The sequence below is a fragment of the Zea mays genome, chromosome 5 (assembly GCF_902167145.1).
Source record: "Zea mays cultivar B73 chromosome 5, Zm-B73-REFERENCE-NAM-5.0, whole genome shotgun sequence".
NCBI lineage: Eukaryota > Viridiplantae > Streptophyta > Magnoliopsida > Poales > Poaceae > Zea > Zea mays.
This window is the reverse complement of record NC_050100.1, coordinates 3,587,599-3,652,792: the sequence shown is the minus strand read 5'-3', so window position 1 is coordinate 3,652,792 and position 65,194 is coordinate 3,587,599. Positions and strand designations below refer to the sequence as shown.

At 48.4% G+C, this 65,194-nt stretch overlaps 5 protein-coding genes and 1 non-coding gene across 14 annotated transcripts; 2 read left to right on the top strand and 4 right to left on the bottom strand.

Annotated features, from left to right (window-relative positions):
* Positions 1–19,133: 19,133 nt before the first annotated feature.
* On the bottom strand, positions 19,134–23,000 carry LOC100383644 (uncharacterized). Of its 4 annotated transcripts, none has more exons than XM_035958755.1 (6): positions 21,769–22,367; positions 21,649–21,680; positions 21,456–21,570; positions 21,015–21,139; positions 19,786–19,926; positions 19,134–19,667 (listed from the first exon to the last, which is right to left on the bottom strand). In XM_035958755.1, exons 1-6 carry the CDS (start codon positions 21,793–21,795, stop codon positions 19,487–19,489), a joined length of 621 nt encoding a protein of 206 aa, XP_035814648.1. In that variant the 5' UTR covers positions 21,796–22,367; the 3' UTR covers positions 19,134–19,486. The 4 variants fall into 4 exon arrangements, with proteins under 4 accessions (XP_035814648.1, XP_035814649.1, XP_008644093.1 ...); XM_035958756.1 differs by having other exon boundaries at positions 21,649–21,823; positions 21,932–21,947; NM_001366828.1 differs by having other exon boundaries at positions 19,173–19,667; positions 21,932–22,307.
* LOC111589360 (U1 spliceosomal RNA) lies at positions 22,846–23,006 on the bottom strand. The gene has a single exon (XR_004849908.1). It is a non-coding gene; the product is annotated as a U1 spliceosomal RNA (small nuclear RNA).
* A 472-nt stretch (positions 23,007–23,478) lies between these two features.
* On the bottom strand, positions 23,479–26,048 carry LOC100284939 (uncharacterized). The gene is made up of 6 exons (NM_001372152.1): positions 25,718–26,048; positions 25,364–25,458; positions 24,699–24,778; positions 24,215–24,264; positions 23,998–24,110; positions 23,479–23,869 (listed from the first exon to the last, which is right to left on the bottom strand). Exons 1-6 carry the CDS (start codon positions 25,878–25,880, stop codon positions 23,498–23,500), a joined length of 873 nt encoding a protein of 290 aa, NP_001359081.1. The 5' UTR covers positions 25,881–26,048; the 3' UTR covers positions 23,479–23,497.
* A 2,472-nt stretch (positions 26,049–28,520) lies between these two features.
* On the bottom strand, positions 28,521–38,353 carry LOC103625787 (protein GLE1). Of its 5 annotated transcripts, none has more exons than XM_008646184.3 (16): positions 38,114–38,353; positions 37,680–37,903; positions 37,411–37,557; positions 37,182–37,334; positions 36,799–36,913; positions 36,350–36,498; positions 34,074–34,245; positions 33,587–33,752; positions 33,122–33,222; positions 32,881–32,951; positions 32,220–32,301; positions 30,355–30,450; positions 29,929–30,012; positions 29,559–29,687; positions 29,281–29,403; positions 28,521–29,211 (listed from the first exon to the last, which is right to left on the bottom strand). In XM_008646184.3, coding segments are annotated over exons 2-16 (1,812 nt in total). In that variant the 5' UTR covers positions 37,682–37,903; positions 38,114–38,353; the 3' UTR covers positions 28,521–28,989. The 5 variants fall into 5 exon arrangements, 4 of the variants coding, with proteins under 4 accessions (XP_008644406.1, XP_008644407.1, XP_020393419.1 ...); XM_008646185.4 differs by having other exon boundaries at positions 33,122–33,219; XM_020537830.3 differs by having other exon boundaries at positions 28,578–29,129; positions 33,122–33,219.
* A 4,999-nt stretch (positions 38,354–43,352) lies between these two features.
* Positions 43,353–45,972, top strand: LOC100217017 ((+)-neomenthol dehydrogenase). 2 transcript variants are annotated; one of them, NM_001143393.1, is made up of 5 exons: positions 43,381–43,460; positions 43,608–43,866; positions 44,973–45,047; positions 45,121–45,318; positions 45,409–45,944. In NM_001143393.1, the coding sequence occupies exons 1-5, from the start codon at positions 43,417–43,419 to the stop codon at positions 45,793–45,795; spliced, it is 963 nt and encodes a 320-aa protein (NP_001136865.1). In that variant the 5' UTR covers positions 43,381–43,416; the 3' UTR covers positions 45,796–45,944. The 2 variants fall into 2 exon arrangements, with proteins under 2 accessions (XP_020408704.1, NP_001136865.1); XM_020553115.1 differs by having other exon boundaries at positions 43,353–43,460; positions 45,121–45,972.
* Positions 45,973–47,457: 1,485 nt separating this feature from the next.
* Positions 47,458–48,471, top strand: LOC100158226 (isopentenyl transferase IPT5). The gene has a single exon (NM_001127722.1). The coding sequence runs from the start codon at positions 47,458–47,460 to the stop codon at positions 48,469–48,471; it is 1,014 nt and encodes a 337-aa protein (NP_001121194.1).
* Positions 48,472–65,194: the final 16,723 nt, after the last annotated feature.

The window sequence follows — 65,194 nt, the reverse complement described above, 5'->3', positions numbered from 1 at the left end:
TCGGAAGCCGGCGCGCTATAATTCACCGGACTGTCCGGTGTGCACCGGACATGTCCGGTGCTCCAAGGAAGCTCGGCCTCCTGAACTCGCCAGCCTCGGGTTCGCGCGGCAGCCGCTCAGCTATAATTCACCGGACTGTCCGGTGTGCACCGGACTGTCCGGTGTGCCAGCGGAGCAACGGCTCCCTGCGGCGCCAACGGCTCCCTGCGGTGCATTAAATGCGCGCGCAGCGCGCGCAGAAGTCAGAATCGCCCATACCGGTGCACCGGACATCAAACAGTACATGTCCGGTGTGCACCGGACACCCTGGCGGGCCCACAAGTCAGAAGCTCCAACGGTTAGAATCCAACGGCAGTGATGACGTGGCAGGGGCACCGGACTGTCCGGTGTGCACCGGACTGTCCGGTGCGCCATCGAGCAGAAGCCTCCAGCCAACGGTCAAGTTTGGTGGTTGGGGCTATAAATACCCCAACCACCCCACCATTCATTGCATCCAAGTTTTCCACCTCTCAACTACTACAAGAGCTCTAGCATTCAATTCTAGACACACTAAAGAGATCAAATCCTCTCCAATTCCACACAAAGCCCTAGTGACTAGTGAGAGTGATTTGCCATGTTCATTTGAGCTCTTGCGCTTGGATTGCTTCTTTTCTTTCTCACTTGTTCTTGAGATCACAACTCCATTGTAATCAAGGCAAGAGGCACCAATTGTGTGGTGGCCCTTGCGGGGAAGTTTTGTTCCCGGCTTTGATTTGAGAAGAGAAGCTCACTCGGTCCGAGGGACCGTTTGAGAGAGGGAAGGGTTGAAAGAGACCCGGCCTTTGTGGCCTCCTCAACGGGGAGTAGGTTTGCAAGAACCGAACCTCGGTAAAACAAATCTCCGTGTCTCACTTGCTTATTCGCTTGGGATTTGTTTTGTGCCCTTTGATAGTCGCCTAGAGGGGGGGTGAATAGGGCGAAACTGAAATTTACGAATATAAACACAACTACAAGCCGGGGTTAGCGTTAGTAATAATAAATGAGTCCGCAAGAGAGGGCGCAAAACAAATCCCAAGCGAATAAGCAAATGAGACACTGGAGATTTGTTTTACCGAGGTTCGGTTCTTGCAAACCTACTCCCCGTTGAGGAGGCCACAAAGGCCGGGTCTCTTTCAACCCTTCCCTCTCTCAAACGGTCCCTCGGACCGAGTGAGCTTCTCTTCTCTAATCAAAGCCGGGAACAAAACTTCCCCGCAAGGGCCACCACACAATTGGTGCCTCTTGCCTTGATTACAATGGAGTTGTGATCTCAAGAACAAGTGAGAAAGAAAAGAAGCAATCCAAGCGCAAGAGCTCAAATGAACACGGCAAATCACTCTCTCTAATCACTAGGGTTTTGTGTGGAATTGGAGAGGATTTGATCTCTTTGAGTGTGTCTAGAATTGAATGCCTAGAGCTCTTGTAGTAGTTGAGAAGTGGAAAACTTGGATGGCAATGAATGTGGGGTGGTTGGGGTATTTATAGCCCCAACCACCAAACTTGACCGTTGGCTGGAGCCTTCTGTTCGATGGCGCACCGGACAGTCCGGTGCACACCGGACAGTCCGGTGCCCCTGCCACGTCATCACTGCCGTTGGATTCTAGCCGTTGGAGCTTCTGACTTGTGGGCCCGCCTGGGTGTCCGGTGCACACCGGACATGCACTGTTTGATGTCCGGTGCACCGGTATGGGCAGCCCTGACGTCTGCGCGCGCTGCGCGCGCATTTAATGCACGGCAGGGAGCCGTTGGCGCCGCAGGGAGCCGTTGCTCCGCTGGCACACCGGACAGTCCGGTGTACACCGGACAGTCCGGTGAATTATAGCGGAGCGGCTGCCGCGCGAACCCGAGGCTGGCGAGTTCAGGGGGCCGAGCTTCCTTGGAGCACCGGACATGTCCGGTGCACACCGGACAGTCCGGTGAATTATAGCGCGCCGTCTTCCGAGAAATCCCGAGGGTGAAGAGTTTGAGTCTGAGTTCCCTGGTGCACCGGACAGGTACTGTTCACTGTCCGGTGGCACACCGGACAGTCCGGTGCGCCAGACCAGGGGTGCCCTCGGTTGCCCCTTTGCTCCTTTATTGAATCCAACACTTGATCTTTTTATTGGCTAGATGTGAACCTTTTGCACCTGTATAACTTATACACTAGAGCAAACTAGTCAGTCCAATATTTGTGTTGGGCAATTCAACCACCAAAATTATTTAGGAACTAGGTGTAAGCCTAATTCCCTTTCAATCTCCCCCTTTTTGGTGATTGATGCCAACACAAACCAAAGCAAATATAGAAGTGCATAATTGAACTAGTTTGCATAATGTAAGTGAAAAGGTTACTTGGAATTGAGCCAATATAACTACTTACAAGATATGCAAGGAATGTTTCTTTCTTATATAACATTTTGGACCACGTTTGCACCACATGTTTTGTTTTTGCAAATTCTTTTTGTAAATCCATTTCAAAGATCTTTTGCAAATAGTCAAAGGTACATGAATAAGAGTTTGCAAAGCATTTTCAAGATTTGAAATTGTCTCCCCCTATTTCAAATGCTTTTCCTTTGACTAAACAAAAACTCCCCCTAAAAGAGATCCACCTCTTAGTGTTCAAGAGGGTTTTGATATACCATTTTTGAAATACTACTTTCTCCCCCTTTTGAACACAATAGGATACCAAATGATAAAGACTTTTGGAAAGCACTAAGTTTTTGAATTTGGTGGTGGTGGTGCGGTCCTTTTGCTTTGGGCTCATTTCTCCCCCTTTTTGGCATGAATCGCCAAAAACGGAATCATTAGAGCCCTCTAAGTGCTATCTTCCCCTTTGGTCATAAAATAAATGAGTTAAGATTATACCAAAAAGCGAAGCTTTTGAGCTTTTACTCTCTTCCCCAGGGATGAAGTTCTTTTCTTTGATGCTCATTTCTCCCCCAAAGAAGAGAGAGTTGCTCGGAGTGTTGGCGAAGCATGAGTTACGGAGTGGAAGCCTTTGTCTTCGCCGAAGACTCCAATTTCCTTTCAATATACCTATGACTTGGTTTGAAATAAACTTGAAAACACATTAGTCATAGCATATAAAAGAGATATGATCAAAGGTATTCAAAAGAGCTATGTGTGCAAGCTTAGCAAAAGAAATTTCTAGAATCAAGAATATTGAGCTCATGCCTAAGTCTGGTAAAAGATTGTTCATCAAGTGGCTTGGTAAAGATACCGGCTAATTGATCTTTAGTATTAATGTAAGAAATCTCGATATCCCCCTTTTGTTGGTGATCCCTAAGAAAATGATACCGAATGGCTATGTGCTTAGTGCGGCTATGCTCGACGGGATTGTCGGCCATCTTAATTGCACTCTCATTATCACATAGCAAAGGGACTTTGGTTAATTTGTAACCGTAGTCCCGCAGGGTTTGCCTCATCCAAAGCAATTGCGCGCAACAATGTCCTGCGGCAATGTACTCGGCTTCGGCGGTGGAAAGAGCGACCGAATTTTGCTTCTTTGAAGCCCAAGACACCAAGGATCTTCCCAAGAACTGGCAAGTCCCCGATGTGCTCTTCCTATTGATTTTGCACCCCGCCCAATCGGCATCCGAATAACCAAGTAAATCAAATGTGGATCCCCGAGGGTACCAAAGCCCAAACTTAGGGGTATAAGCCAAATATCTCAAGATTCGTTTTACGGCCGTAAGGTGGGATTCCTTAGGGTCGGATTGGAATCTTGCACACATGCAAACGGAAAGCATAATGTCCGGTCGAGATGCACATAAATAAAGCAATGAACCAATCATCGACCGGTATACCTTTTGATCCACGGACTTACCTCCCGTGTCGAGGTCGAGATGCCCATTAGTTCCCATGGGTGTCTTGATGGGTTTGGCATCCTTCATCCCAAACTTAGCAAGAATGTCTTGAGTGTACTTCGTTTGGCTAATGAAGGTGCCCTCTTGAAGTTGCTTGACTTGGAATCCTAGAAAATACTTCAACTCCCCCATCATCGACATCTCGAATTTCTGTGTCATGATCCTACTAAACTCTTCACATGTAGACTCGTTAGTAGACCCAAATATAATATCATCAACATAAATTTGGCATACAAACAAGTCATTTTCAAGAGTTTTAGTAAAGAGTGTAGGATCGGCCTTGCCGACTTTGAAGCCATTTGCAATAAGGAAATCTCTAAGGCATTCATACCATGCTCTTGGGGCTTGCTTGAGCCCATAAAGCGCCTTAGAGAGCCTATAGACATGATTAGGATACTCACTGTCTTCAAAGCCGGGAGGTTGCTCAACATAGACCTCTTCCTTGATTGGTCCGTTGAGGAAGGCACTTTTCACGTCCATTTGATAGAGCTTAAAGCCATGGTAAGTAGCATAGGCCAATAATATGCGAATTGACTCAAGCCTAGCTACGGGTGCATAGGTTTCGCCGAAATCCAAACCTTCGACTTGTGAATACCCTTTGGCTACGAGTTGAGCTTTGTTCCTTGTCACCACACCATGCTCATCTTGCTTGTTGCGGAAGACCCATTTGGTTCCTACAACATTTTGGTTAGGACGTGGAACTAAATGCCAGACCTCATTCCTTGTGAAATTGTTGAGCTCCTCTTGCATCGCCATCACCCAATCCGAATCTTGAAGTGCTTCCTCTACCCTGTGTGGCTCAATAGAGGAAACAAAAGAGTAATGTTCACAAAAATGAGCAACCCGAGATCGAGTAGTTACCCCCTTATGAATGTCGCCGAGGATGGTGTCGACGGGGTGATCTCGTTGGATTGCTTGGTGGACTCTTGGGTGTGGCGGTTTTGGTTCTTCCTCATCCTCCTTTTCTTGATCATTTGTATCTCCCCCTTGATTATTGCTATCATCTTGAGGTGGCTCGTCTTCTTGATTTTGCTCTTCATCATTTTGAGCCTCATCCTCATTTTGAGTTGGTGGAGATGCTTGCATGGAGGAGGATGGTTGATCTTGTGTACTTGGAGGCTCTTCGGATTCCTTAGGACACACATCCCCGATGGACATGTTCCTTAGCGCGATGCATGGAGCCTGTTCTTCACCTATCTCATCAAGATCAACTTGCTCTACTTGAGAGCCGTTAGTTTCATCAAACACAACGTCACAAGAAACTTCAACTAGTCCAGTGGACTTGTTAAAGACCCTATATGCCCTTGTGTTTGAGTCATAACCAAGTAAAAAGCCTTCTACAGTTTTAGGAGCAAATTTAGATTTTCTACCTCTTTTAATAAGAATGAAGCATTTGCTACCAAAAACTCTAAAATATGAAATGTTGGGCTTTTTACCGGTTAGGAGTTCATATGATGTCTTCTTGAGGATTCGGTGAAGATATAACCGGTTGATGGCGTAGCAGGCGGTGTTGACCGCTTCGGCCCAAAACCGGTCCGGTGTCTTGTACTCATCAAGCATGGTTCTTGCCATGTCCAATAGAGTTCGATTCTTCCTCTCCACTACACCATTTTGTTGTGGCGTGTAGGGAGAGGAGAACTCATGCTTGATGCCCTCCTCCTCAAGGAAGCCTTCAATTTGAGAGTTCTTGAACTCCGTCCCGTTGTCGCTTCTTATTTTCTTGATCCTTAAGCCGAACTCATTTTGAGCTCGTCTCAAGAATCCCTTTAAGGTCTCTTGGGTTTGAGATTTTTCCTGTAAAAAGAATACCCAAGTGAAGCGAGAATAATCATCCACTATTACAAGACAATACTTACTCCCGCCGATGCTTATGTAAGCAATCGGGCCGAATAGATCCATGTGGAGTAGCTCAAGCGGCCTGTCGGTCGTCATGATGTTCTTGTGTGGATGATGGACTCCAACTTGCTTCCCCGCCTGGCATGCGCTGCAAATCCTGTCTTTCTCAAAATGAACATTTGTTAATCCTAGAATGTGCTCTCCCTTTAGAAGCTTGTGAAGATTCTTCATCCCAACATGGGCTAGTCGGCGGTGCCAGAGCCAACCCATGTTAGTCTTAGCAATTAAGCAAGTGTCGAGTTCAGCTCTATTAAAATCCACTAAGTATAGCTGACCCTCTAACACACCCTTAAATGCTATTGAATCATCACTTCTTCTAAAGACAGTGACACCTATATCAGTAAAAAGACAGTTGTAGCCCATTTGACATAATTGTGAAACAGAAAGCAAGTTGTAATCTAAGGAATCAACAAGAAAAACATTTGAAATAGAATGGTCAGGAGATATAGCAATTTTACCAAGTCCTTTGACCAAACCTTGATTTCCATCCCCGAATGTGATAGCTCGTTGGGGATCTTGGTTTTTCTCATATGAGGAGAACATCCTTTTCTCCCCGGTCATGTGGTTTGTGCACCCGCTGTCGAGTATCCAACTTGAGCCCCCGGATGCATAAACCTACAAAACAGATTTAGTTCTTGACTTTAGGTACCCAAACGGTTTTGGGTCCTTTGGCATTAGAAACAAGAACTTTGGGTACCCAAACACAAGTCTTGGAGCCCTTGTGTTTGCCCCCAACAAATTTGGCAACTACCTTGCCGGATTTGCTAGTAAGCACATAAGATGCATCAAAAGTTTTAAATGAAATGCTATGTTCATTTGATGCATTAGGAATTTTCTTCTTAGGCAACTTAGCATGGGTTGGTTGCCTAGAGCTAGATGTCTCACCCTTATACATATAAGCATGGTTAGGGCCAGAGTGAGACTTCCTAGAATGAATCTTTCTAATTTTGCTCTCAGGATAGCCGGCAGGGTACAAAATGTAACCCTCGTTATCCTGAGGCATGGGAGCCTTGCCCTTAACAAAGTTAGATAAGTTCTTTGGAGGGGCATTAAGTTTGACATTGTCTCCCCTTTGGAAGCCAATGCCATCCTTAATGCCAGGGCGTCTCCCATTATAAAGCATGCTATGAGCAAATTTAAATTTCTCATTCTCTAGGTTGTGCTCGGCAATTTTAGCATCTAATTTTGCTATATGATCATTTTGTTGTTTAATTAAAGCCATATGATCAAGAATAGCATTAACATCAATATCTCTACATCTAGTGCAAATAGAAACATACTCAACATTAGATGTAGAGGGTTTGCAAGATTTAAGTTCTACAACCTTAGCATGCAACATTTCATTCTTAGTTCTAAGGTCGGAAATAGTAACATTGCAAACATCAAAATTTTTAGCCTTAGCAATTAAATTTTCATTTTCTAATCTAAGGCTAGCAAGAGATGCATTCAATTCATCAATCTTAGCAAGCAAGTCAACGTTATCATCTCTAAGATTGGGAATTGAAACATTACAAACATGTGAATCAACCTTAGCATTTAAGATAGCATTTTCATTTCTAAGGTTGTCAATCGTGTCATGGCACATGCTTAGCTCACTAGATAATTTGTTACATTTTTCTACTTCTAGAGCATAAGCATTTTTAACCTTAACATGTTTCTTATTCTCCTTGATTAGGAAGTCCTCTTGGGAGTCCAAGAGATCATCCTTTTCATGGATGGCACTAATTAGTTCATTTAATTTTTCCTTTTGTTCCATGTTAAGGTTAGCAAAAAGAATGCGCAAGTTATCCTCCTCATTTTTATCATCATCTTCATCACTAGATGTTTCATATTTAGTGGAGGACCTTGATTTTACCTTCTTTTTGCCGTCCTTGGCCATGAGACACTTGTGTCCGACGTTGGGGAAGAGAAGGCCTTTGGTGACGGCGATGTTGGCGGCGTCCTCGTCGTCGGAGGAGTCGCTTGAGCTTTCGTCGGAGTCCCACTCCCGACAAACATGGGCATCGCCGCCCTTCTTCTTGTAATACTTCTTCTTCTCCTTTCTTCTTCCCTTCTTGTCGTCGCCCCTGTCACTGTCACTAGACATAGGACATTTTGCAATAAAGTGACCGGGCTTACCACACTTGTAGCAAACCTTCTTGGAACGGGGTTTGTAGTCCTTCCCCTTCCGTTGCTTGAGAATTTGCCGAAAGCTTTTGATGATTAGGGCCATCTCCTCGTTGTCGAGCTTGGAGGCGTCAATTGGTTGTCTACTTGGTGTAGACTCCTCCTTCTTCTCCTCCGTTGCCTTGAAGGCCACCGGTTGCGCCTCGGAGGTGGAAGGCTCGTCAAGCTCGTTGATCTTCTTGGAGCCCTTAATCATGCATTCAAAACTCACAAAATTCCCGATAACTTCCTCGGGGGTCATTAGTGGATATCTAGGATTCCCACGAATTAATTGTACTTGAGTGGGGTTAAGGAAAATAAGAGCTCTTAAAATAACCTTAACCACTTCGTGGTCATCCCATTTTGTGCTCCCGAGGTTGCGTACTTGGTTCACCAAGGTCTTGAGCCGGTTGTACATGTCTTGTGGCTCCTCCCCTTGGCGAAGACGGAAGCGACCGAGCTCCCCCTCGATCGTTTCCCGCTTGGTGATCTTGGTGAGTTCATCACCCTCGTGCGCCGTCTTGAGTAGGTCCCAAATCTCCTTGGCGTTCTTCAATCCTTGTACTTTGTTGTATTCCTCCTTGCTTAGGGAGGCAAGGAGGATGGTTGCGGCTTGGGAGTTGAAGTGCTCGATTTGGGCCACTTCGTCCGTGTCATAGTCTTCATCCCCTATTGATGGTACCTGTACACCATACTCAACAACATCCCATATTCTTTTGTGGAGAGAGGTTAGATGAAATCGCATCAAATTACTCCACATAGCATAATCTTCACCATTAAAAGTTGGTGGTTTGCCTAATGGGACGGAAAGTAAAGGTGTATGTTTAGGAATGCGAGGGTAGCGTAGGGGGATCTTACTATACTTCTTGCGCTCTTGGCGCTTAGAAGTGACGGAGGGCGCATCGGAGTCGGAGGTCGATGTTGATGAAGTGTCGGTCTCGTAGTAGACCACCTTCCTCATCCTCTTGTGCTTATCGCCTTTCCGATGCGGCTTGTGGGAAGAAGATTTTTCCTTCTTCTCTTTGTGGTGAGAAGAAGATTTCTTCTCCTTCCCTTTGTTGGAGGAGCTCTTCTTCTTCTCCCTCCTTTTGGTGCGGGACTTTTCCGATGAAGTGCTCCCGTAGCTTGTAGTGGGCTTTTCGCCGGTCTCCATCTCCTTCTTGGCGTGATCTCCCGACATCACTTCGAGCGGTTAGGCTCTAATGAAGCACCGGGCTCTGATACCAATTGATAGTCGCCTAGAGGGGGGGTGAATAGGGCGAAACTGAAATTTACGAATATAAACACAACTACAAGCCGGGGTTAGCGTTAGTAATAATAAATGAGTCCGCAAGAGAGGGCGCAAAACAAATCCCAAGCGAATAAGCAAATGAGACACGGAGATTTGTTTTACCGAGGTTCGGTTCTTGCAAACCTACTCCCCGTTGAGGAGGCCACAAAGGCCGGGTCTCTTTCAACCCTTCCCTCTCTCAAACGGTCCCTCGGACCGAGTGAGCTTCTCTTCTCTAATCAAAGCCGGGAACAAAACTTCCCCGCAAGGGCCACCACACAATTGGTGCCTCTTGCCTTGATTACAATGGAGTTGTGATCTCAAGAACAAGTGAGAAAGAAAAGAAGCAATCCAAGCGCAAGAGCTCAAATGAACACGGCAAATCACTCTCTCTAATCACTAGGGTTTTGTGTGGAATTGGAGAGGATTTGATCTCTTTGAGTGTGTCTAGAATTGAATGCCTAGAGCTCTTGTAGTAGTTGAGAAGTGGAAAACTTGGATGGCAATGAATGTGGGGTGGTTGGGGTATTTATAGCCCCAACCACCAAACTTGACCGTTGGCTGGAGCCTTCTGTTCGATGGCGCACCGGACAGTCCGGTGCACACCGGACAGTCCGGTGCCCCTGCCACGTCATCACTGCCGTTGGATTCTAGCCGTTGGAGCTTCTGACTTGTGGGCCCGCCTGGGTGTCCGGTGCACACCGGACATGCACTGTTTGATGTCCGGTGCACCGGTATGGGCAGCCCTGACGTCTGCGCGCGCTGCGCGCGCATTTAATGCACGGCAGGGAGCCGTTGGCGCCGCAGGGAGCCGTTGCTCCGCTGGCACACCGGACAGTCCGGTGTACACCGGACAGTCCGGTGAATTATAGCGGAGCGGCTGCCGCGCGAACCCGAGGCTGGCGAGTTCAGGGGGCCGAGCTTCCTTGGAGCACCGGACATGTCCGGTGCACACCGGACAGTCCGGTGAATTATAGCGCGCCGTCTTCCGAGAAATCCCGAGGGTGAAGAGTTTGAGTCTGAGTTCCCTGGTGCACCGGACAGGTACTGTTCACTGTCCGGTGGCACACCGGACAGTCCGGTGCGCCAGACCAGGGGTGCCCTCGGTTGCCCCTTTGCTCCTTTATTGAATCCAACACTTGATCTTTTTATTGGCTAGATGTGAACCTTTTGCACCTGTATAACTTATACACTAGAGCAAACTAGTCAGTCCAATATTTGTGTTGGGCAATTCAACCACCAAAATTATTTAGGAACTAGGTGTAAGCCTAATTCCCTTTCACCCTTTCTCTCGGACTCGTTTATATTTCTAACGCTAACCCCGGCTTGTAGTTGTGTTTATATTTGTAAATTTCAGTTTCGCCCTATTCACCCCCCCTCTAGGCGACTATCAATTGGTATCAGAGCCCGGTGCTTCATTAGAGCCTAACCGCTCGAAGTGATGTCGGGAGATCACGCCAAGAAGGAGATGGAGACCGGCGAAAAGCCCACTACAAGCCAAGGGAGCACTTCATCGGAAGAGTCCTGCACCAAAAGGAGGGAGAAGAAGAAGAGCTCCTCCAACAAAGGGAAGGAGAAGAAATCTTCTTCTCATCACAAAGAGAAGAAGGAAAAATCTTCTTCCCACAAGCCGCATCGGAAAGGCGACAAGCACAAGAGGATGAGGAAGGTGGTCTACTACGAGACCGACACTTCATCAACATCGACCTCCGACTCCGATGCGCCCTCCGTCACTTCTAAGCGCCAAGAGCGCAAGAAGTATAGTAAGATCCCCCTACGCTACCCTCGCATTTCCAAACATACACCTTTACTTTCCGTCCCACTAGGCAAACCACCAACTTTTGATGGTGAAGATTACGCTAGGTGGAGCGATTTAATGCGATTTCATCTAATCTCGCTCCACAAAAGCATATGGGATGTTGTTGAGTTTGGTGCGCAGGTACCATCAATAGGGGATGAGAACTATGATGAGGATGAGGTAGCCCAAATCGAGCACTTCAACTCACAAGCCACAACAATCCTCCTCGCCTCACTAAGTAAAGAGGAATATAACAAAGTACAAGGGTTGAAGAACGCCAAGGAGGTTTGGGATGTACTCAAAACCGCGCACGAGGGAGATGAGCTCACCAAGATCACCAAGCGGGAAACGATCGAGGGGGAGCTCGGTCGGTTCCGGCTTAACAAAGGGGAGGAGCCACAACACATGTACAACCGGCTCAAGACTTTGGTAAACCAAGTGCGCAACCTCGGGAGCAAGAAGTGGGACGACCACGAAGTGGTAAATGTTATTTTAAGATCTCTCATTTTTCTAAATCCCACTCAAGTTCAATTGATTCGTGGTAATCCTAGATATACTAAAATGACCCCCGAGGAAGTTATCGGGCATTTTGTAAGTTTTGAGTGCATGATAGAAGGCTCGAGGAAAATCAACGAGCTTGGCGAGCCATCCGAAGCTCAACCCGTTGCATTCAAGGCGACGGAAGAAAAGAAGGAGGAGTCTACACCAAGCCGACAACCAATAGACGCCTCCAAGCTTGACAATGAGGAGATGGCGCTCGTCATCAAGAGCTTCCGCCAAATCCTCAAACAAAGGAGGGGGAAAGACTACAAGTCCCGCTCCAAGAAGGTTTGCTACAAATGTGGTAAGCCCGGTCATTTTATTGCTAAATGTCCTATGTCTAGTGACAGTGACCGAGGCGACGACAAGAAGGGGAGAAGAAAGGAGAAGAAAAGGTACTACAAGAAGAAGGGCGGCGATGCCCATGTTTGTCGGGAATGGGATTCCGACGAAAGCTCTAGCGACTCCTCCGACGACGAGGACGCCGCCAACATCGCCGTCACCAAGGGACTCCTCTTCCCAAACGTCGGCCACAAGTGCCTCATGGCAAAGGACGGCAAAAAGAAGAAGGTTAAATCTAACTCCTCCACTAAATATGAATCTTCTAGTGATGATAATGCTAGTGATGAGGAGGATAATTTACGTTCCCTTTTTGCCAACCTTAACATAGCTCAAAAAGAAAAGTTAAATGAATTAGTTAGTGCTATTCATGAAAAGGATGACCTTTTGGACTCCCAAGAGGATTGTCTAATTAAAGAAAACAAGAAACATGTTAAGGTTAAAAAGGCTTATGCTCTAGAAGTAGAAAAATGTGAAAAATTGTCTAGTGAGCTAAGCACTTGCCGTGAGATGATTGACAACCTTAGAAATGAAAATGCTATTTTAAATGCTAAGGTTGATTCACATGTTTGTAATGTTTCAATTCCCAATCTTAGAGATGATAACATTGACTTGCTTGCTAAGATTGATGAATTGAATGCATCTCTTGCTAGCCTTAGATTAGAGAATGAAAATTTAATTGCTAAGGCTAAAGATTTTGATGTTTGCAATGCTACTATTTCCGACCTTAGAACTAAGAATGAAATGTTGCATGCTAAGGTTGTAAAACTTAAATCTTGCAAACCCTCTACATCTAATCTTGAGCATGTTTCTATTTGCACTAGATGTAGAGATATTGATGTTAATGCTATTCTTGATCATATGGCTTTAATTAAACAACAAAATGATCATATAGCAAAATTAGATGCTAAAATTGCCGAGCACAACCTAGAAAATGAGAAATTTAAATTTGCTCGTAGCATGCTTTATAATGGGAGACGCCCTGGCATTAAGGATGGTGCTTCCAAAGGGGAGACAATGTCAAACTTAATGCTCCTCCAAAGAACTTATCTAACTTTGTTAAGGGCAAGGCTCCCATGCCTCAGGATAACGAGGGTTACATTTTGTACCCTGCCGGCTATCCTGAGAGCAAAATTAGAAAGATTCATTCTAGGAAGTCTCACTCTGGCCCTAATCATGCTTATATGTATAAGGGTGAGACATCTAGCTCTAGGCAACCAACCCATGCTAAGTTGCCTAAGAAGAAAATTCCTAATGCATCAAATGATCATGCCATTTCATTTAAAACTTTTGATGCATCTTATGTGCTTACTAGCAAATCCGGCAAGGTAGTTGCCAAATTTGTTGGGGGCAAACACAAGGGTTCCAAGACTTGTGTTTGGGTACCCAAAGTTCTTGTTTCTAATGCCAAAGGACCCAAAACCGTTTGGGTACCTAAAGTCAAGAACTAAATTTGTTTTGTAGGTTTATGCATCCGGGGGCTCAAGTTGGATACTCGACAGCGGGTGCACAAACCACATGACCGGGGAGAAAAGGATGTTCTCCTCATATGAGAAAAACAAAGATCCCCAACGAGCTATCACATTCGGGGATGGAAATCAAGGTTTGGTCAAAGGATTGGGTAAAATTGCTATATCTCCTGACCATTCTATTTCCAATGTTTTTCTTGTTGATTCATTAGATTACAATTTGCTTTCTGTTTCACAATTATGTCAAATGGGCTACAACTGTCTTTTTACTGATATAGGTGTCACTGTCTTTAGAAGAAGTGATGATTCAATAGCTTTTAAGGGAGTGTTAGAGGGTCAGCTATACTTGGTAGATTTTGATAGAGCTGAACTCGACACTTGCTTAATTGCTAAGACTAACATGGGTTGGCTCTGGCACCGCCGACTAGCCCATGTTGGGATGAAGAATCTTCATAAGCTTCTAAAGGGAGAGCACATTTTAGGATTAACAAATGTTCATTTTGAGAAAGACAGGATTTGTAGCGCTTGCCAGGCAGGGAAGCAAGTTGGAGTCCATCATCCACACAAGAACATCATGACGACCGACAGGCCACTGGAGCTCCTACACATGGATCTATTCGGCCCGATTGCTTACATAAGCATCGGCGGGAGTAAGTACTGTCTAGTTATTGTGGATGATTATTCTCGCTTCACTTGGGTATTCTTTTTACAGGAAAAATCTCAAACCCAAGAGACCTTAAAAGGATTCTTGAGACGGGCTCAAAATGAGTTCGCCTTAAGGATCAAGAAAATAAGAAGCGACAACGGGACGGAGTTCAAGAACTCTCAAATTGAAAGCTTCCTTGAGGAGGAGGGCATCAAGCATGAGTTCTCCTCTCCCTACACGCCACAACAAAATGGTGTAGTGGAGAGGAAGAATCGAACTCTTTTGGACATGGCAAGAACCATGCTTGATGAGTACAAGACACCGGACCGGTTTTGGGCCGAAGCGGTCAACACCGCCTGCTACGCCATCAACCGGTTATATCTTCACCGAATCCTCAAGAAGACTTCATATGAACTCCTAACCGGTAAAAAGCCCAACATTTCATACTTTAGAGTTTTTGGTAGCAAATGCTTTATTCTTGTTAAAAGAGGAAGAAAATCTAAATTTGCTCCTAAAACTGTAGAAGGCTTTTTACTTGGTTATGACTCAAACACAAGGGCATATAGGGTCTTTAACAAGTCCACTGGACTAGTTGAAGTCTCATGTGACGTTGTGTTTGATGAAACTAACGGCTCTCAAGTAGAGCAAGTTGATCTTGATGAGATAGGTAATGAAGAGGCTCCATGCATCGCGCTAAGGAACATGTCCATTGGGGATGTGTGTCCTAAGGAATCCGAAGAGCCTCCAAATGCACAAGATCAACCATCCTCCTCCATGCAAGCATCTCCACCAACTCAAAATGAGGATGAGGCTCAAAATGATGAAGAGCAAAATCAAGAAGACGAGCCACCTCAAGATGATAGCAATAATCAAGGGGGAGATGCAAATGATCAAGAAAAGGAGGATGAGGAAGAACCAAGACCGCCACACCCAAGAGTCCACCAAGCAATCCAACGAGATCACCCCGTCGACACCATCCTCGGCGACATTCATAAGGCGGTAACTACTCGATCTCGGGTTGCTCATTTTTGTGAACATTACTCTTTTGTTTCCTCTATTGAGCCACACAGGGTAGAGGAAGCTCTCCAAGATTCGGATTGGGTGGTGGCGATGCAAGAGGAGCTCAACAATTTCACAAGGAACGAGGTATGGCACTTGGTTCCACGTCCTAACCAAAATGTTGTAGGAACCAAATGGGTTTTCCGCAACAAGCAAGATGAGCATGGTGTGGTGACAAGGAACAAAGCTCGACTCGTGGCCAAAGGGTATTCACAAGTCGAAGGTTTGGATTTCGGTGAAACCTATGCACCCGTAGCTAGGCTTGAGTCAATTCGCATATTATTAGCCTATGCTACTTACCATTGCTTTAAGCTTTATCAAATGGACGTGAAAAGTGCCTTCCTCAACGGACCGGTCAAGGAAGAGGTCTATGTTGAGCAACCTCCCGGCTTTGAAGACAGTGAGTACCCTAACCATGTTTATAGGCTCTCTAAGGCGCTTTATGGGCTCAAGCAAGCCCCAAGAGCATGGTATGAATGCCTTAGAGATTTCCTTATTGATAATGGCTTCAAAGTCGGCAAGGCCGATCCTACACTCTTTACTAAAACTCTTGAAAATGACTTGTTTGTATGCCAAATTTATGTTGATGATATTATATTTGGGTCTACTGACGAGTCTACATGTGAAGAGTTTAGTAGGATCATGACACAGAAATTCGAGATGTCGATGATGGGGGAGTTGAAGTATTTTCTAGGATTCCAAGTCAAGCAACTCCAAGAGGGCACCTTCATTAGCCAAACGAAGTACACTCAAGACATTCTTGCTAAGTTTGGGATGAAGGATGCCAAACCCATCAAGACACCCATGGGAACTAATGGGCATCTCGACCTCGACACGGGAGGTAAGTCCGTGGATCAAAAGGTATACCGGTCGATGATTGGTTCATTGCTTTATTTATGTGCATCTCGACCGGACATTATGCTTTCCGTTTGCATGTGTGCAAGATTCCAATCCGACCCTAAGGAATCCCACCTTACGGCCGTAAAACGAATCTTGAGATATTTGGCTTACACACCTAAGTTTGGGCTTTGGTACCCTCGGGGATCCACATTTGATTTGATTGGTTATTCGGATGCCGATTGGGCGGGGTGTAAAATCAATAGGAAGAGCACATCGGGGACTTGCCAGTTCTTGGGAAGATCCTTGGTGTCTTGGGCTTCAAAGAAGCAAAATTCGGTCGCTCTTTCCACCGCCGAAGCCGAGTATATTGCCGCAGGTCATTGTTGCGCGCAATTGCTTTGGATGAGGCAAACCCTGCGGGACTACGGTTACAAATTAACCAAAGTTCCTTTGCTATGTGATAATGAGAGTGCAATCAAAATGGCCGACAATCCCGTCGAGCATAGCCGCACTAAGCACATAGCCATTCGGTATCATTTTCTTAGGGATCACCAACAAAAGGGGGATATCGAGATTTCTTACATTAATACTAAAGATCAATTAGCCGATATCTTTACCAAGCCACTTGATGAACAATCTTTTACCAGACTTAGGCATGAGCTCAATATTCTTGATTCTAGAAATTTCTTTTGCTAGCTTGCACACATAGCTCTTTTGAATACCTTTGATCATATCTCTTTTATATGCTATGACTCATGTGTTTTCAAGTCTATTTCAAACCAAGTCATAGGTCTATTGAAAGGGAATTGGAGTCTTCGGCGAAGAAAAAGGCTTCCACTCCGTAACTCATACTTCGCCATCACTCCAAGCAACTCTCTATCCTTTGGGGGAGAAATGAGCATCAAAGAAAAGGACTTCATCCCTGGGGGAGAGAGTAAAAGCTCAAAAGCAAAAGGACCGGACTTCATCTTTGGTATAATCTTAACTCATTCATTTATGACCAAAGAGGAGGAACTTACTTCGAGGGCTCTAATGATTCCGTTTTTGGCGATTCATGCCAAAAAGGGGGAGAAATGAGCCCAAAGCAAAAGGACCGCACCACCACCACCAAATTCAAAAACTTAGTGCTTTCCAAAAGTATTTATCATTTGGTATCCTATTTTGTTCAAAAGGGGGAGAAAGTAGTATTTCAAAAATGGTATATCAAAACCCTCTTGAACACTAAGAGGTGGATCTCTTTTAGGAGGAGTTTTGTTTAGTCAAAGGAAAAGCATTTGAAACAGGGGGAGACAATTTCAAATCTTGAAAATGCTTTGCAAACTCTTATTCATTTACCTTTGACTATTTGCAAAAGATCTTTGAAATGGATTTACAAAAAGAATTTGCAAAAACAAAACATGTGGTGCAAACGTGGTCCAAAATGTTATATAAGAAAGAAACATTCCTTGCATATCTTGTAAGTAGTTATATTGGCTTAATTCCAAGTAACCTTTTCACTTACATTATGCAAACTAGTTCAATTATGCACTTCTCTATTTGCTTTGGTTTGTGTTGGCATCAATCACCAAAAAGGGGGAGATTGAAAGGGAATTAGGCTTTCACCTAGTTCCTAAATAATTTTGGTGGTTGAATTGCCCAACACAAATCTTTGGACTAACTAGTTTGCCCAAGTGTATAGATAATACAGGTGAAAAAGGTTCACACTCAGCCAATAAAAAGACCAAGTTTTGGATTCAATAAAGGAGCAAAGGGGCAACCGAGGGCACCCCTGGTCTGGCGCACCGGACTGTCCGGTGTGCCACCGGACAGTAAACAGTACCTGTCCGGTGCACCAGGGGACTCAGACTCCAACTCTTCACTCTCGGGAATTCTCGGAAGCCGGCGCGCTATAATTCACCGGACTGTCCGGTGTGCACCGGACATGTCCGGTGCTCCAAGGAAGCTCGGCCTCCTGAACTCGCCAGCCTCGGGTTCGCGCGGCAGCCGCTCAGCTATAATTCACCGGACTGTCCGGTGTGCACCGGACTGTCCGGTGTGCCAGCGGAGCAATGGCTCCCTGCGGCGCCAACGGCTCCCTGCGGTGCATTAAATGCGCGCGCAGCGCGCGCAGAAGTCAGAATCGCCCATACCGGTGCACCGGACATCAAACAGTACATGTCCGGTGTGCACCGGACACCCTGGCGGGCCCACAAGTCAGAAGCTCCAACGGTCAGAATCCAACGGCAGTGATGACGTGGCAGGGGCACCGGACTGTCCGGTGTGCACCGGACTGTCCGGTGCGCCATCGAGCAGAAGCCTCCAGCCAACGGTCAAGTTTGGTGGTTGGGGCTATAAATACCCCAACCACCCCACCATTCATTGCATCCAAGTTTTCCACCTCTCAACTACTACAAGAGCTCTAGCATTCAATTCTAGACACACTAAAGAGATCAAATCCTCTCCAATTCCACACAAAGCCCTAGTGACTAGTGAGAGTGATTTGCCGTGTTCATTTGAGCTCTTGCGCTTGGATTGCTTCTTTTCTTTCTCACTTGTTCTTGAGATCACAACTCCATTGTAATCAAGGCAAGAGGCACCAATTGTGTGGTGGCCCTTGCGGGGAAGTTTTGTTCCCGGCTTTGATTTGAGAAGAGAAGCTCACTCGGTCCGAGGGACCGTTTGAGAGAGGGAAGGGTTGAAAGAGACCCGGCCTTTGTGGCCTCCTCAACGGGGAGTAGGTTTGCAAGAACCGAACCTCGGTAAAACAAATCTCCGTGTCTCACTTGCTTATTCGCTTGGGATTTGTTTTGTGCCCTCTCTCTCGGACTCGTTTATATTTCTAACGCTAACCCCGGCTTGTAGTTGTGTTTATATTTGTAAATTTCAGTTTCGCCCTATTCACCCCCCCTCCAGGCGACTATCAGAGCACACATAGAACAAGACTTGGAGTTCAAAATCTACAGCAGGGCCAGGCTTCAACATTCAGTTCAGGAACATCCACCGTTAGGGATGAAAGTGGTAATCCGAACTGTTAAAACAAACTTAATATTTTAAAATAAATATGTATAAAATTTGATGTTGATTTTTTCTTATGTTATCAAGTACATTAGTACAAATATGAATAAAATATTATATAAGTTGTTTTATGTATTATTTGCTCCCTACAACCCAAAAAGTTGAAAAAATTACCGAATTTGTTTCCGAATCCATACCGAAGTTTATATCTATTATTTGAAAAAATGTAGGATGAATTTGAGGTTTACCTTTTATGAATCTTAACAAGCTGGATGTTAAAAACAAGAATACAAATTTGTATTATATATTCTATATTCTATTTATTCATAATCAAAGAAAAAACTGATTACCGAATAAATACCGTTTCCGACCGTTTTCATCCCTATCCACCGTCCCCAGCCGTGAAGAAAAAAAAAAGCTCCAACAGCACACCCTCACGGCACTAACAGCACGAAGATGAATGGCAACCAGGAGCCATCCTCGCCTCTCCTTTTTCACGAGCCTCGCCTGAAGCCTTTTTCTAGACAGCTTTCGTCGTGAACTTCCAGGCCAGTGGTCAGAATTCAGAATCTCCAACCATACAGGCACCATCTGTGAGACTGTGATCTGTCTTGAACCTCCTGGGAGTTGTCAATTTTTCGAGCTCACCCTAGAAAACCTCTTTAATAATTTGAATGCCGAGAACCGATGCACCGCTGACTGTGCTACAGCTTTCCTGATTGCTCTGCTCTGATGTCCTGCGCAGGATGTCGAAGAGTGAAACGCCTGAACTGAACTTGGCCTTCGTGGGTTGGGAGGAGTTGGCTTGGTCCTGCAGGATGGAAATAAAAAAATAGCCAAGCACATTCTGGGAGACAAGAAATGAATGCCATGATAGAGCAGATTCAAACTCATGGATAAAGCAGAGTAGAGCTTCAAAACAAGCTTACCGTATCTGAATTACTCTCTGCAGTAGAGTTGCAGCTCCTACTGCTGCTGTTGCTGTCATCACTACCAAATACGTAGGATCTATAGACTTATCTGTGAGAAGATGCCAGTGAACCACTGGCAGTTTGTCCAAGAAACGATGACTGCAAGGAATACACATGATGCCATTGTGGATAGAACCATCCAAAATCTCTGATGACAATAGATGCAATGAATGAAGGTCATAAAATTATCAGGAGTGAATGGAATGGAAGCATTGTGGGCAGAAGTACAGTATATAGTCAATAGAGAACCAAAAGTTGCAGTCACAAAGAACCAAAAGGTGTGCTTATCATAAGGTGTTACAGCAGTCTCATCCGTTCTCCAGTTTGTGGTTGTAAGATTTCAAAGTCGCTATACGAATTAGCTCCGATTAACTGTAAATGTTTCACCATAGTGATCCAAACCCAACACCAGATGGTTGGTAGGTGGTTGTTTATAACCCATACAACAATGCAAAAGTGAACGCACAAGTATGAATGGTATGGTACAACCTGGAGAACATGAGGGCTTGTATTAATTCATGCTTCTGTAGGTTTGGTGTCCTCTGATCGTTTTAACGGTGAACAATAGATGCACGTCAGTAATGAATGAAGGTCAGAAAAATTCAACTACTAAACAATTCGTACTATTAAAGCCGGGAGCAAATCTGCCCTCCCATACGTCCATGTCAGTAAAAAAATACTCCCTCTGTTCCACAATACTGTTTATTTTACTTGTTTATTTTTGTGTCCATATTCAAATGGATGACAATGAATCTAGACACATATATAAAACACATACATCAAATATTGTATGAATCCATTAACAACCTAAAACGAATACTATTTTGGTACGGAGGGAGTAATACATAACTATCCTCTGGATAAGTGTGCAAGTTTGCCAAAAAATCAAAACAAAGTAAGAAGTCACTGCATGTTTTATGTACAGAGCTAACAGGGCTCTAGAACTGGTTTGTGTAGGCAAAGTTGATAATATTAACATAATGTTTTCATTTAGCCACTCAAATTCAATGCCCCTAACAGGGATACCGACCATGTTTCAGATCAATGAAGGGCAGGGCAGGGGACTTTTCATCCTAAAAAGGTCAAATGACTAGGGGGGAATTATGGTGCTGGAACCAAGGCATATAGGCAACAACTACAATGGTTGTTGTGGAAAATTGAGATGGGTGATAGAAGAGTATACACACCTCCGTTTCATCTGTACTCTCAGTAGGGCTTGAAGAAAGGGCAGTTGAGTTTGATCTACCGAATAGTTATGGTTATCACTTGGCTGGGTGTTGTCATGATTCTCTTGCAACCGATCAGAAATTTCCTGATAGAATCAAACAATAAATTGCTATTTGTTAAACAAGTTGTTGAATGTAGATAAGTAACAAGCTTGAAATTGTAGTTGAAGATGTTGTGTGTTTAAAAATTGTTATTCTATTTGATAAGACTTCTCAGTCACATAATTTATAACATCTCAAATCTCTGCTTAGAAAATACTAGATAGTGGTTTTTGGCCATGCATGGGATAGCTTGGAGTAGTGAAATAGTAGAAGACTAATGCTGTAGATAAATCATCCTCCTATTATGCTATGACAATTTTTTTCCTGCAGATGGCAGCATATTGGACAGGGGGACAATACCTCATCTGAAGCTTTGGTGCCGCAACTATGGAGATCCTTCTTGCAACTCAAACCATCCTGCAAGCCAGAGGACTCTAGAAATATGTGATCACTGTCTTCAACAGAGGTATGTGATCTGAAATCCAGAGTACACAAAAAGCAAATGTCGTTGGATCGAATCGTGGAAACCTCAACGAAACAACTCAGCACTTACTTCTTCAGAACCTCCATCTTACAAAGGCGGATCTACAATTAACAAAAATGAGAACAAAGATAAAAAATCTCAGCATCTAAATTCTACTCCCATGTGCAGTTGACGTGTGTATATGTACACCTCGCAGCAGCCTCTGTGACTCAGCATGGATCGAATGAAGCTGCGCCCTCCTCTCCTAACACACGAACCCAGACTCCCAGAGCACCAGACATCATCAAAAACCGGCTAGCAATTCAACTAACCAACGGCCAGACCCAGAACGCAAGAGACAGCGGCTGGTTACCTTCTCAGAGAGCTTCTTCTCCCGGACCAACTCCATGGGCGGCGCCTCCTCCTCCATCTTCGTGTTCCTCCTCTTCCCCCCTTGGCCTGCGCTCCCGCCCCCGCCCCCGAAGCCACCTCCACGTCAACTTCGTCCAGATCGAGCTGCTTCCTCACCGTCCCCTTCGGCCGGCGCGCCTAGCGGGTCCTGCCCCACAGCGGGTCGATCTTGTCCTCCACGTCGCTGCCGTCGCCCGTCGTCGGGGGTGTCGATCGGCGGCAACGGTGACGACGCATCTGGTGGCGTGATCGGGCGCGTGGAAGGGCCGCGGAGATGGAACGGACTCGGCGCTAGGCTTTCTCACCCGGCGTCGCCTAATACTAGCGGTGGCGGAGGCAAGGCGGGGAGCAAGAGGGCAAGTGGTAGCTGTGACTTAGGAAGAGGATCTCCTGAAAATGGAAGCGCTGAATCACACAGGAAGGAGATAATTGGATTTTTGCCACTCACAATGTTGTCTTCTTTTTATAATTACCACTGTGTCTATGAATTGTGGGTCCAGCTGGGTCTATGAAATGTGGGTCTGATGGCAATTTTACAAACATGTTTCATGCTGATAGCAAATATCAGAATCTCTCGGAAGGAAGAGGATCTCCTGAAAATGGAAGCGCTGAATCACACAGCCGAAATGAATATCGGTGTCAAAATAAATATTAATCACTAGTCAAGATTGTTAAGTTATTATGAGTAGATATTCTCTATTCAAACTCTTTAAACAGTACAGTGAACAATAATGCAAGTCGCGACCAAACTTTCAACTGACAAAGGACCTAATTTAAATTTAACAGATTTCAAACTCTTACAGTACAGTAAACAACAATTCGAGAAACAATCAACTTTTAACTGACAAAGGACCTAAATTAAATTTATCAGATTTGGCAGGGGCCGCGCGAACGCGTACCCCCTCTACCACAAATTATGACGTCCACTCTCCTACTTGGGGAGATGGTAAGCCAGCGCACCCGCCATGTGCAATGCGGGCCACTGACCTAGGCCACAGGGCTTCTTGATCCCCAGTCGACCCCGTCCAGGTAAGTATGGAGCAACGAAGCACGGAGCGCTCATCTTATAGCGCGAGCTCGTGGCGCGTCTGCCTTCGCCAGCCGAGGTGGTGCTAAATCCTGAGACGGAACGAACGCGTTCTGCACTTCTGCGCGCGCTGCTGCTTGAGTTCTCGTGGGCCACTCCTTGTAGTCCATGGGCCTTTAACCTCGAACCCAACATATTTTTCTTTTCCGTGTTTGGAAACAACCGGACTGCGGGCTGCAATGGACTGGACCCGGTTAGGCGTGAAATTAGAGCATTTTGAGAGTGCATTATCCGTGCACTGTAACAACGTTTTACTGTTCTTCAACAGCTTCAAATCCGAAGTTCATCCCTTAGTTTTTCTTTTCTATTTTATTAAAAAAATCAAACAAGTTCGCCACTGCTATGTATGTTCCATGTATCAGCATTAGGTTGTACCGTGAACTCTCTAGTAATCGGGGCCAGGCTAAAAAAAGGCATCATAGTACCAGGGATCACAGATCACTACATCTCATCACAGTCCGTGTCGTTACACAGGAAATACATGTAGTGCTCCTCAAGCGACCGATCACGAGGCAGTGCATCTTGCTCTCTCGTTAGATGAGAGCTGGACTCCCTAAACCTCTGGACGCGCAGTTTGTTGTAGGCTTCCATGTTGAGATCCGATGCCAGGAAGAGCTCCACCTCGGCGACGAATCGCTCCGTTCGGCCGAGGAGGAACGGCCTAGCAGCATCGGAAACCAATCTCCTGAACTCTTCCCTCCTTTTCTCCGGTGAAGTCGTCCACCTTGACGACGTGTGCTCCTTTTCGAGCCTCTTCATGAAGGATCCCATGACACCGTGAATGTGGTGGACTATGACCTCAACGTTCTCGTCCTGCAAAAAACTCAACGTTGCTATATATCCTTAACAAAAGCTAGGTCGCCTACCCCAGTAGCTAAAGGCACTCATGATTCTTGTAACCTATGGAATAGCTGTAGTGCTAATAGATAACAACGGCTTACCCGAGTAAGGGCCTGAATTTCCCGTCTTAGCCAGGTTTGAAGCCAAATTTTCTTACGGAGATATCTTTGTTGCTCCCAGTATTGCTGCACCCCAGAAATGTTGCTTGTGGTCTCTGCTTAATTCAGCAAGCATAAGTCCTACATAACAAGTGAGGCACATAGAATTCTGATGTAGCATACAGAAGGGTGAAAGGAAAAAAAAAGATTGACATAATACCTTTCATGTTATAGAATTGTGACACCAACTCGTGTGCATCTGAAAGACGCCTGCACCAGGAGGAAAGGGGGATTAGTATACTTCTTCACATATGCAATAATAAGTTATAAGTTTGTGCATGTAGATAGCCTCCATCCAGCAACCAAATAAATGGTTGCTTCATTGCTTGTGGATATGGGCTACATGGTGCACATGTAATCACTGAAAGCGGCCGTTTCTCTCTACTCTGCTTTTTGGCTGGTATATCAAAGTTACTTCTGCTATTGCCCAGTGAATATTTTCTATTTATTTAAAAAGCACAAGAGACATACAGAATATAACCTTTTTAGTTATAGTTCATGTAAATTCTTTCTTTTTCTAGAAGAATAGAGTCAGTCTCTTTGCAGGCTACTGGTTATGAAGGATAGCCTTTGCCTTGTTCATTTACTGAATACTCACAATCATGCATAACTAGAGGGAGAGAGAAACAAGAGAGGACAGGTACCTCTTCCTAGGTTCCTGATTTATGTACCACCGCTCAAATGATTCGCCATCAAAAGCATGTATGACGGATAGATTCTCAGTCTGCAAAACGCAAGAAGGTTACATCAGGTCAGGACTTCAGCCCTAAGTCTGAGGCGAAAACAGATGGTCAAATTTGTACATACTGGTTCACTTCACTCGACCAACTACTGGTAAAGAATTAAGGGTACCTAGACTTAAGCAACAAATGGCAAAGGTGTTCACTTCATTCGACCGACTACTGATAAAGAATTAAGGGTGCCTAGACTGAAGCAACAAATGGCAAAGGTGTTCACTTCACTCGACCAACTACTGATAAAAATTAAGGTTACCTAGACTTAAGCAACAAATGGCAAAGGTGAAACTAACACATCCCAAATTTGAAGTTATTGTTCACAACTCAAAATGTTAATTGGCAGTTTCTCCATTCTAATAAAACGACACCAGATTTTTCAGAGGGTACTGGAACAATTTGCATTTCCACATTCTCTTAATAATTGAACCATAGTTCATTCAAAAGAAATATCGATAATTGAACCACTTACATAGAGACCCACACTGTTTGACAAAGTATGCGTTTCAAGATGACAATAAAGCTGCTCAGAGTGAATATAAATGTATCGTTACAGCAGATGGTGTCGGGCTAACCTTACAAAGTGGACATCTAACTGAAGACAAAGGTTCTGCGTGCTTGCTCGCTACTATCCTTACCCACTGGCATATACACCTGTAGCAAAAGGAATCTGCAGAAGCAGCTAGGAGTTTCAGAAAGGAACCTAAACAGCGTAACGGCAAAGCATTATTGCGAATCTGAAACTACAGCAAATTATAGTTTCTACGCTTCACTTTGAGCAGGAGACCAATAATCACAGAATATTTGCATACCATAGCAAAATTCTAGAGTCCATGCCCAGTCCATAGGCGCGTATCAAGCAGAAGCAAGCTTAATATCGGAAATCGATGAAAAAAATAGAGAGAGAGACGAGGGGGGGGGGGACTTACGGAAGCAAGTGTCGAGGTAGGCCTCGTCTTTGAAGGCTTCGAGGCATATGGGGCAGGGGCACCCAGCCGTCCTCGCCGTCGCCGCCGCGGCTGCCGCGGGAGGGTCGCCGGCACCCCTACCGGGGGAGGCGGCGGATGCAGCGGGGGATGAGGCGGCCGCCATGGAGAGATAATCGAGGAACGCGGCGACGACGAGGAGACAGCGGCGCGCGCGGAGTGAATCGATGCTATGGACCGACGGCGGCGGGGCATCTGGCTGGACGGCTGCGATGTGCAGGACGACGTTGTGTGGATCTCCACGTGCTATGCCAGCCTTTTGGTATAGCTTTTTTCTGATGGCTGTAAGGTGAAGTTGATTACAGAGAAAATCTATCGAGGTGTTTGGCAATAGTAGTTGTGGAGTGGTTAGAATTTAGGTGTTTGTAACATCCAAAATTATGGAGTGTAACACCCAAAAATATATTTTGGATCTCGTAGTGACCCGTAAGATATTCTTACGTTGTTTGTTCATATGCATTAGTGTAATGTTACCATATGAAAATAAAGAGGAGCAATTTAAACAACTAACCATGATAAAAATAAATTAAATATACATTCCATGTTGGGCTTTTAAGCTGTTACACTTACATTTAAGTTAATGATACAAATTGGGATGCAAAATTTTGAAATATGAAGGAAATAGAAATAAGAAAAGAAAAAAGGAATAGAAATGATAAAAGAAAAAGAAAAGAAGACTCCCAAACTTGTCCTCGGCCCAAAGCTAACCCGGCCCAATCTCTTCTCTTCACTTGCGTGCGGCCCAACCGGGGCGAGGTGAGGCGGCGTCGATTAGTGGGCCTGCTTCGCTAGCCTCGCCACCTTGCGCGTAAGCCAGCCGCTGACGCTGTCACTCGGGCCTGCCATGGCCGTTTGCGGCACCGCACTCCAGGACGCTGCCTGGTGGGGCCAATTGGTCAAGACTCAGTCCGTCGTCGAGCTCATGGAGGACGTAGCGATCCGCGGCGAGAAATGCGCAACAAACCCTCCCACTTGCTCGCTGGGGTTGTTGGGATCAGTGATCTATAGATAAAACCCGAGTGTCGGGCTCCTCTCGCCCACCTTATTACATCTCGAGGAACCAACGCCATGCAAATCAATCGACCGGAGAGAAAGAGAGAGGGGAGCCACCACGAGTAATCACCACTACCACCCTCGCTCGGGGTGAGTGCGCGGTCGGGGGGGGGGGGGGGGGTCACCCGAGCAACTAGATCACGTTGGGGGCGGTGGCAGGGAAGAAAGACGGTCTTGGTGACCACAATTCCTCGTTGTCGCCGTGACTTTGTCGTGCATCGTGGGCAACCCCATCTCCGCCTCTGTCGTCAGTGAGTGCCTACCTAGCTTGTTTGAAATGTCCTCCACATCGCGTATCGAGTCCCAGATCGATATATATCGCACCGAGGCGTCGATTGGTGTGGCTCCGGCGACGGGCCACCGCGGCACCCAAGCAGTGTTGACGTTGTTTGACGAGGATAGGGGGAAACGTTCGGGACGTTGATCTAAGATGAGTGGCTAAGATTAGATCTCAGATGTCGATTAAGTCAAATGATAGGAGCCCTAGGATCGTGACAGCACGCGTGTGAATGGATCACGACGTTTTAAAACTGGGTCGATGATCTAGGTGCCGACAGTCGTGATTAGATGTAGGATAACGTTTCAACCAATGTGATCTCGACCGCTAGTAAGAGATATGAGCGCTCGGGATAGTACGTATCTGGGTTATAACGTAGGTCGTAGGATTTAAAGCTAAGGGCACGTGTTGCGGCCGGATCGCTTAAGCCAGTGATATAATCCTTGCCCTTGTCAGTTGATCCAACGACGAAAATCAAACCATACCCTTCCGCTGCAGACTTCTTACATAAGAGACCCTCAGATTTGCATAAATGGACCCGCCATCCACACAGAGACCGAGATTAGAGCACATGGGTCCTAGAATTTACACAGAGCCCCTGAAAAACTTCAAAATAGTACCCACAACCGAGAGAGTAAATAAATAGGATAAATTAATATAGGAAATGATTCTAGTATAGAAATAATTACAGAAAGTTGTTTAATTCACAAGTAATTCATTTTAACTCCTTTTTATCCAATCCAGTTGCATTAATCTCATATTAATATTGTTTATCATCTAGTAACTTTGTATTATTATGAAACCTACGGTTAAAATCATACACTTAATTTGTTCTATATTTTACATCTAAATTTTAGAAAATCATAACTTTATAACCATAACTCCGAATTTAGTAGTTCTCAAACCTAGGATCTCGTTACGATGTAGATTATTATCTTGCATTCTGTTATTATGTTTGGTGTGATATTAATTTCTCCTATGCAATGTCTATTTGTATTGTTGAGAGTAGACGAGCAAGTAGACGGGGAACCAGGAAACCAACAGGTTGAAAAGATTGAGCAGGAGCTCATTGAATGCAAGTTCTATCATTGGCCACTTTTCTTTACATAATAATATTCTCTATAATCACAAGTACAATTTTGAGAACAATGAAGTGGATAAGAAAGAGAACTCGTTGTATTAAAGTTTCTATGATCTTACTCATATTCTTGTGTTTCCTCGTGTTCACTAGTTTTTTTATTTTAGAAAGCAAACTTAACCATGTTTGCAGTTTGCCTCTTTTTCAAAAGAAAAATTAATCGGCGAGGATTAATTCATCGATATCAGTTTTGTGCATCATTTTGGTGTAATGCATTTAATTGCAACTTATTTTATACATTGTACTTCAATTTCAACACTCTATAAGTGAGGCAACCATTTATATTAAAACTATTTTGTTTGAAGCACAAACATTAGATTTCATTGCAAACAGAGTAGACAAAGTGTCGCGTGTCAAGTTGACCTTGACTTTGGCCACCGCTGGGCCCACGCCGAAGTGGTCGAGTATTATTTTGTTCTGGTCACGATTCTAGTAGTACATGTACAACTACAACAAACATAAAACCTCAACCTATCATACCTGTCCTTGGCCGGATACAAGTCACATAAACAAATACATCGTCAGGATCCCGTGCAGAGGGGGGAAATGATCTGGGGGACTGTCCCATAAATAATGTTCGTGAGATTTGAAAGGCTCGATCGTGTTTCTGAAACACGAACAGCTCCATATCGATCTGGTGCTTTCATCTCTACATGAGGCCCCTCTTGCGATAGTGGTAGCTTGGACGAGGTACCGCCCTTCAGACGATCACACACGATGTCTCATACCGATCTGGTGTTTTGATCTTTACATGAACAACTCCTTGGATAGTAGTTGCTGGACGAGGTACTGCCCTTCTGGTTCCTCCAGGTAGATCTTGTCGTTCAGGTAATTCTGTAGATTGTTGACAGCCTCAGCCTGCATCTTGTTGCCTTGTTCCTTCAAAGCTGGTAAAAAGCACCGTGATATTACATCCAGGATTTTCATGAACTGTGACCCATATTTCTTGTGAAGTGCAAAACCAGCCATCTGAAAGAGCACAGGAACCCCAATTAACTACATGGCACACAATCAGGAGGTCTTGAAGCAGATGCCTACCTTGAGGAAAGCGTGAAGGGCACATGCAGTGGCTGTAGTAGCTGGGAGAGAATTGAGGAACATGGCAAGCCACTTCCATCCCTCAGCTAAACCATGAGGATGACGAACACCTTTGATTTCCGTCTGTAGATAAAGTTAGGGAGTCACCTTTATGTTCCACTGCAAAAGGCCAGTCTACTGGACATAGCCTTATATCTTATGAAAATTTCATCAATTCAGATAGATGATGAAAGTATCAAAAAAGCACACAACATTACTTTGACAAAAGAAGTGCACACCTGAATCATTGCTGCGTAGAGTTTAACATATGCAACGACGTATGTTAGATAACTTTCAGTGCTCTCGAGCTGTCCATTTTCTTCCTGGTAACCTATCAGTCTGTAATAATCTCTATTTCGTGCTTGTGCCTACAAAATCACATACATCATGAGGAAAAAAAATCCAAAATAGATTTATATAAAACAGCGGGTGACAATATGTCATAGCTGGGTACACTAATCAGCTACATATAATTGTTAAAAAGGCATTAAAAATAATTCTGAGCATTGCTTACAATTTATTGAGGTTTTTCTTATGGCATTCATTAAGATTAAAAAATAAATAAATAAATTCCAAATATATTATAGAGTTCATACTATAAAGACTTACATTCAAAGCATGCATATGCTTTGGAACCGTGTATATGCAAACTCTGTTGAACTCAGCTAAAAGATAATCCATTGCGTCTGGTACCTGACCAATAAGGCACATCAGATGTGGTCATGAAAGGAAATGTGTAAGTCCCTTGCGATTTATTCCTCGCAAATAAGTAATAAAGAAGACTTGCCTACCAAAAGCAGCCAGTTTTAAGCTGCAGTGTAAAACTAGTGACCAGATTGCAATATGTGCTCTTGTGCTTTACGAAATATGCAGGATTCTCAATGCAGAATATTCAGAAAATTCAGTTCAAAAGAATCTCAGTCAAGTACATTACAGTGATCGGCACTAAGTTAACACCACAGTATCACTAATAAGTTAATAAGAATTCAATAATGCATAATGACAAATGGTATTTTGAGGATAACAAGAATAAACCTGATTTGTAACTAATAGCATGACATATCCACACGCAAAGGCCAAATTTCCAAAGGTCTTGTCCTTTGTATTTCTACTCTTGACAATGGAAATAATCTGCAAAGAATACTAGGTTATTTATGTGAGCCAATATACATTAACCAAAAATTGACCAGGCAAGAAAAAAACAAACAGTAGGATTATTAAGCCTAGTTGGTAAGGCCAAGAAATCCTAATAAGTAGCTAAAGATGTCTAAGCATTTGGGCCTCAATGGCAACTGAACAGGGAGGTACAGTCAATAGTAAAATACCCTTTGAAATAACAGAGGTTGTGTTGCTAGCTACCACTCCCTCCAAGCCATTTAGGCTTGTGTAAAAGAAATAAGAATCTCCGTGAAATGACCATGTGAACATTGATCCTTCAATAGGTAACTAAGTGGGAGCCATGGAAAATGGAGACACTCCTGAAAGAAAACATTTACGGTACCAAACCAATGGTGGAAAAGTGCCTCAAAGTGTAGTACAACTTATAATTTTGTGAAGAGTAGGGATTGGGGAAGGCAACTTATATTTTGGAACATAGCAGTACAAATGCTTACACCCACATCATTTAAAATGTTCGCTCATGATAATATATATGGCATAGGCTGTAAGCCTGCAACCACACCATGAACACGAGACACTAAAAATTTGAGTTGCAAAATAGAATCACACATTCTTTAAAATTCCACATCACAGAACACCGGTTATTGAGAGATAATGAATTGGCAGAAAATATGAAGATTGATTAAAGGGAGCAAAGGCTTAAGTACATATAGGCAAGGATGTCTACAGAAAAGGAAACAATCCTACACAATCACAGGAATAGGAAACAATCCTACACAATCCTATCAGAGAGATCCTTGCCTATTGAGACCAATTAACCAAAGAAGGGGCAGGCGCACAAGGCAACAAGCCTATGCAGCCTTGCCACCTAAACTGCCTAAAATATAGCACACACTAACACCCCCTGTAGTCAGATCGTCAGCCACTGCACGCGTTCAGACTGGTCCTGAATTCGTTGAAGACAGAGGATGGGAGGCCCTCGGTGAAGATGTCGGCATACTGTGATGTCGCCGACACATGTAGGACACGAAGAGCATCGGCGGCAACCCGTTCTCTGACTAAGTGTAGATCAATTTCAATGTGCTTGGCGCGTTGATGTTGGATGGGGTTGGAGGTCATGTAGACGGCACTGATACTGTCACAATACACTAGTGTTGCACGGCGAAAATGAGGGTGGAGTTCCAGGAGGAGCTGGCACAGCCATGTGGCTTCGGCAACTCCATTAGCCACAGGGCGATATTCGACTTCAACACTAGACCTGAAGACAGTGTTCTGAGGCTTGGAAGACCAAGAGATGAGGTTGTCACCAAGGAGTGTAGCATAGCCCGAGGTGGACCTGCTCGTATCCAGGCATCCAGCCCAATCAACATCAGTGTACACCAGCTGGTAGACATGTCGCAGCACGGCAGGGAGGCCGGCGCATGGGCGCTGCAAGACAGGGAGGCCGGCGTGCTAATTGAGCGGAAGCGAGGAAATCCGTGGTAGAACCCGGACTCTTGATACCATGAAAGACAATGAATTGGCAGAAAATATGATGATTGATTAATGGGAGCAAAGGCTCAAGTACATATAAGCAAGGATGTCTACAGAAAAGGAAACAATCCTACACAATCCTATCAGGAAGATCCTTGCCTATTGAGACCAATTAACCAAATAAGGGGCAGGCGCACAAGGCAGCAAACCTGTGCAACCGTGCCACCTAAACTGCCTAAAATATAGCACACACTAACAGTTATGCTACTAATTTAATGAAAATGTTATAATAAATATAAAGTATCTACCTTGTTAGCAAATAGACAACAAGAGATTGGACGGGGACAATCCTGTCCATTTAAAGCTTTAACAAGCTCACTAGCCCTTGTTCTGCACCAAAATTATATACAATTAGAAAAGCAAACCTCAGATAAATTATCCACCTCAATATTTCCAAACAACAGGTGGTCACTATTTATTCACATCGTGTGTAACAAATGATGATAAAAAGGAGAATGAGTGGAAAATAAAGCAGAAAAAGAAACCGTGGAAGTATGCTCATGTGCTGGTGGCACTAGGTCCAGTCAGTAGCCAAAAATGATCTAGCTTATTGTTTCAAGAAAATACCTGTTTCATTGTTATTGGGCTGCAAGGCAAAAATTCCATATAGCAAAAAAAACATCTAGCTAGTTTACTTTAATGACTTAAATCATCATGGAACGACACATGGTGGTTAGAAGGAACAAAATGCGGCACCTGGCAAGTTTGAAATTGGATTCAAAGTTAAGTATTACAAAGGCATATTGTTAAACTGACTGTCTATCATACTACAAACAAGCACTTAACCTTATGGTTCATGAATATACAATTTATTTTACATAATCAATTTGGTTTACAATTTGTCACTGTAGCGTAGCTTTCAGTAGTTTATGTAACCATATCCAAGTTAAGCTGCAGTATTGAACTCACCTGACACTGTCAGTAGTTGGCATAAGTTTACTTATGGATTTGGCAATTTGTCGGTCATATTTGCTGAATTCCTGCAAGATATGATGTCAGCCAGAGTACAAGTTAGCAACATACTCATCTATACATCAAATGGTAAGCCATGGATCAGTCATTGTTCATCACAGTTATCAAATCAACATAACAACAACAAGTTATTCGAAACAGGCAATTAAATATTATAAGTTTCAGCAGAAAATAAGACCTTGCTGTGATGAATGTTTTCTGGCACTTGATTCTGTACTAATGCATGCCTCCGTGACTCTGCTTCTAGTGCGTATTTATCGCCAAAAACTTTAATGCCTTCTACGAAAGAACCAAGTTATTAAAATATACAACAGACAAGTTAAAAATGAGTTCTAACATACGAAGTTAAATGTTCTAGAGGAAAAAACTGTAAGTTAGGAACTGACAAATAGACTATCAGATGATCATTGGTATTGCACAATTACAAGTCCAGTTTCTGTAATTAAGTGCCAACCCAAAAGATACTAAGCATTTTCATGAAAAGCACAAAGTGATACCGATTCTTTTCAAATGATTTCAGCATGAATGAGATTGGATATGGTACAAAGGAAATCATCTATTATGAAAATCAGTACAAGAACTTCAGAACAGCAGTACACAGAACTACAAATATTAAGTTTGCAAATAAGTAAACTAGGAGTACCTGCAGTATTATTCTGGGAATTCGGACTAGGTTGAGAAGCTGCTGCATCTCTCAATTTAGCAGCCTCCTTTTCTGCTGCTTCCTTTTCTGCTGCTTCCTTTTTAGCAGCCTCAAATGCTGTTTTTCGTGCTTCAGCTGCTAATTTTGCAGCTTCCTTCTGTCTAGCCTGCATCATAGTTGATGACCTTTGTTATTAGTTACAATAGCCTTTAAGGGACTAGTAGACTACAGTGATGTAAAGCAAGACTGGTGGTAAGAAAATCTGCAAAATGAAAGGAACAGGAATAGCTGAAGGGGGAAGCAAACAATAGATGCAACCAAAACTGATGGAACTCAAAACGTTACTGATTACTCTGATCATATCAAATCAACTCAATAATACAACAATGAACTAGTAGTCTCAAAGATCCTAAGCCCCCAAATCTAAATCGTGTGTAGTAGTCATGTGCAGAAAAATCACTTGAAATAACGATCTGAGCAAACAGACCTCTGCTTCTTGCTGGGCTCTTTCCTGCCTTAACTTTTCTTCCTTGACAGCTTGCTCTTTTCTTTTAGCTTCTTCAAGAGCTGCATCATCTCTTATTCGGCGTTCAACAATCTGGGATTTTTGTTCATGATCCCTTTGGACCATAGATAAGTGTTTATCGAGTACTTCTGCACTACAACAAAACAATATGGTAACATAATACTGAAGAGAATAAAAAATTTGTCAATAAAGTACTACAAAGTTGTGGTATAAGTGGTATACAACATAATTCATCTGATTGCTTTTATAACCCATCTTTTAGTTAATAAATGGTACCAATCTCATGAATGAACAAACCACATTTTGTAATGCATAATTAGAAGGAACTATTTACATGCACAAGGCCAGTATCAATGTATCACAAATATTTGGGGAAGAGATAAATCAAGGAAGACTTCCTCGCAAATGCGGAGAGGCTGCTTCCTCGCAAATGCGAAGACTTCCTCACAATGTATCACAAATATCTGTGAGGAAGTCTTCCTCGATTTATCACTGAGTCACTAGGTCAGGGTTCGAAGCAGCCTCTCCGCATTTGCGAGGAAGTCTTCCTCGATTTATCTCTTCCCCAAACCCCACTCGTGTGGGGGCCTGCATCACTAGGTCCGCCCTATGGAGAATATCCTAATTCCTACGATATATCAACTAATAAGTTTGAAAAATAGTAAGCATAGTCTAAAAGGTTACTTTAATAATGTGAGAATCAATTGTTAACTTTAAACAATGCAATAGAGGCCAATTACACATCAGTGCACAAAGCCAGGGAATCAATAAGACCGTTTCATACATCAAAGATAATTCATAAAAAAGTCTCCTAAAATAAAAAAACACAAGTACCCAACTACTGTACAGTGCAGTTGAAAAAAACAAGTGGCACTTATCCCTTATAAGTAAAAGACACGCATGCTGTATGAAGGATAGAAGTATTCAACATTTCATTGAACTCGAAACCCTAGAGATGGTATCACCTATCAGAGTGAAGCCTTCAACCAATCTAATATATGTAACGTAAGAGAATTTTACATGTAACTACGACTTATCTTCAGGTCATGTAAAGAAGTCAACTGAAAGCAAGTTCCATCGACTATTGTAATATGTGTCCCTTTGGAACAGAAATAAATTGTATTTGCAGAAGGCCATGAATGTCATTTACCATGAAACAGAATTTGCATGCAAGAAATGGAGGTAGAATAACTTATAAAGAGTGGTCACTGGTCAGCACTCTAAAACAATTCAGTAAGCAACTAGCTCAATACGGACAACAGGTACCAAAAAAAAGAGACACTGCCTGTCAGGGCCTAAGGAGGCCCACGGAGGGGCTGCGGCAGCAGCAGCCATGGGCCCTCCAAGGGGGATTAGATAAAGATAGTTAGAGATAAGATTATAAGATTAGTTGAGATTATTTAGGAGATTAGTTAAGATTATCTAGGAAGGTTATCAGTTAGTAGTTTGTTGAGAGTTTTAAGGAGATAAGGATCTCTAGCTAGATAGGGGCGGCCAGCCGGCCTATTTATGTAATCAATGGATGAGAAATAAAACAGGCAAGAATTAGAAGGGAGATCCTTATCTCCTTAATTCTTGTCCACGGCCGAGCAAGAGGAGGGTTTCTCCCTTCTAATTCTTGTCTGCTTTATTTCTCATCCATTGATTACATAAATAGGAAGAGCGGGCCTGGTACAGCGGTAGAGCCTACCGTCTGTAACCGAAAGGTCCCGGGTTCGAGCCCCAGCCTCTGCATATTATGCGGGTAAGGCTTGGCGCTTAAAGATACCCTTCCCCAGACCCCGCACGGTGCGGGAAGCCTACGGCACTGGGTACGCCCATTGATTACATAAATAGGCCGCCTGGCCGCCCCTATCTAGCTAGAGATCCTTATCTCCTTAAAACTCTCCTAAAAACTCTCAACAAACTACTAACAGATAACCTTCCTAGATAATCTCAACTAATCTCCTAAATAATCTCAACTAATCTTCTAATCTTATCTCTAATTATCCTTATCTAATCCCCCTTGGAGGGCCCATGGCTGCTGCTGCCACAGCCCCTCCGTGGGCCTCCTTAGGCCCTGACACTGCCACTATGAAGCTTACTTTGGATACAAATATTGGAATAGTATAAGAAATGCTTGATGCCTTAAATGCTGCTCACTAAAACAAATGTGATAATTATATGTTATTTGAAAAACATATGGAAAAGGCAATGTAGACTTCAAGAAATGCAAGAAAAATCTAGAAAGTCCATACATTCTTCTCTGGAAGTGTACATCAAGTCTTCTGTCTATCTCCTTTCTTGATTCTGCATATTTCTGAAGTCGGGCAAATGCAGAGATCGTTCTCCGAATTTCATTTTGGTGGCATACCTCCAATGAAGCTAGCTTACTTCTAACTTCTTCCTGAAGAACAAATATCATATGTGATGAAGACAAATATTTACAAGTAGATAAGCAATGAGGTCCAAGAATGGTCCATCGTTGTTAAATTACGAGCGCAAGAGAACTGTGATTGATGGGATGTTTATATTCAATGTGCAAAGTATCAGCATTCCATTGCTTGGATCAATAAAAGAATATTTTCAAATGCTAAGCATAAAGAGAACCTTGTTATGAACCTAAATTGCAATGAGGACGCAACAAAGTCCAATGGTTCATCACAAAAACATGCAGGCAAAACATTATAAAATGCTCGGTACACACTTGAACTTTTAGATGATGCTCGTGTTCCAGCTCAAGAAGAATGCTCTTCGCTAGGTCCCTTTTCTCCATTAAGTGGTATGGGGCAACCTGACCATCTAATTCATCCTCTGAATCACTGCAAAGAAACAAAAGTAACATAACAAACAAATTATAGCATGCATAAAGTCACCAGGGAAGCTTCTACAGTTTCGAAAAGGGAAAATCACATGCTACAGAGCATACTTAATGGTCAAACAGATTCCTTATGCTTCATAGTTTGTCTTAAGACAGAAGTTGCCTTCCATACAATTATCCCTCTTCTATAGATAGTTAATCCAGAAGCCATGATACAAAATTCCATGGAAACTGCAATTACATGTACCCAGTTGCAGATTGAAATTCACCTTGATGCAAGATCATTACACGAGAACCTTGCTCCTTTGGCCACCAGAGCCCGGGACTTCCCACCACTTGTACCATCGTCTTCATCTTCTGTGTCGTCTTCGTCGTCGTCATCAACCCGCATCACAAAGGCCTTCTCACCACCACCGTTAGCCCTAGATTGACCAAAGAAAACTAATAGAACCTCATGGGATGGCAAATTACTAGAGCCAGACGCAAGGTAGAGATTACCAATCCGGCGGCTGCTTCAGGGGCGTGGGTGGCGCAGCGCGGCGGGTGGCATCCAGCGCGTCAAGCTCAGCGAGCACATCGCCGAGCGTCCAGCTCGGCCGTGGGTCCAGCTCCCTGGGACACCGCAGCTCCACACGCTCGAAGCCCCTGTGGGGAAAGCAAAACAAAGAGGGGGAAGCAGGAAGCAGGTCAGCCACGACGAACAACCGACGGACGGGAGGAGAGGCATGCAGCATGCGCATGCTTATGAGACGGAGAAGCGGGTTTACATCGCGGTCGTTCGTCCCCGTCGTCGCCGCCCGGTCTCCAGGAAGGTGGCCTAGGTGGCTAGGGCACCGACCTCCTGGAGCTGTATAGGGTTCGTCCTTGTGCGACTCGCGTGAGATGCAAGCTTTGACACAGACCGGAAGCCAAGCAGCGCAGGAACGGAGCAGGTGCCGGGTGCGCTTTCAAATCGAATACAAATTAATGTTTTCCGATCGGTTGATCGTTTCTGGTCACCATAGAAGCAGTAAGTCGATCAGAACGATTAATCGAATGAACAGGCCGATTAATCGGAGCGACATGACTGAGCACAGATTCCATGAGAGCACACCCAGCACATGAACACAGGACATGAGCTTAACAGTAACAGGGCAGCAGGCCACTCGCCGGTGAACAGCAACAAGCAACAGGAAGTCGGGGATTGGGGAGAAGTGGTCACCTGCTGCGGCAGGGCGTCGCCATGCTGGGGAGTGAGGACCGAGGAGGGGACGCCAGTCACCGGTGGCGCGCCGTCGCCCGTGCAATGTGCTCTAGTCTAGGGTTCCTCGATGTCGTCCGTGCGTAGTGTGTGATGGTCTGGCGCTCTGTTGCTCCCGTCCGTCCGTACGTGTATAGGACGAGTGGGCTGCAGTGGCCCAAAACGAATGGTAAAAAAATGAAGTAGGCCAAAATTGAAAATTCCCAAGCAAATTGGTCAATCAGGTTTCTGATCGCTCTAATCGTATGGCTACTGCTCCACCGAATAATTCTGACTAATCAAACAATATGAAAACATAACGATAACCAAAACGAATCACCAACGGATTGAAGCAGCTAAGCAGACCGAGAAGTAGCGCGCGCCGTGATCAGATCAGCAGCGAGCCAGCGACACCGGCAAAGGAAATGTCAGCATATTGTGCCTGTTTGTTTCGGCTTCTAGCAACTTCTGGCCATTAAAAGCTGCTGCGGACTGCCAAACGCTTAGCTTTTCAGCTAGCTTTTATAAAATTCGATAGAGCAAAAACCATCCAAAATTAACATAAACACATAATCGGTTGAGTCATTGTAATAGTAGGAATCCGTCACTTTCTAGATCCTGAGCCCTATGAACAACTTTATCTTCCTCCACACGTAATCGTAATGATACTCAGATTCTTCCCACAACCAGATTCTTCACACAGCCAGATTTTCAGAAAAGTTTGTCAGAAAAAAGCTGAACCAAACAGGCCCATTGTCACATAGGATCCAAAATAGGATCGGTGACAGGTGACAAATAAGCATCTTCAGCTATAAAAGGAGACTGGTTCAAGCTATGAGGGTATCGAATATTCAGAAGAAACACATATACATCTCTATTCTTATTTCTCTGTGTTCTAGTGTTTATCTTCTCGGTCCAGAAATCTCTACTTCTCTTTTCCCTTCCTCTCATATGTACTCAGATTCTCTTATATTCTAGTACTTTGTTGCTGCTGGTTGAATTGAGACATTAGTGTTGCTAACATTTGGTATCAGATTAGGTAGTCCTGAATCCATTCTCTGTTGTGCCGCGACGCCCACGATCGCTGCATGGATCATCCACATGCTAACGTCCGCAAATTGCTCGATGCAATGGCACTGATGGAGGAGCGTTTGACAGCTGCGCTAGCTGGATCCACATCGTCCTACCTAGCGTCCACCAGCGAGGCCGTCAACAAGCTCCGATTGGACCTCGACCCTTGCTGCGCTAGCCAAGACAGCAGCCAGCACCACCGAGTCGAAGATCCCTCTAGAGAGGAGAACCTGCAGCCGCAAGTGGAGACGGTGGAGTCATTCGAGTCGGATCACGTTCCTCCTCCCGTCGTCTACGACCGCTACGACGAGCCAAACCACAGCGAGATCGTCGAGGTGCTCGTGCTACTATAGTACAACGAGGAGGCTCACATCAGCAATGCGATTGAAGGACTCACTCGTGAGGCTACCAGCAGGACCGCTGCGCTGGAGCCCGTCGAACACCACCGATGCCAGGTGCTAACCGCGGCAGGCAAGGCCGAGCAGGAACCAACAAAAGGCATTACCAACGAGGTGGAGGCCGAGGAGGCATGCGAACTCCCTGGAGATGCGACCGACTTCTCCGACCATAAAGACACTCCGACCTCGCCCACCATCCAGGCCCTCGCCGACACGTTCGTCGACAGCAACAAGCTCGACCACCCATCGAAGTACAGGGAGGAAGTCCAACTTCCACGCGCGGTGTACTTCGCACCCGACAACGACAGCCCGCCTCCTCCACTCCTTGCCGTCACCAAACTAGGCGGAGGTGGTGGAGTCATCCGAGCCGGAGTCCGCACGTCCTCCCGTCGTCTACAACAGCCACGTCGAGCTCGACCTCTATAGTTTCACACCGCTGATCTTCAGTGTCGAGCAAGTTATAGAGGAGGAGGTACCCGTCGATATGCCCACCAGGTGTTCGAGAATGGACCCCAACTGCGACGCCTACTCCGTCCTCAACCTCCACGTGGTCTGCATCGTGGGCGGGCGCAACTCCAACGAATACGGCACCAACCGCGTCCTGCACCACACCATCGGCCTCCCGGACTTCTCCCAGGAGCTACGGGGCTTCCAGGCTATCACCTACTACCAAGCCATCATCAACAATCTGGACGACGCACAGGAGCAGATGGACATGGCCATCGCAACGGCGCTAAGGAAGAGCAAGCAAGTGTTCGTCAGCGTGAGCTGCAACATGGTTGACCTCTTCCACTCGACCTTCAACTGGGAGCGCAGCATGAGCTACAACATGGTCGGTCTCTCCCATTCGACCTTCGGCCTGGTGCCCCTGTTCATCTCGACGAGGCTGATCAACAAGGCCAACCTAGAGTACGCCGGGGAGGCACAACTGCGCCTCTACGACCTCTACACAATCTCCATCGCCACCGAGGGACCCTACACCACACCACAGTCGTATGTGCTCAAGCGCGACAGGCCCGACCTCGCGTCCGACACATACACCGTGCAGAACGCGGCAACCGGCGCGCTCTCACTTCGGCTCTACGCGCGGGCGTTGCTGCTCTGGGAGCTCGGTGGCGCCGACCACGCCTTGGCAGTGTCGCGCGACGTGCTCATCAACAACTCTCTCGTTGACCTCTACGACAAGTGCGACACGGTGGAGCTCACACGCCATGTGTTTGACCGGATGCCAGAGCGGCACCTCGCGTCCTGGAACACCATGGCCCTCACGCTCGCCAACCATGACCGTGTCCAAGGCTCGCTCGATCTGTTCAATCGGATGACGAGGGTGGAGAATGTGGCGACAAATGCCATCACGTTCGTCGCGGGGATCAACGCCTGCAACCACGGTGGACTGGTCGACGAATGGATGAGGTACTCTGCTGCCATGGTTAGTGCGCACGCGATCAAGCCGAGGATCGATCACTTTGGGCGCATGGTCGACATCCTTGCACAGGCAGGGTTCATCGAGCAGGTCCTCTATGTCGTGGTTGGGTTGAACTGTCGTCCTGATTCCAGCATCTGGAGGAGTCGACTTGACGCGTCCTGCAAGAGAAATGCTGGGTTGACGCTGAGTGAGGCCGTGGCCAAGCTAGCGCTTGTTGTACCTGATGACGCCAAGAGTGGCATCTATCATCTATGTTTCTCTCTCAAGGATTGACGCGTCCGCTCAACGGTGTGTCAGCATAGGCCACGACATTTTTGCAATATTTCTTTAGGATCCGGGTGGTCGGATAAGCATAGCTTGGGGATAAGTTGTATTTCAAGCGATGGGGAATGTCAGCATATTGCCACATAGAATCCCACATAGGATCTGTGACATGTGACAAATAGGCATCTTCAGCTATAAAAGGAGGCTGGTTCAAGCTACGAGGGTATCGAATATTCAGAAGAAATACATATCCATCTATATTATCATTTTTCTGTGTTCTAGTGTTCATCTTCTCTGTCTAGAAATCTCAACTTCTCTTTTCCCTTCCTCTCACATATACTTAGATTCTCTTATATTCTAGTACTTTGTTGCTGCTTGTTGAATTGAGACATTAGTGTTGCTAACAGGAAAATGTGCAGCAAAATTGTAGCGACGGCGATACAGACAGGGATGTGAGCTGACGTCCCCAAAAAGCCCAGGCCAATGCGAGGGCCGGCGGCGCGACAGAGAGCGGGGCGAGGAGGCGGCCGCGGCGGTGGTCGAATCGGAGGGATGGATTCTGGTCGCCCTCTTTCCGGAGGAGCGCGCAAGAATGGGCTGCCGGCTAGCCGGGCTAGCCATGGGAAGGCCGGCTGGGCCTAGGCCCTTTCGTGAATTTAAGTTTTAATTAATGGTTACAATTTTGCTAAAAAACGTGATGGATTTTTTTCTCTCAAAAAATAACGATGACATTTCCTGTAGATTTTTCAATTTTAAATCTAAAGATATTTTCTGTGTGTTTAAATATTATTAAATAATCACCAGACTTTTTAACTAAAAAGAGACAAAGCCACAATCAAAATAACTTTAATCCATGGTAAGAAGGTAATTTAAATGGTTTTTAGCGTTTAGGGGGTAAGATATCTTGTTTTAGTGTTTTAATATAAAAAATATGACTACAAAAGTAGCTCTGAGGGTAGAATATACTCTTTTTTCTTGGACTGCTCCTCCTAAAATATAGCTAATCAATTTATGTCATTTTTTAATACGGATTTGGGTCTGTTCTAGTGCATGAGAGTTAATAGTTAGCTAAACAATTGCTAGTGAAATTAGTTGGCTAATTATTAGCTGATTTTAGCTAGGTTGTTAGTTGATAGTGTAACTAATATTAGTTGGACTATTGGGTGATGTCTCTGTCTAGTTTTAGGTGTCACACATACAAAATTGGGAGCTCAAATGTCGGAATTCAAAGTTAGGTATCAGGATAGCATCGTCGTCGTACAAGTTTAGGTGTCACTCATGAATTTACTCTACCCTACACATTAGTTTTAAGCTAAGTATTTTGGTGTTTCACTCACTATTGTGATTTTCTTCACATGTAATAAATAGTTATCTTTGGATCACAAAAGGCAAAAAAAAAAACTGTTCTCTTTGGAAGAGAAGGGAATGGTATTACTATCGGAAAGCCACAAGTTAAAAGGGGGAGGGCAATTCCGAAGCTTTAAAAGTGATAGCGACTCCTTAGGGCAGCGCCCATTTCAGTTGTCTACTGAATCTCTGCTGGCCCAAATTAAGATGATCGAAGACCACGCAAATTAAGGACCCGCTGGCAATCTAGCATCCACCGATTAAGATCCAGATATGTGCACATCAAGCTTACCCGGTCCGTACCAAACCGAGTGGTGATCAGCAAATAAATTCCATGAACAAGTAGTCTAGCTAGTCGCCAACTGATAATGATCGGTAGCCCCGAGTGTCTATATTATTTTTTTGGACAACAACTAATATACAAGATCTTATATATAAACGTGCAATTGAGGTTTCTGATTCGTTAGATTATGATCCAACCATGTATTACATTTAACACTTAAATCCTTCAACCACCAGAGCTCGTGTAGATTTATAGAAACCCTCCTCCTAACAAACCACGATCATGTCTACAATTAGATCATGAACTAACAGATCAAGAGCCTTATTTATACCTTTACAAAGAAGGTCTAATTGTATATTAGTTGTTGCCTTATTTTTATGGATGACACCGACAGATCATCTACTGACCAGCTACTTGAATGGGAAGTACTAAGACATCATCTCCCTAGTCCCTCCCAACCCGCGCGCCAGCCCAACTGCCCAACGAAGCTATCCTCATGCAATGCATAGAGGGCTCCATACCTGTCTCCTCGAGCACAAGGTGAGTGCACTGCACGCGCATGCACCATTGACCACAATAGCACACAGTACATCTCTCGACGCATGCGATCGATCGAGCAGCGTTCTTCATCATTCCCTGTCGCACTCACCTCCCGTATGCGCGTGCATGCGGTCGACGGCCGGGCAGGATCGCCGTGGTGACCGGCGGGAATAAAGGGATCGGGCTGGAGGTCTGCCGGCAGCTAGCCGCCGCCTCCACCAGCGGCCTCGCCGTCGTCGTCGTCTTGACGGCCAGGGACGAGGCGAGGGGCGCAGCTGCCGTCGGGAAGCTCAGAGGCCTGGGGCTCTCCAACGTCTTCTTCCACCAGCTGGACATCACGGACGCCCCGAGCATCGCTCGGCTGGCCGATTTCTTGAAGTCCCGGTTTGGGAAGCTGGATATCCTGGTAACGAGTTGTGCTATGGCTAGTAGTAGCCCTCCTTTAGTCCGTTGAGACGGGATTTTAGTTTTGGTTTGGCGCGAGCGCCACCGTCGCCGGCGGCCGACGTGGCGGGCAGCGGCCTGTCTCCTTCCTCCCTGTTTTTCTCTCTCAACTCGTCTTAAAAATACGTCATTGCTTCGAGTCGTCATTGGAAACCGTCGGCAACTGTCAACGAATTCACTCGTTGTTGAGGTCTTTTATATCTTGTTTGGATGTAGATATTAAAACATGTAATTGAAAATTATAATAAACTATTCTAAATTTCGTTTTTTGGCTGAAATTGAGATTTAGAATCAGAGAACTAATTCTGATCTTGAATTAGACTATAACTAGAATTGCGTGGAATTAGACCGCACAATTATAAACTTTGATCTAGTGATATCGAAACAATATAATTGTAATTACACCTCATTTCAATATTATTACTGATTTGGTATAGAACCTAATTTAATTTTATGCCCTCTAGTATTGACATCGAAACGGAGCATTTGAGCACCTTTCAACACTACTCTTTGTCACCCGACTTTAAAGATCAAGTTAAAATAAATCACTCGGCTGGTGTCACAAGTGTTCAAGAGATAGATCTTACTATATGAGTCGAACTCCAACGAAGAGATTACTCCAATCTCACTCACATATGGGAGGGTGTGGAAGAGTGGAAGTGAGCAATCACTTTTTGTCTCGAATGGTCCCCCTGCACATCTTAGAACTGGACCACCTGCATTAGTTAGGGACAATCTTATCTTTATACATGAAGTTATTGTACTTTAGGGCTTGTTCGGATATTTTCAATTCACATGGATCGGAGGGGATTGATACGGATTGGAAGAGATTTTGATTTACTAGGGATTGAAACCCCCTCAATCCATATAGATTGGGGTAGAGCCGAATAAACCTGTAGTCAGTTTTAGTGTCTAAAGTTTAGAAGTGTGAGTATGTGACTAAAGTAAGAAAATAGGGCCTAATTCGGTGTTTCAAGATCCTCTTAGAGTTTTGTCGGCATAACTCTTTTCTCCTAGTGAAATGTAGCATGCCTGCATGAGTGGCACTGTATATCTTTTTTTTGCCAGGTGAATAATGCCGGGTTTGTTGGCCTTGAGTACATCCAAGATCGTATAGATGGCACTTCAACGACGAGCGAGGAGGTGAGGAAGTTTCTCATATATCTTGGGGGCTAAAAAAATGCATGCATGGAGGTCTTAGACTTGGTTCCGACAGTTTTGTGGCATGGACATGGACAAGAGGCTGGAGCTGCTGCTGAAATGGTGCCTCCGGGAGACTTGCGATGCTGGGAAGGAATGCATGAGGATAAACTACCACGGCACGAAGCAAGTCACCCGAGCACTCCTGCCACTGCTGCTGGCCTCCGACAGCGGAAGGATCGTCAATGTCTCCTCGGTGCTTGGGCAGCTCAGGGTTCGTACACGAATCTATCAATCCAGTCGTTCCCTTGTGCTACCTCTTTCAGTAGGCTTGCTGACGGGTCGAGTGAGTCCATGCACGCAGTTTTTCGGCAGCGAGGCGCTGAAGCGGGAGCTGGACGACGTGGCGAGCCTGACCGAGGAGAGGCTGGACGAGGTGGCGGGCGCGTTCGTGGCGGACCTGGAGGCCGGCGCCGTGGAGGCGCGAGGGTGGTGGCCCGCCGGGTTCTCGCCGGCTTACATGGTGTCCAAGGCGGCGCTGAACGCCTACTCGCGCGTCCTGGCGCGGAGGCACCCCGCGCTGCGCGTCAACTGCGTGCACCCGGGCTTCGTCAGGACCGACATGACCGTCAACTTCGGCATGCTCACGCCCGAGGAAGGCGGCAGCAGGGTGGTGGCCGTCGCTCTGCTCCCCGACGGCGGGCCCACCGGCGCCTACTTCCAGGAGCGCCAGCAGGCGCCGTTCGTGTGACGCGCTCTGCCTCTGCTCTGCTTCCTTCACCACCCGATGCTTGATAGCTATGTATCTCTTGAAGTTTTCGCTTGATAATAGTTGATACACATTCAATCCCCGCGCGTAATCTCTCCGTTGCAAAAATAATGGAATCCTAAGTTTTGGACAAGTAAAAATTTCTCAACTTTTGATCAACCTATCGACGAGATGAATCATGGGATAAATACATATGTTTTGCGAAGATGGAGACACAAAATTTCTCCATGGGAATCCATCCTCGACGGAGAATTCGACGGGTGGATGCTGCCGAGCCGTGCATTTTCGCACTCGTAGATGACGCGTCTACGCAGTACGCAGGTGCTTCGAACTGCTGCACGCGCTTTGCACAGGAACTTGCATTTGCTGAACCCATTTCCCGTGCTCCTGTTTGTCCGCTGTTTCCATCGTCCGACTCCGACCGGCGGCACTCCTCTGGTCTGCCTCTCGTAGCAGGCTAGCGGCGGCTAGTAGGCCCCGTGGTACCGGGCCGGACCGATTGGATTGGACGGAGGCGGGCGCGCACGCACCACACGCCCCCGGTGTCCGGGCGTCCGTACGCCGTACTCCCTCCCCGCTGCCCGCGTCACGCGTCCCTCCAACCAGGCGACGAAACGACTCCACCCTCCACTCACTCGGCCGCCGCACGCAGCCCTAGGCCGTAGCCCAATATGAGTGCGCGCCGCGGCGGCTAGGCCTCCCGAGTCCCGCCGCCTCCCCAACCCCGCCCAGGCGCAGGCGGGGCGGCGGCCACCACCAGCACGGCACGCACCACACCACCAGTCTCTGTCCGCGATCCGATCAGTAGCGTAGCGCTAGCGGCAGTCGCTCTCGAGCGCGGGGCGCTGTTGCTGCCCTGTGGTCTGTGGACGTCCGGCGGTCCGGAGGCCGTGCAGTGCACGATCGTCCTGTACGTTGGAATTGGATCGCCTTTGCTGCTGCTGCTGCGCGAGTGGGTGGCTCAATTCTTCGATGCGTTTCCGACGGCCCTTTTGCCCTTTATTTTCCCTCCTCCTTGGCAGCTTGCGGCGGACGACATGGTGGTGTCCTGTCCTCTCGTCGTCCTCACCACAGAGAAGGCCACCGCAGCTAAGCTAGTGCAAACCATGCGGGGCTAAGCTAGTAACATTATTCTCCGTGCATGCACTGTGTCACTGCATGATGATCGTCGTTTTCGAAAGAAGCTAGATGACGACCAAGACCAGCAGGTAGTCCGCGCGGAAGAAAGCGACGAGACACTCTAGTCAACTCTCTCTTGGGCCTTGGCTTGCCGTGGATATACATGGATCGGAGGTCAACTCTCCCATGGTGGCTTGCCGCTTGCCTGCTCTGCCTCAATCTGTTGCCTTGTTCGTCGTCGTCGTCGTGTCGTGCGACGGCAAAAGAGAAAGCCACTCGCTGCCGGTACTTGCATCGCCAGTCGCCACTCGCCACCTTATCTAAACCGAATCATGCAGTGCGGTCAACCGCGGTCGCTGTAGCGCGCGGCCCTGCATTTGGAGACGCCCCCGCCCTATAAATACCCATGCTTTGCTCTGCTTCTGCTCCCACACCACGCAGACGCAGCCAAGCAAGCAGCCAAGGAAGGAAGCTAGCTAGCTAGCTGATCACAAAGCAGGGCCGATTCCCGATCCGGCAGCATCCATGGCGGCCCCCGCGATGGCAGCGCCGCCGCCACCGCCGGCCTGCTTCCCCATGCCCACCAGGCTGACGATGCCGCCGACGTCGATCACGCTCCCGGACCCGCCGCCGCTGTCTGTCGGCGGCGCCTGCAGGCGCGTGGCGGCCAAGCACAAGGCCGTGGTGGTGCTGGGCGCCACGGGCACCGGCAAGTCCCGCCTGGCGATCGACCTCGCGCTGCGCTTCGGCGGCGAGGTCATCAACTCGGACAAGATCCAGGCGCACGCCGGCCTGGACGTGGCCACCAACAAGGTGGGCCTCGCCGAGCGCGGGCGGGTGCCGCACCACCTGCTGGGCGTGGTGCACCCGGACGCCGAGTTCACGGCGGCCGACTTCCGCCGCGAGGCCTCGCGCGCCGCGGACCGCGCCGCGGCGCGGGGCCGGGTGCCCGTCATCGCCGGCGGCTCCAACTCGTACGTGGAGGAGCTCGTCGAGGGGGACCGGCGCGCGTTCCGGGACCGGTACGAGTGCTGCTTCCTCTGGGTGGACGCGCAGCTCCCCGTGCTGCACGGCTTCGTCGCCCGCCGCGTCGACGACATGTGCCGGCGCGGCCTCGTCGACGAGGTGGCGGCCGCGTTCGACCCCCGCCGCACCGACTACTCCAGGGGCATCTGGCGCGCCATCGGCGTGCCGGAGCTCGACGCCTACCTCCGGGCGCGCGGCCGCGGCCACGGCCACCACCACGACCAGATGCTCGCCGCGGCCCTCCACGAGATCAAGGCCAACACGTCCCGCCTCGCCGTGCGCCAGCGCGGCAAGATCCAGCGGCTCGAGCGCATGTGGCGCGTCCGCCGCGTCGACGCCACGGAGGTGTTCCTGAAGCGCGGCCTCGCCGCCGACGAGGCCTGGCAGCGGCTGGTCGCCGCGCCCTGCATTGACGCCGTCAGGTCCTTCCTGCTGGAGGACCAACAAGAGTACAGCAGCATGGGCACCGCCGGCGCCATGTTGCCTGCCGCCGTCGCAGCCGCGGCTGTCTAACACAACACAAGTACACAATAACACAACACACACGGAACCGGAACGCTGCCCAGAGTCCTCCACACGTGGCCACGCGCGCCAGCCTCCATTGGCGATCGGCGCAATGCTCTGCTGCGGTCAACCGCGCGGTGACCCGGCAGAGTAGCGCAGATCATATAGTTGATCCTGGTCAGGGGAAACTGGGAAAAGTAATGATTTTGTCCCCATTTTCTCTGTAATATTTTTTTTTGGCACGAGATATGATGCGATCGAGCGCGGGAGCGAGTTTTGAGTATGGAATAAGGCCCTGTTCCAAGAATGCGAAGTAGACGCCGGCACTGTTGGTTTTGGGGGGTGGTGATGTATTTCTTATTATGAGATTAGATGTGAATAGTGTCTAGTCAGTATCGTAATCTGAACGTTTCATGCTCACCATTGAGATGTGTTATCAAGAATCTAGCTGGTTGCGCACTTGCAATAGTCTAGAACTCTCTCTACACTCGTTTCGATCGCTTCTGTTCTTTTTCAATATGTCCTTTGCATTGTGTGATATGAAATTGCAGCAGATATTGGCCAAACACAACAAATTGCCATGTCTCTCGTAAATGAGCCATATTTATCCGGCCGGATCATCTGCAGTTTCGTCCGTGGATGTTGCTGTAGATAGGCCGCTGTTGTGTGGGATGGTCGTGGTCTGCTCTATATATCAGCGGTTAGACGTAACTGGACTGGGAGTTGGCTGTTGGCATATGACCTGCTTCTGTTGTCCCTTTCCATGCCCTCGTTTTCCAGCTCTAGCACTTGATGCGAGAAACATTCTCATGCATAATTGAGATCAGTTAGCAGATGACTTGGAATGCCAATTAAGGTCAAACCATCGCACCGTCAGTGCCTGTTTGTTGTATTTGTATCCGTCCTGGAGATCAAGGTCAACTCCCAGCGTGCTAATAATCGGCCAAAGCCTAAGCATGGTTTCAATTCCCAGCGTGTGTTATCTTCTTGAAACTAACACCGTCAAACTCTAGAACGTACTAGATAGTGTGTGGCCCTCAAGGTCAACCAAGCCACACCTTACTAGAATCTTGTGACGGCAGCGAGAACGAACCAATTGTGCAAGTGCCTTTTTTTCTTCTTCTTCGATCTGTTTCGTTTCTTTGAATAGATTCTTCAGGCAACACCACCAGCCATGACCAACCGCTTCGATGCCACTGATGAATGATAATAGTCACAGATACATAGTACTTCACTTGCACAACATGATGTGTTCTAGAGGTTAAGGATGGTGCTAAGAAAGTCAAAGCTTTTCTATGAGGAAGAAAAAAAAGAAGTCAAACTGCAGCATGCTCTGCTCGTTTTTTTAAATTTTTTTAATCCTTTTAAATAATTTTAAGATTTATTTTCATCAAAAATTTATTTCTAAACATATGGTCTTTTACACTTTGCCTACTAGGTGTAGTATGATTATTTCCCCTTTCTCTTACGTCGTGAAGATGATTCCGCTGCGTCTTTTGTACCATCACTTTCGAACTTGAGGGTTGTTTCATTGTCGTAGCACATACACAAGGTACCAAGACGTACTCGAGGAAGGATTGATAGGGAAGTAAGGAATGAGTCATAACACCGTACAATATTAAGGTCATGACATCAAGAACCTATCACATGAGAATTTTTATAGGGATTTGGTTACGGTGTGCGTAGTACCCTACGTTCTATTCCTAATCATAGACTGCTCTATATGGATGATACATAAGGTTACAAGCTCCAACCTGATGAGCTAAAGTTCCTCCTTGTTGAGGAGTGGGGTGATACAAGATAAACTAACCTTAACTATTGTTGCCTTGGTCGGATTGAAGTGAACTCCCTTGGCTTGGTTTTGGTGGCTAAAAGCTATACTAACCTTAACTATTTCAGCCTTGGTCAGATTGAATTGAACTCATTTAGCTTGGGTTTGGTGGATATTAGAGTGATTTCTTGTGGCATGTTTAACCTATCATTGAGCCTAAAATAAATATTGCTCTAAACCCCTTTTATGTTCAACCTATCATTACGTCTGTTCTTGTTTGGAACTACCCACGAGCTAAGTTTGTCATATCTATATGTACCAAAACCCTTAATTCAATTGTGAAAAACAATGTAAAAAATTCATCATTCATCTTGTTATATATAAATAATGCTACATATGTTTACTAACAAACTTTTTTTTTGCAACATATCCACTCAAAATTTTATTTATAATTTCGTGCATAAAAAATACGAGTATAATTTTTTTTGAAAAAAGAAAAGTTGTATGGCTATCTGATATGGATCGCTGGTTTCTCATCGAACGAACAATTGTTGTTTAGTCGGATGAATTAAGTCTGATTCCCCTTGTTTTTGTTTGACAATTTAACCCCTAACAAGATACCTGCATGAGTAACGACAAATAGGTCAATCAATAGTTAAAAAGATATAAAGTGGGGCGTCGTCTCGAGTTGATCCTGTGGTCTTACAAGCCACTAATGATGGCCACTATCATTAGCCTTTCTTGTCATCGGCGTTATCTTGTGAGAATTCCAATTTGATAGCCTTGAAAAAAAAATGTGAGCACGGATGCGTCTTGGTGGCCAGCTAGGGCTATGTAGCTAGTTTAGGCAATCCCTCCACAAATGCTGATTCTATTCTATCATGTGACCCAAAGCAGATCATGATTTATTGCGATAAATATACGGCTCCACTACACAAAATGAGCTTTAGGCACTGTCGATAGACTGCAGAACTCGTGTAATGGAGCATTTTTTTACAGGTATAGATATACAGCCATCTCAAAAAATCAAACAAGGAGGTTTAGTTTTTTTTTACAAGAATCATAAAAACTATAAAACGCACCAAAACGATAGAAAATAAAATTCTTTTTTCATAGCACATCGCATGCCTCTCCAGTAGCACAGTATTTGTATGAAATATACACATGGGTACGCGCCTAAGAAATGAAACTAATAAATGACCGACCCACATCACCATGCATACTACTGTATATAGTCATTTATGTTCAGGTACTGGATACTACCCTTTTGTTCAGATACTAGACCCCTAAACATCCTCAGATGAAAAAGGGCAACAACAAAATTTTCTAGGTGCGTTTATTTGAAAAGGTTATGAACTTATTTACGCAACAATTGAAAAAGTTTAATTAGTTCAGTTAGCTAAATTCGGTTGATGCAAGAAATTTAATTGAAAAAAAGTTTCAGGGACGGTTGCCTCTTGCCCTTGCCTGGTACAGTAGATTTCTAGGAGCAGTCCAAGATCTTAACGCATCTCAATGGACGGTTTTCAAATGCGACCGCATCTAGCTAGCTTGCTAATCTTGATGAATGCTGAAATTCTCGCGAAAAAAATGTGTAGGCTTGTTGTCTGATCGAAAATGACCAAAGGCAGTTGATAGATTCTACAGCTGGATCTCTCATAGGGCGACCAAGGAATACAGAACCTTTTCTGGGGGCCACACACACACTGAATTCATGGATTCTTAGTATTCGCCACTTGCAGCACTTTTGCTCTCTTCTCCGCAGGAAAGCAGCGTGGAAAAGCATAATTAATTGCCCGCTGAATTAATTCGCTTACATATTGGACATGAGTGAGTTGCTGTTGTGGTTCTTCGTTCCACCGGTCAGTCCTCTAGCTAGCTCTAGAGCCTAGAGATATTCTATTCCCTCCCTGACAGAAAATTGAAAACTGGTCGAGCTGCATGCAAATGATGATAAAAAGCATATATATAGTTGATCCTGTTCCACTTTCATGTTATGCCTGGAGAATCCAAGTGTTATTTAATCAGAATTTTGCGGTTACCTATCGTTCTCAGGTATACAAAAGTCTTGACGATGTGATTGTCACACTCACACACATGCATGCAAGAACATATATATCGTGGCTTTGTTTAAGAAAGGGGATCGTCGATCGAGGCTAGCAGCTGCAAGAACATATATATCGTGGCTTTGTTTAAGAAAGAATTTTGGCAAGTTACTTGGACCTAGCTCTAGCTTCGCTAGTAAGGGTAGCATAGATAGATTAATTAGGGCTAGCTGTTTTTGTTCATACCTAGTCACAATCTACCACAACTATAAGCTTAGGGCGGGTATTTGGTTTCCTGACTACAGTTTAGGTCGTGTCACATCAAATCAAATGTTTGAATACCAATTCTGAGTATTAAATAGAAGCTTAAAATTAAATAGAAGCTTAATTAAGTTTAATAAATTTGTATCTTGTAATTACTCTTATAAGACTATATTTAATATTGGTAATTATCATTCAAACATTCGGTGTGGTATGGACTAAACTTTAGTTGGATGAAATCAAACACACCCCTCAGACGAAAGATGTAGCAAATTAACCAGAAAATATGGCTAGAAAATTTAGAACTATTTATTATGTCTAAGAGAATCTTACTACACTTTTTTTTACCTATGATACATAAAGTTCAAAAGAATCTTGCCCAAATTCAATTGACAACCAAACACTTACCAAAACTTAACTAGTCTAACTTACATAAGCTAAAATATGTGTGGCTAAGAGCATCTCCAACAGCTCCCTAGAAAATGACTCCTCAAAATCAGTTTTAAGGGGTATCTAAAAATTTAGTGGGGGTAGATTTTAATCCTTCCTCCAACATATACCTTAAAGCGGCATATTGTTTTTGGGGAGTCCAAAAAACCTCTCATTTGTAGCTATAAATGAGGGAGTTTTAAGGGCTATGAAAAAGTTCGGAGCATTTTAGGAGAACTGTTGGAGATATATTTTTTTGTTTTCTCCAAAAAAAACTTGATTTAGGAGAGACTTCTGGGAAGTTTTTGGAGTCAAAGATATACTTATACTATAAGCTAACAAGAGGAGTATCCATCATGTGTTGTGTGCTATGAGTATGGTCACATCCCAGACGCAAACCAAAAATCAACACTCAAAATTTCACTATACAAGCTATAAAATTAACAACATATAGTTATAATAACCTCACATTCTTCTCTCCAACCTGCTCTAGCTAGCTCCACCCCCCAAGTGGTTGGTACGGTAATGTCGTCCATGGTGCGCCAAGCACAAACGGAAGCAACAAAGATGACAAACCATTTACCATTACGCCCCGTTTGTTTCGTTGGAATTGAATTCAATTTTAATAATTATAATTTAGACAAAACTAATTAAGTTCATATATTTATATATGTAATATATTTGAATATTATCGGCGTTCCGAGACCGGGGGTCCTCGAGCCGACGAGTGAATGTCGCCCCGTGCCCCAGCCCAGATGGGTCGAGCGCGAGAGCGAGCGCGAAGGGGGGAAAGCGAGGCGGCCAGAGACCGGCGTGAGAGAGGTGGGAATCCCGCGGCCTTCGTGTTCGTCCCGTGCCCAGGTCGGGTGCACTTGCAGTAGGGGGTTACAAGCGTCCACGCGGGAGAGGGAGCGAGCGGCTCCAAGCGAGCGCCTGTCTCGTCCTCGTCCCCGCGCGGCCAATCCTCTCTAAGAGGGCCCTGGTCCTTCCTTTTATAGGCGTAAGGAGAGGATCCAGGTGTACAATGGGGGGTGTAGCAGAGTGCTACGTATCTAGCGGAGGAGAGCTAGCGCCCTAAGTACATGCCGTCGTGGCAGCGGGAGAGATTTTGGCACCCAGCTGGTGTGATGTCGTGGCCGTCGGAGGAGTGCTGGAGCCTGGCGGAGGGACAGCTGTCGGGGCTGTCGAGTCCTTGCTGACGTCCTCTTGCTTCCGTAAGGGGGCTGAGAGCCGTCGTCGTCACAGAGTGTGCGGGGCGCCATCATTGCCCATCTGGCAGAGCGAGCCAGATGGGACGCCGGTCTTGTTCCCTGCGGCCCGATCAGCTCGGGGTAGGGTGATGATGGCGCCTCCTGTTGACGTGGCTGGTCTGCGCCCTAGGTTGGGCGATGTGGAAGCTCCTCCGAAGCCGAGGTCGAGTCTGTCTTCCGTGGCAGAGGTCGAGTCCGAGCCCCTGGGTCGGGCGAGGCGGAGGCCGTCGGCTGAGGCCAGGGCGGAGTCCGAGCCCTGGGGTCGGGCGGAGCGGAGTTCGTCGTCTTCTGGGGCTAAGCCCAAGTCCGAGCCCTGGGTCGGGCGGAGCGGAGTTCGCCGTCTTCCGGGACTTAGCCCGAGTCCGAGCCCTGGGTCGGGCGGAGCGGAGTTCGCCGTCTTCCGGGACTTGGCCCGAGTCCGAGCCCTGGGTCGGGCGGAGCGGAGTTCGCCGTCTTCCGGGACTTAGCCCGAGTCCGAGCCCTGGGTCGGGCGGAGCGGAGTTCGCCGTCTTCCGGGACTTAGCCCGAGTCCGAGCCCTGGGTCGGGCGAAGCAGAGCTTCCTATGGTGCCTTCGGCCGGGCCTGACTGCCTGTCAGTCTCACTCTGTCAAGTGGCACCGCAGTCGGAGTGGCGCAGGCGGCGCTGTCCTTCTGTCAGGCCGGTCAGTGGAGCGGCGAAGTGACGGCGGTCACTTCGGCTCTGCCGGCTGGGGGGCGCGCGTCAGGATAAAGGTGTCAGGCCATCTTTGCATTAAATGCTCCTGCGATTTGGTCGGTCGGTGCGGCGATTTGGTCAGGGTTGCTTCTTGGCGAAGACAGGGCCTCGGGCGAGCCGGAAATATATTCGCCGCTGGAGGGGGGCCTCGGGCGAGACGGAAATCCTTCGGGGTCGGCTGCCCTTGTCCGAGGCTAGGCTCAAGCGAGGCGTGATCGAGTCCCTCGAATGGACTGATCCCTGACTTAATCGCACCCATCAGGCCTTTGCAGCTTTATGCTGATGGGGGTTACGAGCTGAGAATTAGGAGCCTTGAGGGTACCCCTAATTATGGTCCCCGACAAATATTATCCTAAATCATGAGAGAGATAGTTATATACTACATTTATCTTATATCGAAGCAAGTAGAAGAGTGTGCTATAAGTTGTGCATCGGAAAAATAGTATGTAAATCTATAGAATCAATTTCCATCTCTCACCCCATGAATTTGAGATAGACTAATATGATAACTTTGGAAAGTGGTGGATTGTCAAATTCTAAAAAAATAGGCTATTCCATTAGTAAGATTCCAATTCCTCAAAATGAAAGGAAACAAACGAGACCTTAAAGTTATTGTCGGGGACCATAATTAGGGGTACCCTCAAGACGCCTAATTCTCAGCTGGTAACCCCCATCAGCATAAAGCTGCAAAGGCCTGATGGGCACGATTAAGTCAGGGATCAGTCCACACGAGTGACTCGATCACGCTTCACCCGAGCCTAGCCTCGGCCGAAGGCAGCCGACCTCGAGAGACTTCCGTCTCGCCCGAGGCCCCCTTTTTATGGCGGACACATCACCGGCTTGCCCAAGGCCTTGGCTTCGCTCAGAAGCAACCTTGACTGAATCACCACACCGACTGACCAAATTGCAGGGGCATTTAACGCAAAGGTGGCCTGACACCTCTATCCTGACACGCGCCCCCGGCAGAGCCGAGGTGACCGCCGTCACTCCACCGCTCCACTGGCCAGTCTGACAGAAGGACAGCGCCGCTTGCGCCACTCCGACTGCAGTGCCACTCGACAGAGTGAGTCTGACAGGCAATTAGGCCCTGCCAAAGGCGCCACGGCGAACTCCGCTCCGCCCGACCCCAGGGCTCGGACTCGGGCTAAGACCCGGAAGACGGCGAACTCCGCTCCGCCCGACCCCAGGGCTCGGACTCGGGCTAAGACCCGGAAGACGGCGAACTCCGCTCCGCCCGACCCCAGGGCTCGGACTCGGGCTAAGACCCGGAAGACGGCGAACTCCGCTCCGCCCGACCCCAGGGCTCGGACTCGGGCTAAGACCCGGAAGACGGCGAACTCCGCTCCGCCCGACCCCAGGGCTCGGACTCGGGCTAAGACCCGGAAGACGGCGAACTCCGCTCCGCCCGACCCCAGGGCTCGGACTCGGGCTAAGACCCGGAAGACGGCGAACTCTGCTCCGCCCGACCCCAGGGCTCGGACTCGGGCTAAGACCCGGAAGACGGCGAACTCCGCTCCGCCCGACCCCAGGGCTCGGACTCGGGCTAAGACCCGGAAGACGGCGAACTCCGCTCCGCCCGACCCCAGGGCTCGGACTCAGGCTAAGACCCGGAAGACGACGAAACTCCGCCTCGCCCGACCCCAGGGCTCGGACTCCGCCCTGGCCTCAGCCGGACGACTTCCGCCTCGCCCGACCCCCTGGCTCGGGCTCGGCCACGGCAACTGAAGGCAAGACTCAACCTCGGCTTCGGAGGAAACCCCACGTCGCCCTGCCTAGAGCACAGACCGCCACGTCAACAGGAAACGTCATCATCACCCTACCCCGAATCGACTCGGGTCACGGAGAACAAGACCGGCGTCTCGTCCGGCCAGCTCCGCCAGAGGGGCAATGATGGCGCTCCACGAGCTCTATGACGACGGCGGCCCCCAGCTCTCTTACGGCAGCAGGACAACGTCAGCAGGGACTCGACCGCTCCAACAGCTGTCCCTCCATCAGGCTCCGCCGCACCACCGATAGCCACGACATCACGCCAGCAGGATGCCCAGATCTCTCCGGCTGCCACATCGGCATGTACCTAGGGCACTAGCTCTCCCTCCGCTAGACACGTAGCACTCTGCTACATCCCCATTGTACACCTGGGTCCTCTCCTTACGACTATAAAAGGAAGGACCAGGGCCTTCTCAGAGAAGGTTGGCCGCGCGGGACCGAGGACGAGACAGGCGCTCTCTTGGGGCCGCTCGCTTCCCTCACCCGCGTGGACGCTTGTAACCCCCCTACTGCAAGCGCACATGACCTGGGCGCGGGACGAACACGAAGGCCGCGGGACTTCCACCTCTCTCACGCTCGGCTCCGGCCGCCTCGCCTCTCCCCCCTCCGCGCTCGCCCACGCGCTCGACCCATCTGGGCTGGGGCACGCAGCACACTCACTCGTCGGCTTAGGGACCCCCCTGTCTCGAAACGCCGACAGTTGGCGCGCCAGGTAGGGGCCTGCTGCGTGCTGACGAATAGCTCCCCGTCAAGCTCCAGATGGGCAGTCTCCAGCAACCTCTCCGGCCCGGGACGGTGCTTCGTTTCGGGGCTCTCGAGTTCATGTCCTTCGACGGCAGCTATGACATGATACTTCTTCCACCGCCGTGCGACCACGACAATGGCGGCCGATAACCCGCCCGCCGGCGGCGGAATCGACGACGTCTACCCCGCGTGGTGGAAAAGCAACATTCGGGCTCGCTCCGTTCTCTCCCCCGCCAACGGAGGAGGAGGCGGGGCCGTCAAGGCCAGACGGGAGGCCGCGCTTCGCCGGCCGTCGAGCGAATCGACGCCCCCGACGTCCCGACGGAAGGCACGCCGGACATCGACCTCGCGTTCAAGACGGAGGCAAGCGCCGTCCCCCCGCGGCACGATGACCCCGAGCAAGAAGACGACGCCGGCGCGCTCGCGGAAAGCCTGCAGGACGTCGCCCTCGAACCAGAGATGACGACGCAACCAGTCCCCGATGTGACTACGTCGCTCCTCGTCGACCAAAAGGTAACGACTAACTCCCATCTTGCGTCATTTCGACTCGGCCTCCACCCGCCAAACGACCTCGATTTGGCGGGCGCTCTCATTGAGGCGAGTGCAACCCCACTGAGGTTCTGTATGCGATCGCCTTGGGACCGACTGACGGACGTCTCGACCTACGGGCCCTCTGGGTCCGAGGAAGATGACGATCCCAGCATCGGTTGGGATTTCTCCGGACTTGGCAACCCCAGTGCCGTGCGGGACTTCATGGCCGCATGTGACTACTGTCTGTCCGACTGTTCCGAGGCAAGCCGCAGCCTTGGCAACGAGAGCTGCGGCCCAAGCCGCGAATGTTTCCACATCGAGCTAGGGAATCCCACCGAAAGCAACCATCTTGGCATGCCGGAGGATGGTGATCTCCCTAGGCCGGTGCCTCGCGCCGACATCCCACGGGAGCTAGCTGTGGTCCCCGCTCCGGCGGGGGGTTACGACCCACAACTCGAGCAAGTCCGCGAGGCGCAGGCCAGGCTCAACGAGGGAACGGGAGCGCTTGAGCCGATCCGTCGGGACGTCGGACAGGCATGGGTGGGCCAACCCCTGGCCGGAGAAATACGTCATCTGCCCCAAGGTCTCCAGCACCGCGTCGCCAACGACGTCAGGATCCGGCCGCCGCCCGCATCCAGCGGGGTCGGTCAGAACCTGGCAACCGCAGCAATGCTCATCCGCGCGATGCCGGAGCCGTCAACCACCGAGGGTCGGCGGATCCAGGGAGAACTCAAGAATCTCCTGGAAGGCGCCGCGGCCCGGCGGGCCGAGAGCACTGCATCCCGAAGGCAAGGATATCCCTCGGAACCTCATGCCGCGACTTCCCGATTCATGCGGGAAGCCTCGGTCTACACCGGGCGCACGCGCAACACCGCGCCTGCGGCCCCGGGCCACCTCGGCAACGAGCACCATCGACGCGACCGTCGGGCTCACCTCGACGAAAGGGTGCGCCGAGGCTATCACCCCAGGCGTGGGGGACGTTACGACAGCGGGGAGGATCGGAGTCCTTCGCCCGAACCACCCGGTCCGCAGGCTTTCAGTCGGGCCATCCGACGGGCGCCATTCCCGACCCGGTTCCGACCCCCGACTACTATCGTAAAGTACTCGGGGGAAACGAGACCGGAGCTGTGGCTCGCGGACTACCGCCTTGCCTGCCAACTGGGTGGAACGGACGACGACAACCTCATCATCCGCAACCTCCCCCTGTTCCTCTCCGACACTGCTCGTGCCTGGTTGGAGCACCTGCCTCCGGGGCAGATTTCCAACTGGGACGACTTGGTCCAAGCCTTCGCTGGCAATTTCCAGGGCACATACGTGCGCCCCGGGAATTCCTGGGACCTTCGAAGCTGCCGGCAACAGCCGGGGGAGTCGCTCCGGGACTACATCCGGCGATTCTCGAAGCAGCGCACCGAGCTGCCCAACATCACCGACTCGGATGTCATCGGCGCGTTCCTCGCCGGCACCACTTGCCGCGACCTGGTGAGCAAGCTGGGTCGCAAAACCCCCACCAGGGCGAGCGAGCTGATGGACATCGCCACCAAGTTCGCCTCCGGCCAGGAGGCGGTCGAGGCTATCTTCCGAAAGGACAAGCAGCCCCAGGGCCGCCCGTCGGAAGAAGCTCCCGAGACGTCTGCTCCGCGCGGCGCCAAGAAGAAAGGCAAGAAGAAGTCGCAATCGAAACGCGACGCCGCAGACGCGGACCTTGTCGCCGCCGCCGAGTATAAGAACCCTCGGAAGCCCCCCGGAGGTGCAAACCTCTTCGACAAGATGCTCAAGGAGCCGTGCCCCTACCATCAGGGGCCCGTCAAGCACACCCTCGAGGAGTGTGTTATGCTTCGGCGTCATTTCCACAGGGCCGGGCCACCCGCCGAGGGTGGCAGGGCCCGCGACGACGACAAGAACGAAGATCACCAAGCAGGAGAATTCCCCGAGGTCCGCGACTGCTTCATGATCTACGGAGGGCATGCGGCGAATGCCTCGGCTCGGCACCGCAAGCAAGAGCGCCGGGAGGTCTGCTCGGTGAAGGTGGCGGCACCAGTCTACCTAGACTGGTCCGACAAGCCCATCACTTTCGACCGAGCCGACCACCCCGACCATGTGCCGAGCCCGGGGAAATACCCGCTCGTCGTCGACCCCGTTGTCGGCGATGTCAGGCTCACCAAGGTCCTGATGGACGGGGGCAGCTGCCTCAACATCATCTACGCCGAGACCCTCAAGCTCCTGCGCGTCGATCCGTCCACCGTCCGAGCAGGCGCTGCGCCCTTCCACGGGATCATCCCTGGGAAGCGCGTCCAGCCCCTCGGGCGACTCGACCTCCCAGTCTGCTTCGGGACACCCTCCAACTTCCGAAGGGAGACCCTGACGTTCGAAGTGGTCGGGTTCCGAGGAACCTACCGCGCCGTGTTAGGGAGGCCATGCTACGCGAAGTTCATGGCCGTCCCCAATTACACCTACCTGAAGCTCAAGATGCCGGGCCCCAACGGGGTCATCACCGTCGGCCCCACGTACAAACACGCGTTCGAACGCGACGTGGAGTGCGTGGAGTACGCCGAGGCCCTCGCCGAGTCCGAGGCCCTCATCGCCGACCTGGAGAACCTCTCCAAGGAGGTCCCAGACGTGAAGCGCCATGCCGGCAACTTCGAGCCAGCGGAGACGGTCAAGGCCGTCCCCCTCGACCCCAGCGGCGACACCACCAAGCAGATCCGGATCGGTTCCGGGCTCGACCCCAAATAGGAAGCAGTGCTCGTCGACTTTCTCCGCGCAAACGCCGACGTCTTTGCGTGGAGCCCCTCGGACATGCCCGGCATACCAAGGGATGTCGCCGAGCACTCGCTGGATATTCGGGCCGGAGCCCGACCCGTCAGACAGCCTCTGCGCCGATTCGACGAGGAGAAGCGCAGAGCGATTGGCGAAGAGATCCACAAGCTAATGGCGGCAGGGTTCATCAAAGAGGTATTCCGTCCCGAATGGCTTGCCAACCCTGTGCTTGTGAGGAAGAAAGGGGGGAAATGGCGGATGTGTGTAGACCACACTGGTCTCAACAAAGCATGTCCGAAGGTTCCCTACCCTCTGCCTCGCATCGACCAAATCGTGGATTCCACTGCTGGGTGCGAAACCCTGTCCTTCCTCGATGCCTACTCGGGGTATCACCAGATCCGGATGAAAGAGTCCGACCAGCTCGCGACTTCTTTCATCACGCCGTTCGGCATGTACTGCTACGTCACCATGCCGTTCGGCCTGAGGAATGCAGGCGCGACGTACCAGCGGTGCATGAACCATGTGTTCGGCGAACACATCGGTCGCACAGTCGAGGCCTACGTCGATGACATCGTAGTCAAGACACGGAAAGCTCCCAACCTCCTCTCCGACCTTGAAGTGACATTCCGGTGTCTCAAGGCGAAAGGAGTCAAGCTTAATCCTGAGAAGTGTGTCTTCGGGGTGCCCCGAGGCATGCTCCTAGGGTTCATCGTCTCTGAGCGAGGCATCGAGGCCAACCCGGAGAAGATCGCGGCCATCACCAGCATGGGGCCCATCAAGGACTTAAAAGGGGTACAGAGGGTCATGGGATGCCTCGCGGCCCTGAGCCGCTTCATCTCACGCCTCGGCGAAAGAGGTCTGCCCCTGTACCGCCTTTTAAGGAAAGCCGAGTGTTTCGTTTGGACCCCTGAGGCCGAGGAAGCCCTCGGCAACCTAAAGGCGCTCCTTACAAAGGCGCCAGTCTTGGTGCCGCCGGCGGACGGAGAAACCCTCTTGGTCTACGTCGCCGCGACCACTCAGGTGGTTAGCGCCGCGATTGTGGTCGAAAGGCAGGAGGAAGGGCATACATTGCCCGTTCAGAGGCCGGTTTACTTCATCAACGAAGTGCTGTCCGAGACTAAGATCCGCTACCCACAAGTTCAAAAGATGCTGTATGCTGTGATCCTGACGAGGCGGAAGCTACGACACTACTTCGAGTCCCATCCGGTGACTGTGGTGTCATCCTTCCCCCTAGGGGAGATCATCCAGTGCCGAGAGGCCTCGGGCAGGATCGCAAAGTGGGCAGTGGAGATCATGGGCGAAACGATCTCGTTCGCCCCTCGGAAGGCCATCAAGTCCCAAGTGTTGGCGGATTTCGTGGCTGAATGGGTCGACACCCAACTACCAACGACTCCGATCCAACCGGAGCTCTGGACCATGTTTTTCGACGGGTCGCTGATGAAGACGGGGGCCGGTGCGGGCCTGCTCTTCATCTCGCCCCTCGGAAAGCACTTGCGCTACGTGCTGCGCCTCCACTTCCCGGCGTCCAACAATGTGGCCGAGTACGAAGCTCTGGTCAACGGATTGCGGATCGCCATCGAGCTAGGGGTCAGACGCCTCGACGCCCGCGGTGATTCGCAGCTCGTCATCGACCAAGTCATGAAGAACTCCCACTGCCGCGACCCGAAGATGGAGGCCTACTGCGACGAGGTTCGGCGCCTGGAAGACAAGTTCTTCGGGCTCGAGCTCAACCATATCGCCCGGCGCTACAACGAAACCGCAGACGAGCTGGCGAAGATAGCCTCGGGGCGAACGACAGTCCCCCCGGACATCTTCTCCCGGGATCTGCATCAACCCTCCGTCAAGCTCGACGACGCGCCCGAGCCCGAGGTATCCTCGGCTCAGCCCGAGGTACCCTCGGATCAGCCCGAGGTACCCTCGGTTCAGCCCGAGGCACCCTCGGCCCAGCCCGAGGTACTCTCGGCCCCCGAGGGCGGGGCATTGAACGTCGAGGAAGGGCAGAGCGGGGCCACGCCAGACCAGGATTGGCAGGCCCCGTACCTGCAATATCTCCGTCGAGGAGAGCTACCCCTCGACCAAGTCGAGGCTCGGCGGGTAGCGCGACGCGCCAAGTCATTCGTCTTGCTGGGCGACGAAGAGGAGCTCTACCATCACAGCCCCTCGGGCATCCTCCAGCGATGCATCTCCATCGCCGAAGGTCGGGAACTGCTGCAAAAAGTACACTCGGGGGCTTGCGGCCACCACGCAGCACCCCGAGCCCTTGTTGGAAATGCTTTCCGGCAGGGCTTCTACTGGCCAACGGCGGTGGCTGACGCCACTAGAATTGTCCGCACCTGCGAAGGGTGCCAATTCTATGCGAAGCGGACACACCTGCCCGCTCAGGCTCTGCAAACAATACCCATCACCTGGCCCTTCGCTGTATGGGGTCTGGACCTCGTCGGTCCCTTGCAAAAGGCGCCCGGGGGCTACACGCACCTGCTGGTCGCCATCGACAAATTCTCCAAGTGGATCGAGGTCCGACCTCTGAACAGCATCAGGTCCGAGCAGGCGGTGGCATTCTTCACCAACATCATCCATCGCTTCGGGGTCCCGAACTCCATCATCACCGACAATGGCACCCAGTTCACCGGCAGAAAATTCTTGGATTTTTGCGAGGATCACCATATCCGGGTGGACTGGGCCGCCGTAGCTCATCCCATGTCGAATGGGCAAGTAGAGCGTGCCAACGGCATGATTCTACAAGGGCTCAAGCCTCGGATCTACAACGACCTCAACAAGTTCGGCAGGCGATGGATGAAGGAACTCCCCTCGGTGGTCTGGAGCCTAAGGACGACGCCGAGTCGTGCCACGGGCTTCACACCGTTTTTCCTGGTCTACGGGGCTGAAGCTATCCTGCCCACTGACCTGGAATACGGCTCCCCAAGGGCGAGGGCCTACACCGAGCAAAGCAACCAAGCCAACCGAGAGGAATCGCTGGACCAGTTGGAGGAAGCTCGGGACAGGGCCTTACTACACTCGGCGCGGTACCAACAGTCCCTGCGACGTTACCACGCCCGAGGGGTCCGGTCCCGAGAACTCCAGGTGGGCGACCTGGTGCTTCGGCTGCGACAAGACGCCCGAGGGAGGCACAAGCTCACGCCCCCCTGGGAAGGGCCGTTCGTCATCGCCAAAGTTCTGAAGCCCGGAACATACAAGGTGGCCAACAATCAAGGCGAGATCTACGACAACGCTTGGAACATCAAACAACTACGTCGCTTCTACCCTTAAGATGTTTTCAAGTTGTTCACATACCTCGCACCTACGCAAAGTTTAGTTGTCAAGGAAGGGTCGGCCTAGCCTCGGCAAAGCCCGACCCTCCCTCGGGGGCTAAAAGGGGGGAGACCCCCTCTGCGTCGAATTTTTTCCTCGAAAAAGGACCTCTTTTTAGCAGGATTTCTTCCGTGCTTCTTGACTACTTTGGAAAGCGGATCCTGGAAACGACGAGGTACATGTAAGCAGCCAAGGCTGACCGAGCCGAGGGACTCCTACGCCTCCGGGATACGGATACCTCACTCGTCCCCTTCTGCGATAAGTAACTTGCGCTCGGATAAAGCGACTCCGTGGACCGAACGAGTCATCACGTTCGGAAGCTCTCCTGCCGAAGCAGTCCTTCAAGCTTTCTCGACTAAATCGGGGACAGGGCCTCATGGACGGGTGAAAGTACGCGTAAGCGGCAAGGCCGACCGAGCCGAGGGATTCCCACGCCTCTGGGATACGGATACCTCACTCGTCCCTTCCGCGAAAAGCAACTCTCACTCACACAAACATCCCTATTACCGACAGAGTCCAGATGCTCGAAACAAGAGGAAAAAAGGACGCAGCTTCGCAAGCGCGGCGAGGGCGTGTTCTTCTGGCCTCGGCGGCCGCAGAAAACACACGCTACAAGACGATCTGATCCTGCAGGCTCGGGTCTTCACGCCGAGGGGAGCCGTAGCACCCTCGGCATCGACGACGTCTACAGCAAAGCCCGACCCAGCTTCGGGCGGCGCCGAGGTCTAGGGGCTCCTCCAGGAATCCGGCCCGAGCAGGCGGCTCAACCGGTTACCCCTGGGGCCTCGGGCAACCGGCTTCCAAGGGCGCTAGCCCGATCCGAGGCCTCGACTGACCGACTTGGGCGTCGGCACCGCTGACGGGCGACACGGCTAGGCTCCGGCCGACCAGGTTCCCCATTCTCGAGCCAACTCCGCCTCTGTTCATACTGATATCGCTACCCCCGGCCTCGATCCACCAAAGGGCGGCCGAGGGGTCCTTTCAACTAAGCTAGAAGAGCCTCACGTAACAAGGCCGAACGGGCCGAGGGATTCCTACGCCTCCGGGATACGGATACCTCACCCGTCACCCTGACACGGGGCAACTCATGCTTGGTAAAGCGGCTCAGATAATAAAACAGGCGAGACTTAGTGCTCGGAAATGAGGAAAAAAC

Excerpts from the sequence above, each read along its gene's own strand:
- LOC100158226 (NM_001127722.1), top strand. The coding sequence starts at position 47,458 with ATGGCGGCCCCCGCGATGGCAGCGCCGCCGCCACCGCCGGCCTGCTTC.
- LOC100284939 (NM_001372152.1), bottom strand. The coding sequence starts at position 25,880 with ATGGCGGCCGCCTCATCCCCCGCTGCATCCGCCGCCTCCCCCGGTAGG. Across the intron at positions 25,459-25,717 it reads CTACCTCGACACTTGCTTCC|ATTCCTTTTGCTACAGGTGT; the intron begins GTAAGTCCCCCC and ends CTGCTTCTGCAG. Across the intron at positions 23,870-23,997 it reads AAATTCAGGCCCTTACTCGG|GACGAGAACGTTGAGGTCAT; the intron begins GTAAGCCGTTGT and ends AGTTTTTTGCAG.
- LOC100383644 (NM_001366828.1), bottom strand. The coding sequence starts at position 21,988 with ATGGAGGAGGAGGCGCCGCCCATGGAGTTGGTCCGGGAGAAGAAGCTC. Across the intron at positions 21,681-21,931 it reads AGAAGAAGCTCTCTGAGAAG|ATCCGCCTTTGTAAGATGGA; the intron begins GTAACCAGCCGC and ends TGTTAATTGTAG. Across the intron at positions 19,668-19,785 it reads CAGAGAGTAATTCAGATACG|GACCAAGCCAACTCCTCCCA; the intron begins GTAAGCTTGTTT and ends TCCATCCTGCAG.
- LOC103625787 (XM_008646184.3), bottom strand. Across the intron at positions 37,335-37,410 it reads CTGAAGCAGCCGCCGGATTG|GGCTAACGGTGGTGGTGAGA; the intron begins GTAATCTCTACC and ends TGGTCAATCTAG. Across the intron at positions 29,212-29,280 it reads CCCTTCACGCTTTCCTCAAG|ATGGCTGGTTTTGCACTTCA; the intron begins GTAGGCATCTGC and ends GTGCTCTTTCAG.
- LOC100217017 (XM_020553115.1), top strand. The coding sequence starts at position 43,417 with ATGCAATGCATAGAGGGCTCCATACCTGTCTCCTCGAGCACAAG. Across the intron at positions 43,461-43,607 it reads CCTGTCTCCTCGAGCACAAG|GATCGCCGTGGTGACCGGCG; the intron begins GTGAGTGCACTG and ends ACGGCCGGGCAG. Across the intron at positions 43,867-44,972 it reads TTGGGAAGCTGGATATCCTG|GTGAATAATGCCGGGTTTGT; the intron begins GTAACGAGTTGT and ends TTTTTTTGCCAG.